The sequence below is a fragment of the Taurulus bubalis genome (assembly GCF_910589615.1).
Source record: "Taurulus bubalis genome assembly, chromosome: 8".
Lineage (NCBI taxonomy): Eukaryota > Metazoa > Chordata > Actinopteri > Perciformes > Cottidae > Taurulus > Taurulus bubalis.
The window spans coordinates 16,266,938-16,339,026 of NC_136596.1; the positions used below are offsets into that span (position 1 = coordinate 16,266,938).

The 72,089-nt window shown below is 41.4% G+C and overlaps 1 protein-coding gene across 1 annotated transcript; it reads left to right on the top strand.

Annotated features, from left to right (window-relative positions):
• Positions 1–6,285: 6,285 nt before the first annotated feature.
• Positions 6,286–49,656, top strand: lmx1bb (LIM homeobox transcription factor 1, beta b). The gene is made up of 8 exons (XM_079222048.1): positions 6,286–6,445; positions 6,914–7,100; positions 43,458–43,690; positions 45,642–45,817; positions 46,305–46,382; positions 46,753–46,819; positions 48,171–48,332; positions 49,458–49,656. Exons 1-8 carry the CDS (start codon positions 6,307–6,309, stop codon positions 49,613–49,615), a joined length of 1,200 nt encoding a protein of 399 aa, XP_079078174.1. The 5' UTR covers positions 6,286–6,306; the 3' UTR covers positions 49,616–49,656.
• The last annotated feature ends 22,433 nt before the right edge of the window (positions 49,657–72,089 follow it).

Sequence of the window (72,089 nt, forward strand, 5' to 3'; positions counted from 1 at the left end):
AAAGATGCACTGAACCAACAGAGAGAAGTCATTGTAAGTTATTGCTGTAAAATTATTCTGAATGTGATTAAAACCATGTTTTCGTCTACAAACTTAGAGATAATATATATATATATATATATATATATATATATATATATATATATATATATATATATATATATATATATATATATACATATATGTCATGCTATGTTTGTAATGTTTTCTCCGTGAACAAAAGGTTCAGTGCAACTAACTCATCACGAATAATACAGGTGAGGATGGTAGACAACACTAATCACATAAACAGTACAAAGAAGAGAACAATTTAACTGACACATACTATGATGAGAACATACATTGAAAACATGTCAAAGTAATATATATATACAATATTGGGGGTAAAGTATTATGTTTTTGCATTTTAGATTCAGAAAATTACAATTGATGGGTTTGAAAATAAAGATATTTGCATATGATTAAAGATTAATTAACAGATTTAAAAAAAAATCGTGAAACAATTGTGTATGACTTATACCAGACATGGTGTTTCATGGTGTTTCTATTATTCTTTTCAAAAAGCTTTACAGAGGAAATAAATGGGGGAATTAATCTATGAAAACATATATGCTCTAAAAGCATTTTTTAGAATAAGGTTTTACTTTTACTTTACTTAAGTAAAGTAAATACAATTCCAGTATTGTGTACAAACAATAATAGCATGCCATTGTATGTGACTTGAAATAATAAAATAATAGAGTAATGTTAATTTTGTTTAATTATTTTATTTACATAATGTAGTGCTTCATTCTCTACCCCTTTCACATTATTTCATATAAGTATTTCTTCAGCTGTGTTATTTTTAAGCTATAATATAAGTTTAGGTAGGGTATGTTGTACTGCCTGGCTGTGTCCAGCAGGGGGCGATATTGTAATTCAGATAGCAGGTTTAGGGTGCTTCTGGTAATATCACATACAACTGAGAAGTAATATGTGTTTAGGCTGAGTCAGGGGACCAGATGCATAAATCTGACTGCATCCTGGATCACTGTCATCAGGTGACACCACAGTCTGGTCTGTAGCTCAGAATGATGATTTGTAGTATAGTGGTTTTTACCAAAATGGCAAGACATGTAAATACATTGAACAAAAATGCCTTGCAGCCAGTTGTCTTTTCTCTAGATTTGAATTAAATGGTTATGCGTATTATTCTATTGTCTTTTTTATTGTTATAAAAGTGCAAAATCCCTTGGAGGGATTTTTTGAATGCCCAAAACATTACTCTGAAATATATGTAAATAGATTTAACACAGAGTATGGACTTCAAACAGTAATATTAACATTTAATACTTGGATATTATTGAGGTATTTCCCTGTATTTAATGGTTCATATGGACTCATAATTCAATTACATCAAGATTGTTTACTTAAAACATTACAACATAATGATTTGAATGATTACCAATATATACAGTATATATTTATTTTTTGGTGTTATTTTTATAAAACTTGCATAGTGATCAAATCATTTGCATTGCAGGTATAAGCATTTGTTTTTATGCTCTATATTGTGTGCGATATTATTAGATCTTATGTTAATTAAAGTACAGCTCAGTTTTGCTCCGTGCGCACACATGCAGGTAAACAGTTTTCAGTCTCACATTTCAAACTTGTAGGTCAGCTTGTGTCACACAGGGCTCTGTCAGGCCATCTGTCAAGAACTCAATACATTTGTCAGTGGAGAAAAAGAAAAAAAAACTGAATCCAATAAATCATAACATAAACAAATCTAGCCATGGGTTGACAGTGCTGTATTATACTTTGGCAAAACCCTGGGGGAGTTGAGATTATCCTGCAGTATCTTTTTTTTTTTTGCCATGTGGTTCAGGCAGAAATATGTGTCTGAGTGGGGAAAAGGGGGATATGATGGAGAGAGAAAAAGCTCCACTGGTTCTCTTGTGTGCATATGTGAATTTAAGAAAACTTAAATGAATAAATAATGCCGATAGAAGCATCTCCAAAAATCAGATGGACTCCATTTGTGATTTGAATTAAAAATCCATGGCATTTGTTTCATGCTACTTTAGTATTCAGGGGCCCTGAGGCCCGAGGGCCCCGCATCTCATCCCCTATTTGTTATTTCAGCAGTGCGCCGCCGCCTGTTTGCCTCCTGTGTGAAATCACTGTGGAACAACATTCACATTTTAAAGCAGGAAGGCCACGAACAAAAAAAAATGCGGAAACCCCTAAAATTTAGCAAGAAAAAAAGAAACTGATGAAATAACAGTTGAATCTTTGCAAACCTCCAGTGAGCGCTACTGCTGATCCACGACCGCCAGCGGCTCCGGGACGCGACGCGCTCTGCCGTGGAAAGCCTCCACAGCCCATAATGATTTCACTCAAACGTCCTGATATGCGGGCTAAACGAAGAATGACACAACATTTCCCCCGATTCCTGAACCGTATTGAGCGCGAGGAGCGCTGCTGCCGCGTTTAAGATGCTCAAGTGCAAATTATAAAGAAGCCGGTTTTACTTTTTTTCTTTCATTCGAGCTTAACAAAAACCCAACAAGCATCATGGAGAGCTTAGAAACACTCATTAAAAGATCAAAGTGAGTTAACTATCAAAGTCTTCTAGCCATGCAATTTAGGGAGCCATTAGGTCTTTGGTTTGCTGAGTTTCTCCTTTGAGGATTTCAACTGTTCTTCATATTTCCACTCAGGTATTTTATTTTTTAAATGCTTATCTTTACGAGTCGTTTTGGGCATAATTGATCTGCTCTCATTTCAGTTGAAGCAACAAAAAAACATAATGGCATAAATGGCTTTTATTACAGTCCTCATATTCATATTTTAGCTTGACGTTGAGGAATATTCAATGCGTTGCATAGCCTGCGGCCGGCTGGAGGCCGGACTGTGTGAGATGTGTGAGTTATTCTCTGGCTTGGAAAATGAATGGATCCTGCGTGGCGTATAAACAGCGTGATGTTAATGTAATTAAAGTAGACAATGGTGGATATGTTTATACATATATTTAGATTTGATTGATGCGTTTGTTTGGATTAGATTAAGATGTAACAAAGTAATGAAATAATTTGCTGTGTTTAATGTATTAAGTGTCAGTTTTGTATCATTCTGGTAATTCTTTATATTTTCAGAACAGGCCTATACATTCATTTATAAAGACACATTATTTTAAACAGGCGTAACACTGATTGTTTAGGTTTTTTTGAGCGCACTTTTACCCAAACTTTCTGTCTCTTGCGTAAGGAATCCTAGAATTTTGCAGGTAAAACTCTTCGTTTTTAACTTTGCTCTCGCACAACCATTTAAGTACGATATCATATTTGTCGCTTTTTCCAGAAATAATTTGCTCTTCTTCTGCATTCAAAGCTAATTTCTTTTCATATTCAGAGTCATTACACTCACCGTGAAAACTAATCGAAATCACAGCAGCCTGCAGTAATGCGCGCTCCTATAATGGCGCATTATAATGGTCTCTTACCTTTCCGATGGATGCAACAGTTCTGGTTACTTTAAAGTAAATTGCTTAACTTAAAGAGGCCATTGCTTTCTGTACTGCACACCTGCTGCAACGTTTTTTCTTCTTTTCTTCCTGCCTTATAGCGGCAGGCGAGGGAGGGCTGGTCATGAGGCTCATTAAAACACCGCCGGCTAAAAGTTGGCGGATTGATTTATTGAATGAATGTTTGATGTCCTCATGCACACAAGTGACCTGGCCGATAGGCTAACTGCTGAAGGGACGCCGGGGGAGGGAGAGGAGGACGGGACACGAGATATACTAGCCTATATATGTTTTTTTTTTTTTTTAAATGTATTGATTATATTGTATAGCGCTCAGCTCGTAATGCTTCTTATTGCTACGATAATACAATATAGTGCCGCGGAGGTAATTGACCCCATGCTGATAGAAGTGTTGCAAACAGAAGAAAACACAAACAGCTAAGCCAGACAGGGATGGATGACTTCATGACTGGCAGGTACGGACTGATTCTGATTTTAACACAATACGTGTACACGTGTTCTTTGAATGAAAAATATAGAATCCGTATTTATGTCATATTTATTTGAGCTTTAAATATGTCTGTGTTAGAATAAAAAAACAAACCGGTGACAATAGGTGAAAACACTGATGTATTTTCTGTGTCTGGCTCCTCTGACTCTTCTTGTTCGCTCAGTGACCGGCAGAGGGCCTCGCCAACAGGCTGCTCTCTGTCTCCAAACTGGGCTACAGGTCAGCGCCTTGATGCTCCACAAAGGACACCAGAAACATCCGCGAGGCCTTTACGCAGACACATGTGGACGTGTGTCCTTCCTTTATGCTTTTCATTAATCCAATTGGAAATACATGACATATTTCTTTTCTTAAGATTATCTCAATGTATTATAATAAATAGTGTTACCACCGTTGCCGTAGTGTCTGTCATGCTCTCCTAATGTCTTCATTGTGTATAATTCAGCAGCAGGTCGTTATCCTTTTTATTAAGATGAAAATAAAAGCTTGCATGAGTTTATCTGCTCATAGAGCAACCACTGCTCAACAATACGTGTCCTAGGACGTGTGTCCCATCATGTGTCCGGTCCTCAGTGCCGGTGTCTGCGGCTATATCTTATTTAAAGAGCGTGATAACAATGAGCCTCTCATGCAGCGTGACATGACGAGCAGCGCGCAATCCCTTTAGCAGCCCTGTAATTTCAGACAGGCCTCAATGCAACATCCTCCAGCACCGTTGCAAACGTCTTGATAACCCCTCAAATATGTGTGTACTGATCTCTCAATAATAATAATAATTACATATCATTTTTAAAATAACGCTCATGTAGTTGTTTTGGGATTTTCAAGAATTCTGATTGGGTTTGACAGGAGGGCTCATTCCCATAAGATATAATTATAGCTGCTGTGTTCCTGTAAAATAAATACAGGACAGACCCGTATTATTATTATTATTATTATTATTATAATTGACAATAATAATAACGCAGGTTATTATTATCATTAATATGAGTAATAATGTATGATAATAATAATAATGATAATAGTGGTGCTTCTCCCTGCCCCATGATGGATAGCATGGCTGCTGGTGCTGGACACGCCGCTGTTATCACCCCTGATCGCCAGGTGCATCAGCTGAAAGGGGACAGCAGCTTCAACTGAAACAATAAACAAAGGAGCAAGGAAGGCATGTGATGCTGATCTGTATGTTTCACCTACTGACGAAAATATAAATATATCAATTCATGAGGAATATAAAAATGTTTATTCTCTCACTTCAATATTTTTGTTTGTTTTGTGTTTGCTAAATGATAGCATCACATTACATAATGCGTTTTTCTCAGTAACACCGTGACATAATACACTTAATGATTAATAGTATTATATGCTATTATTATTATTATTATTATTATTAGTAGTAGTAGTAGTAGTAGTAGTAGCAGTAGTAGTAGTAGTAGTAGTAGTAGTAGTAGTAGTAGTAATAGTAGTCTTATATACTTATGGTTATGGGTTATTATTATTGTTGTTGTAATTATGACATGGCATTGTTGCTTCCGTGTAAAGCAGGCCTCTGTAAAATGCCAGTTTCCTCTGTTCCTCTTCCATGTGTGTGTTGTTATTGGACTGTGTGCAGCGCACTGTACTCTTCTTCTCCAATAGCATCCCAATGGCAGTGAATGGAGCATGAAAAAAGTGTAGCCATGCATGCAGGAGTGGGAGGATCCACTCGCTTCAATCTCGATCTCAGACTTTTGCAGCGAGAGGGGCACAACCAACCAACCGTCTCTGCTACTTCCAAAGAGTTACTGCCGGGACATCTACATACATACACCCTCCTATTTTTGGATTTGTTGTCAAGTTGTGTTGCTTCCTCTTTTCAACCTTTAACAAAAGTGTTATTCCGTGAAGAAAATCCCCAGCTTTCTCCCGTCGGCTCGAGGACGAGAAGATAAAGCTTCCTCAGTCCTCTGATCATAACAGGTGACTGTTGAGAGACTTTCTCCACGTTTATTGTGTCCTTTCTGTCTCTCTGCGCGCGCGTCTCCTTGCATATCGGGAAAACGTGTAGCCGGTGCACACTTTCCTCTTTTTTTAACTATTGCGAGCATCAGAGTCGAGCTTCTTTTTTTGGGGGGGGTTGCATTTCACCTCAGCTCATTCTTTTTGACTTGTCCTCCTCCGAGCTGCAGACTGTGCGTCAAGCGGAACTCGAGCGGCTCCAACAGGTTTCCGCCTCCTCGTCCTCGCGCTGCCTCCAGACGGCTCCGTGCGCCCGGGACTCTCTTGTCAAGTCCCACCGTGTTCTTCTTATGGATATTGCAACAGGTCTGGTGTCGCTGGAGCGCCTCTCCGTGGGACTACAGTCCGAGACGTGCATCATGCTGGACGGCATTAAAATTGAAGACCATCCCCTGCGATCGGGACAAGCCACGCTGGGAGTCATGCTCGGTGAGTCCTTCCTCTTCTCTTCCACGAACATCCGCAACCTATGCGCGGGTCAAACACACCGCTGGTGACCGAGTCTGGATGCCAGTAGCCTGCTATGCATGCCCACTGATGTTTCGCTTACGATCATCACAAGTTCATATGTATTAAAAAAAAAAAAAAGGATAAGAACAAAAAATACACATAATAATGAAAAAATGTAGTTATATTTGCATGTATTTGTGAAGGAAACCAATCACGTGCGACTCGGTCCTGTTTAGACTGTGAGAGTGATGTAATCTGCAGGTCTTATTGGAGGAACAAATATACAATTGCATCCTTTTTGAACATGCTTGTTTTTATTTATTTGATTCAAAACGTACACGTTAATTGATTGCTTTCGTCCGCACCGCTTTAGAGTTGCAGCTCTTGACTCAGGCCTTCTCTCGTTTCTCACGGCCCCGACTCCTCTGTCTGTTTTTCTTCTTCCAGGGAGCGACTGTCAGCATCCATCCATGTGTGAAGGATGCCAGCGTCCCATCTCCGACCGCTTCTTGATGAGAGTCAACGACTCCTCGTGGCACGAGGAGTGTTTGCAATGCACCGTGTGTCAACAGCCCCTCACCACCAGCTGCTACTTCAGAGAAAGGAAACTTTACTGCAAACACGACTACCAACAGTAAGCACACTTCTCTGAGAAAAAGCTCTGCTCTCCCTTTCTCTGCCTTTCTTCTTCGCATTGCTTCAGCGGTTTAAAAAAGAAGAGGATGAGAAATAAAGGGCACCGTGGAGGCTTCGGTTGGCCAAGGAGGCCTCGTGTGTCAGTCACAGTGCGAGGTTTTATTTTAATTCGAAAAGATTTAAGACATATATCCGTCAACGTGAATATGTATTCAACTGTTGTCATGGCTTGCTCTGCCGGAGTTAAGAAGACTTGCTTTGCGGCCGCATTATACTAAACAACAAGAACAAGTGGATTTAAATCTGAGCTTCTTTTTTTTTTACCTCGCCTAAATATTTTTGAATAATGAGTGAGATATGGAAACGTCTGCAGCAGAGTGCTCACACTGGCTGGCGGACGCTCGGCATTATCGGTGCTATATTATTTTTCATATTCTTGTTGGCTTTGTCATTTCCACATTTGTGTCAGCGGAACGAGCGCGTTTCTAACAAAAAGATGTGGTCCAACACAGGCCCGAGAATGTGCAGGCGAGCAGTCAGTGTCGGGTTTTATTCACTCAGGTATTTCATGGTTGCATCATCTGGCATTTCCACATCCACATCAGTCGCTTCAGATTCTTTCAAAAATAATTTAAGACATCATTTCTGTCGCGTCGAGTCCACCAAGCACTTCAGAGTTATTTTCCGATCGGTCCAAATTCCCCTTTTGTGATACCTCGATTTGCCTTAAATATAATATTTTCACATTTAAAAAAATATTTTTTTAACGTTACGAATCAATCGTGTTTTTAATTTAATTGTATGATATTTTAATTTTATTTCTGGCCATTTAGTGTGTATTAGATAGGTCGTGTTTTTGCATGCGGTAAATGAGACATGGGACATATTTAACGGTTTAATAAAACACAACCTGCGCTTTTCACGTACCTGCACGCTAAATGTCGTGATGTCGATTCCGTAAGTAGTAAGTACATAATTAGAAGTTTCAGAATTTGCGCACGTGTGACTCAAGTATACACAAACACACGCACACCATTTTAAAACCCATTAATAATTTAGTGTTAAATTGCAAGTTTCACCGTTTGAAAAAAAGAAGGAAATCGAACTCTTTTGGGGTTTAAATCCCGGAGTTTGATGAAAACAGCAGAATAATGATTAAATCCATTTTGTTAATTTGATAATGTATTCTGTCTAATTCACAGCAACACAATACCTAGAAAACATAATTATAGATGTTACAGCCACTAAAATAATAATTCCAATAATCATACATTTAAATTATTTAGGAATCCCCCCTTTTTGATTACAATACATTTTTACATTTTATATTGGGCCTTTTACAGGAAGTAGCATGGCAGTCATTAGCCATGGAGTAGGATAAATTTGTAAATTTGATTAAAAACTGATCACATATAGTCAGCAGCAATGGCAGATATAGTGACACAAATATTGAGGCTAAGTAACAGAAGTAACAACAATGCTGAGGGTGGCTGGTTGGCCTGTGAGGACCCCGGGGTGCCCTGTGTTTCTCATCGCATGAGCGCTTTTCATGCCTGTCACTACATTTTCAGCTTTTTGTGTCCGGCCTTTTTAACAATTCTACTTCGATTACCGGGACATTATGGCTCTCTGCTAGAAACCTTGCAAGCAACAAAGAGTTACATCTATTGCCGTGCGTGCCATTCATCCAGCTTTGTGACAGCAGTGTAGTCGCCTCATAACAATGGAAAATTCATAGCAGTAACTATGGGATACCAGAGCCCCGGCGTCACGGCTCAGAGGTGGCTGCAAGCTGAGACTGTCCGGCAGGGAGAAGGATCTCTTTCTCATGCCTGTTATGCGGCGCTCTCCACTTTGTGTTTTGTTTGGTGTGTGTAAAGAGAAGAAGACAGACATAAACACAGAGACAGATCTCTTTTGCTTCCAAATAATACTCTTTCCTGGCATTTAGTTTGTGGTGGGCCTTTGAAGCACCACACTTAGTGTACAGCTGACCATTTCCCCCTTTCCTCTGCTGCACTCTGAATGCTGTGAGCTTGTGTGGCAAGTCCGCTCAGCCAGCCAAACACAGCAACCTGCTGGGCAACGTCCTGCTCTCACACACTGTTATTCATCACATCTTTTAATTCTTCACCCTCCTTCCCCCACTTATTTTTTTTTTTTGAATATTGAATTTGCACCCCTCCCAGGTTAAATGCTGGCTGGAGGGTCCCTCATCACATAGACACAAGTATCCCTTTTTTGTTTATTCTATTTGCATTGATGGGATACTTAAAGATGTAATTGGCACCTTTTTGACTTTTATGACACCCATTTAAGATGCATTTGTCAGCCCACAAACTGCTTTGGGCTTGGTAGAGAGCTCCTTTCCTTACAGAGGTCTTCATGCCTAATTACATTCCTATAGCAACTGATTCATGCCCCGTAATCAGCTCTCACTAGCTATAATAAATCAAGGAATTGGCAAGCAGTCTTTTTTCGCACCTTTGGAACAGGTTTAAGTGCAGACGGGGGAAAACAATTGTGTACTGTGTTATTAAAACTCCCACCAACACAGTTCAACACATCTTACTCCATATAGTGCAATTATATAATAACAAGATTGGATTATATTGGCCTCTTTTTATGCCAAGCAGCTGCCCTGTATTTATCGTCCCTGTCTTGATCCATAATTTGTGAATAAGGAATATTTTTGGCTTTAAGATTCAGGGTCCAAAACAATCTCACATGTACAGATTGTCAGGGATATTTTCCAGAGGGCAAAATAGAATTCAATATATTTCAGAGGAGGGGAAATACAGCAATATAGCGCTGCCTTTTGCAAGAATATTTTATAAGAAGTTTGATAGAACTGAGAGAAAATAGGGAGCGCTGTCAGTTGGACGGGAGCCATAGCCGCAGAGGAGGAACAAGCTTGAACGAGACGGGCGGTATGTAAAAGGTAGAGTGGAATTACACCACCCCGAGAGAGTTTGTTGTGCCCTGGTGTTTGGAGGTCAATTATACATCATTAGGAACAGGGAGATCTTTTCCCCAGGGAGACCTTTCCTTTAACCAGGCAGATGCTTTGAAAGGAGCCATGTAATAAGGCCTATCCCTTGACCAAAGTGTTGGACAACACCCCTGTAATGGACTGCCTTGTTAGAAACGGCCATGGGCTCCATCTACAAAACATAGCATTAGCTAAACTGTATTTTACACCATGCTGTCTACTTTTGGGTCCTGCTGATGCTTAAACTTAGCATTTCACCGTGGATCTTTTATTTTCTTCTTCTTTGCTCCATAAAAAACTTTAGCTTTCTTGCAAAATGTTATTTTAGATACATCAGCTTGCCGATTTTTCAAAATTTTCAAATTCACGTGCTGTAAGCAGAATTAAATTCAGGTCACGGTAGTATGAGTAGTAGAAAAACACAGCGGTGGTGAAGCCATAAAAGCAGAGCTCCCCAAACCTGTCTCACTTCCCATGTATGCTGGACGATCCCCCGGTGTGCTGAGAGGTGCTTTTTAGAAATGTTTGGAGTGCCCTCCTGTGAAATTGTTGTTTTTTAATTAGCTGTGCTTGGGACTCTGCAGCAGTGTGTGCCGGATAGATGCTGACGGCCGGGTTTCTGTGTTAGCTCACCGAGTGTGTGTTTTACTCACTCTAGGGCACTCCCGCGTGGCCTGGCACTTTGCGAACGCTCTTACGCACACCACAAAAAAATAAAAAAATAAACTAGGATGTACTTTGTGTTGTCAACCCAGCTGGGTAGTTTTGCAGTTAATTAAAGACTGTCCTCAGTTCTTCTACAGTATTTCAGAAGCAGCTCTGATCTGTGGGTGAATGTTTCTTTGTGCAAAACATTCTAACTTTCAGCTATACATTCTTGTAGTTTTTTTATTCTCCCTAAAAAGAATAAAAATGTGTCTTTAGCCACTGCTCTTGGGTAAATAAAAGAAGGACCTCTACAGAGAGACAAATCTAATGTTAGAAACACTAAGCCAGATAATATTGCTTCAGCTTGCTGGGTTTTTAGGACTGGGCGAGGAGCTAGCTGATGCTGGCCCCGTTCCTCTGTAAGGAAGTATTGGGTTTTATGTCAACATGGCTCGGCCTGTCCCAGCAGCATACTAGGATGCATCATCTGTCATCTCATGGTTTGCTAACTGTCCCCCCTCCGCAACATATTCAGACCCATTAAAGGACCTGTTGGAGTATTTATTTGCATCACAAGCTACAACTCTAATTCTCTGTTTTTGATCCTTTCCGGTTCCCACAAATAGCTCTTTGGTGATAAATATTTGATTTAAATGTATCGCTTTACATGAACACTTGTATATATGGATAATGCTGTTATACATTTTACACCAGTTACATACATTAAAGCTTCAATAACCTTTTGTTTATATTCACTTGGTGTTTTTTGTGAGGCTGTCAGTAAATCTCAAGTACAAGTATTATGTTATGAAATCAGATGATTTCATGAAGGTTTATATTATAAAGGCATTTCTGTGTTTGAGTAGAAATGAGTGGGAGCAGTATGAGCATGTGTGTGTGTGTTGGGGAGCTATAAGTACACTAGTGTGTATGACTGTGTATGTAGCAGCAGCTGGAACACAAAGCACTTTGCAGGATGCTCTGGGAAGCCACAGAGGCTCAGCCACGGTAATGCCCATCACCACTTTAGAGGCCAGACTGGTGGCGAGGGATGTGGAAAGAGGTCTCTGTGGCTTTGTGTGGGGGAGTTGTAGTGTAGGGGAGGAGAAGGATCTGCAGAGGGATCTGCCTGGTGTGCTCACATTACACTGGATGATAGCAGAGGGGTGCAGAGGAACTCAAGCATGCAATTTGTTGGTAGCCACAATTTAACCTCATCTCCTAAAGCCGGCTGTTAGGCAGCCAGTGGGACATGTCAGTCAATCGGGAATGCTAATCAGTGACGGTGGAGAGAAAGCCCTCGGCTCGGCAATGCAGTGATTTTCATTACTGGCTCCAAGTCCACGGGCCTTCAGGTTTATTTTCACAGCATGACAACTCTTCATAACAAAAAGGAAAGCAACCACAAACCATTAAATGCAATTTACAAATTAGATTTTGGCTTAAATCTGTGAAATACTGTAATAGCTTTCTTAAAGTAGCCAGCAGAGAAATACACACACTCAGCAAATGTTTTCAATTTCAATTTGCCAGATTACATGTTTAAATCAGAAGAATGAGCATTTATTTACTGACTGGCGCTGAAATCATTCATTTCAAATATAATTTACGGTGTGTGTGTGTGAAAGTGTAACATTTGCAAAATTATTTCCGCTCATTTCTTGTATTTTTAATGACATTTCAGATCTGTTTGTCTCGTTCTGCTATAGTTAGGAAATAGCCCACACGTTTCTTCCAGGCAGCCTGGTCGAACGTGCATGAGAAATCGAGACATGGCCTCTGCTGCTGGCTCGCAGTATCGCTGCTGGCCTCAACTATGTATATGTGATCCCACTCTGGAATGTTTTCCAACACGTAGGCTTTTCACAGATACACTAGAGAGGACTGGCATCATAGTGGCAAGTGCTGCATTCAGACTGTTGTGTGCCCAAGGCTCACTCTCACACTCACGTCACACATTCTAGCTCTACATGGGAATGGGCAGAGCAGTGTGTTTGTCTACATACACCCCAGGTTTTTGAGGGTGTGGGCGCGTGTGTGTGTATGTGTGTGTGTCTCTGAGTGTGTGTGTGTGTGTGTGTGTGTGTGCACACTTGCTTCCTCTCTCTGCTCCTTTCTTTCTTTGTCTCTAATCTAAGCTCTCTCCTCTGCCTCACATTTACTGTCTGTATTTTAAAGATGGAGTTCAGCACCTCATCTTAGTTGCTACATGTAATGTCTAAATTTCCGCACTATAGTGTTTTTACAGATACATTTCCTTGTCTTTTTTTCTACCTCTTTTAATCTTCATCAAATGAGATTAGCCCCCAAATACCGGTATTCCTTCCCAAAGTGACTGACAGAGATTTGCACTTTTATCATTAAGTGTGACACTAAGCTGGTCGGAGCTTTGTCTTGAATGGAGGGTCTGACGGAAACGGGGGCTCCTAATCCTTTTATTTGTGTCAGACCCAGAAATAGGGAAGAATGGGACCGGGGTGGGATGGGGCTGCCGAATGCCACGGCCCTTCAGACCCGGCCTCCACAGCCAAGTGAGCATGAGACTCATCCTATGTGGTCCATGCACTCGAGCGGACGCATACACACTCATGCGCACACAGGCACACATTTGTGCATCTACAGTATGTCGACATGTGTGCTCAAGCAAATGCACACAATCATCAATGCACCGTCTTGTGTACAAACACATATGTTCACCCACTTATGCATCCAATCACAGATGCAACACACACATGCACAGTCATTTTGTGAGTCTGTGCCTGCTCACGGCAGAGCATGTGACTGTCTGTGAGTGCATGGATTGCAATAGCAGGAGGTTTGGTCTAGGATGAGATTAATAAAGTTTGCCGGTTCCCTGGTCGAGGTCCAACGCTAGGCTTTTGTCTGCGGCTCACATCGGGTTGTGGGGCTTCAGCTCCTTTTGTGTGTGCACTCTTGTGGTAATCCATCTCCAGCGGGAGTCCCCTGGGGCACTTTATTTACTCATTCAACTGTTTGGAAGTCTGTTAGACTGCAGATCAGATGCAGTGAAACCAATGTGATTACTTTAACCAGCACTTGCAGATTCCTGCCCAGCATCTCCTCTCACCCTGAGCCTGTGCCCTGCAGGTGGGAGGGAAGGTCCACACCGGCTCATCCCGCTCTGTCTGTCCTGTTTACCAGCCTGGTTCGAGGGCTTATGAACATTCTGCATTAGTTATTGAACCTCCTGTGCCTACACACTGTAGAGCTGACTTGAGTCCTTTATTATCCTTGTGTATTTGAGTTTATTATTTTTCTCCCTTGCATCTGAAAAAATGTAAGCTCCAAAACTGGTGGCGGACTGAAATTTGTCTCTTTTGCAGCATATCATAATTCAGCACCATAGCAAGTGTGGTGTCACAGTGTAAAAACTAACATCTATGTTTTATTTCAAACAATGAGATGGATTTGGTTATCCATCCATCAACATAAATCCAGAGCTATGTATTTGGGACTAACCCCCGTGTTAAACCATTGCAGGCTGTCAGGCTTTCTGAATTTACTCTCCGCTTCTTCCCCCTGGCGTGGCTGGGGAATATGGTTGAAATCAGCTGCCAGGACCGGCATCTACAGTGAGAGCTCCCTAAACTCGCTGTTTAGAACCAACCGCTGATTGGTGATGGCTGTCTTGGCAAGAAAAATAACCCCGTATGAAAACAGTGCAGATTGGGTTTCTATGCATCTGACTCGCTCTCCTCGCCCCCCCTCCCACCCCACGGCAAAGCAGCGTGATTTGTGCATGAGGTCGCTTGACCCATGGAAGCTTCAAAAAGCAGCGAGGGGAAATATTTGGATGATCCTGATGGGGGAGTGGAGACGTGGGAGGGAGGCAGAGATGATGGGGGCTTGGTGAGAGCAGGGCTAAGCGCTGTAAGGCAAGGCAGATGTGGAGTCTCTGCAGTGCAGCCGTGATGACAGGGAAGTGTGTGCGCAGAGAAGATGACTGTCCATCTTGGACTCCAGACACCCACCACTAGTGTCCCCAAGGACAGCTGTAACACAGACGCCATGTTCTGCATAAAATGGTGACTAACAGTCAAGGGGACTGTGCACAAGAGGGTTGGAAGAAGTTGCAATAAAAGAGGCATGTTATCATCAGGTACCATGCCCTGATACTGATCGTCTGTACCTCACCCCCCTGCTGCACCCCCGATCCCTTCTCTTCTCCCTTTACCTTTCCTCTGCCGGTTGGATATTAATGTTTCCCAGAAAGCTCTTCTCTGAAAATTCCATGAATCATGAAAGGTGCGAAATGATCTGGTGTCTATGAAAGGGATGAATATGGGGATAAAACATAAAGATTTTTCAAAATGTTTTTTGTGCATATGTGATCCCGTAGTGCTCTCAAGATGGAAATTTCTACTCGGTTGCCTTGATAAGAAAAATGTGTTGCTGCATTTGAAGGCTGAGTTGTTAGCTCCATTCATCTAAATGTTCTCCTCTAGCCGATAGTATTGTTTGATTCAACTTCACGGCCTCATAGCACATTATTTATGCACAGAATCTGCCTCTGGGGCCGGTTCACTGGAAACCCCATTCAACAGAGATAGCTATAGTAGACTCAGCAGTTTAAAAAAAGCAAAGCTTCGGACTGAGGCAGCTCCAATCAGTCTTTGGCCTCTATGCTTGTCGCTGCCTCCTCCTGAGAGTGGGTGGGTTGACTGACCCCTAGGGTGTCTGTCTGCCTTAACGTTGGCCCTGCAGGCCCAGCCTCACAGGGGAGCGCCAGCCCCAGGCCGGAGTTGTGCTCTGAAACCAGAGCTCCAACGTTGTGTTGTGATCCCAGCTGGAGAGACAGCTCTGGCTCTGAACGGAGCCCTCTCGCAGCGTGCAGCCGGGGTCACCAGTGGCCTCTCAAACTTCATCACTCCACTGTGCTTTTGCACAACACCGACTAGGACTACATTATTTATTGACCCAAAGTCTTTGGTTCTTCTAAGACTCTGTCTAGCAACAAATATCAATCAATTACATCTGTAGAATGGGAGGTTAAGCTCCGCAAACTGTTAGTTCTGCCGATGCAATTTTCAAGATGAATGTTTCACATGACTTGTACTGTCAGCAATAGCACTCTGTCAGTGAAATGCAATGTCATCTGTTATGTCTATGTTGGATGGTCTCACTTTAATCTGTAAAGTAACCATACAATCTGGTTTTCGGAAAAATGCCACTTTTGAGTGTCTGTGGTGTGAATATGTCTTCAAGTCTGTGTTTTTGCAGTTTCTCAGTACAGCATGTTTATCATATGGTCTCCTATAGGTTCCAGTCCGCTTTGCATTCAATCGTGATTTTTTGCATTCCTGTGTGAACGTGCTTGCATGTGTGCAGCCACATGTGTGTAGCGTGCCCTCTTGTGTGTGTGTAGCGGGTCTGTCACTCGGCCAATCATTGGACATGCTGTTGGCAGGCGACACAGTCTGTGGATTCTCCTCTTGGTCGTGCTGCTCTGGAGGCAGAAAGCGGTGCGTGCCACCCAAACCACCAGCCAACCCCCCCCCCCCCCCCCCCCCCCCTCCTCCTTTCTATCATCAGCAGACCGGCCTTCTCCCTGCTCTCCGTGCTCTCCTTTCCCTGGGCCCCAGAGCCTGGGCTGTGGCCTGTGGATGAGTGCTACATCCTGGCTGTCAGCACAGGGGTTAGCTGGGGATTGGCCTGTGGTGGAAGTGCAGTATCAGGCCCTGTCTGTCAGCTCCTCGTCCCGCTTCCTCCCGCCCCTCAGCGCAGGCTGCAGTCAGTGGCACAAACATACGCCGAGCTGTGACTGACTCAGATCTCTGGCTTGAAAATGAAAGGATCTCCCTCAGAATAGGTATATTCATAACCATGCCAATGAAAAGTGGCTGTTCAAAACCCTTAAGTGCTCGGGTGTTGTGTTTTTAAACAGACCGCGAAAGCTTTGACATATGGTTTACTATTTCACCCAGTATTTCATTTCAGGTACTTTTAACAGTCGCTGTCTGACTTCCGTGGAAGGACCACTCACCCATGTGTGTGTTTGCATACAGTTACAGCTACCTGGCAACCACTCTTTTACTGGAAAGACCAATTCCCATTTATCCGATTGATGAATGTTTAAAAATTGTTACTCAAGATATTTTATAAACCTTGTGGGTAATATATTTTCTGCCAAGATTCAGATTTTGTGCATATACATGGAGCCTTGCCTTTACTCTGTGTACGGATCACATTATGTTCTACACACATATATACATGCTTACACACTCATGGACATACATCTGTACTGCACATGGTTGCAGACAGGCCTACACATGTCGGAGGATTTGCGACTATAATCAGATTAATTGGTCCATCTCTCCTTGGAACATCACACATACACATAACGGCCTCTGGTAGCTTTCAGCTGGATGCTGCTTACACTAACCAGAGGCCCGGCAGCAGGCGCAAGGTCGGCAGGGTCGCAGCACGCTCTCTGGCATCAGCATCTCTTTATGGCTTATATGTTCGAAAAATTATTACAGCACTTACAGCCTCGTTCTGTCTGGCAGAGAAGGAATTTATATCTGTTCCTCTTGAGGGTTCCGGCTTATTTAAGCTGAACTTTCTTTTAGCTAAATTTGACACAAAGAATGTTTTTTTCCCACAACATAAACATGAAAGCTGGTGTTGCTTGGCAGAAGCCTCAGCGTCTTCAAAGACAGTGGCAAGACCCGCTTGGCCTTTGCGATGAATATTATAAGTACATTAACCATAATCCTTATTAACATTCTCCAAGCTGGCTGCAGGTTGAGCGCCTCAGTATGCAGTGTATGTTTTTCTTATTGCCCGCAAGTATGTCTATGTTAGGGACTATCTACACACATGCTGCCATTCATGATTTTATTATAGGTTTTAGCCTCACCACAACTCATACATAGGAAAGACTAATGCTTTATGTCTCTATTTCAAATTGTGTAATCTCATGTTATCTACATATACTTATGATTGTTTGTATTTTAGTAAATATTTGTGTGTTAAGGGCAATTAAAGAGTCTTCATTACTGTCAGAAACTGCGTTAATGGTCGGTGATTCACAACCAGGATTACTTGTCCCCAGGGGGTACTTCAGGAGTTGTCATACTAAAACTCGCAAACACCACTTTAAGAGTAACACCACTCTATGTGAAAACTAGTAACAGAGTAGGTCAAATTGTAAGCAAAAAGTAATACAGTATTGTTAAATGTGTTAGCTGAAAGTGATAGACAAAACAGTTGAAATATCAAAATCTAACAGGGATGCACTGAGATCGGTTATCGGGCCAATACTGACTCAAAATGATGGATCAGGTATTGGTGACATTGGGGACAATTTATTCAAGTCAGTTCTTTTATATACGTACTATATAGATTATATGATGGTATTGTAATCCCAGATACATTTTGACCACTTTGTTGCTGCATTAAAACAATGTATGATTTAATTATTGTTCATTTTAGAAGTTGCTAGTATGCAATGTACTATTTAAATAATAAATAACAATACAGCAAATGTATATTTGTGTCAACTTACTACATTTTGTTTCAAAAAGTTGTGAAAGCTAACGTTTAAGTCTCGCCAGCTGTTGCCTTACACATAAAAGAATGATCCCAGTCACTGCCACACAATGAGACATATATCTTATTAATTAAACACTGGTATCGGATCTGTGCTCGGTATCCGACAATACCCTGAACCCAGGTATTAGTATTGGGACACAATTTGTTGGATGGGTGCATCCTTAAAAGGTAAACAGTTAAAATAGTAAGCTAAAAGTAATAAACAGTTTATACGGTTTGCTGTAACCTTAAATAATAAACAGTTAAATAAGTTGCCTCAAAGTATTGGATAAACAGGAATAAATGGCTGCAATATCTTAAAGTAGTGAATAAATGGCAGAAATGTCCAGCCAAATATTGTAGCAACCACTGCTCATCATTAAAAGTTGAATAATATCACTTTTACAATCAATGTCATTGAAAGGGTACTTGAGTTCATCTGACAGGGCTGTGTTAGTTTGGGATCCACTGATTTCGAGGGTAGAAATATGATATATATACACAAGCGTCAACTTCCTCCCAAGAATAATAGCTGTAGGAATTTAGTTTACTGTCATTTAATTTGATCCATCTCCAAATAGCAGTGGGATGTGGTTTAACAAATAAGAAAATGCAGATAGTGTTAAGCTGTCCATCACAAAAAGACCTTCTCTGGCTACTTCCTTGCGATTGTCCAAATGTTCTGTCCGCCTGCTCTGGCTCATGTGGTAAACCCGGCGCTGCTGGCACTTAAGACCAGCGAAACAAAGCCATAAAAACATATTTTGCAAATAGTCTTTTGCTCAGCTCTGTTTTTTTCACACATTCTGGCTCTAATAAGATCTGACACGCCCTAAACAACCACCCTCTCAAAGAGTACATCTAGTGTGGAGCGGCGGTTTGGTGTCCAGGGGAAGCCTGTGGTTCTGGAGCCAGAGAAGGAGTCGTGCCCTGCCGTCCCACAGAGATGACAGGAAGATAAGAAAGAGAAGTGGCCTCTCAGCCAAAAACATCCCACCAGGAACTAACCAAACCTGGGGGAGAAATGGACGGCTTCAGGACTCTTGTCAAAATATATCTTTACTGGAGGAAAATGCACGGGGAAAAAAACATAGTTTCGTCATCAAAGTGAGGATTCCTTGATCAATGTTGACTAGAAACGTTATTCATTTAGTAGCCATCAGAATCCACGGTAAGATGTTCTTGTGGTATCCCAAATATCCATATTAAGTTCATACTACAACTTTGGCTTTGTGACATGGCTTCTCCTAACCAACAGCCACAGAAATAAAGAAGGGGGGGGGGGAGCAAAGTATAAAGTACAGACTCTTGGCAGACATAGCCCCTGCAGTTATAACTTAGAATACCGCTTATACTTTGCAATATTTGAGAAGGCGAAGTGAAAAGGTAGCCATTTCTCCTAGATGATGCGTAATGAGGGACCCGTAGGGAAGGAGAAACAGCGAGTGGTTTCTGGAAGCGGCACTAACACAGGGATCAGCAGCATTAAAAGAGATTTACACCCCCAGCTCTTAAACAGTTTTCTTTTGCTCAATGGTTCCTCTTTTACAGATATTTCAAGGAAGTAATAAACTGCACTGACAAGCGTTCGAGTGGCTTTGAAATATCCCTCATGGGCAACAGAGGTCCATCACTTCTATCACAGTGTCTTGGCTTTGCATCGTTATTTCTGCAGAAGTCAGCCTGTTTCTCTCTGTTAACAGCATTTATCCTCGACTGGATATTATGATCAGCTTGTTGTTGTTTATATCGAAGAAATGTTGCATAACTAACTATACTACGTCAAGTGTTACAAGTCAGTTCAACATTTATCTCGTGGTGCTTTTTCCGTATAGTTACGGCCTACAGACTGTTTCCCCTGACGGTTAAGTTCTTTTGAAGCTGTCTGCGTTGTCTAGCATGAGGCCCTGCACAGTGTAAGATGTCATACTCCCACTGTGCTGACCAACATGTTCTGTGGGCCTTGATGTGCCCATAACGTTTAATGGTACTCTGGCAAAGGCTAATGGAAACTCTTACTTTGCCTAGCAATCACATTGCCTCTGTCTTGTCTCTGCTTTTGAAAATCTATTTACCATCATTATTTGTTTGTGCCTTTGATGTACTAAAGAATGGCTGAGAGCAAAGGGTGGAAAGAATATGCATTATCTGCTAATTATTAAGATTAAGGGCGGGATAAATAAACCAGAACGAAAGGGAACATTTGTCTTGAGTAAGGCATGGTTCTCTGCGTTCTGCTGCCCACAGCATGGATCTTTGTAGTCTCTCTGGATGTGGAGCCGGGACCAGGGTTGGCGAAGTACTCTAAGTCGAACGAGGAGCAGGAGGAGGAGAGGGGTAGGTCATGCCATGGCACGTACGTCTCTTAGTGTGGGACGAAGAAACATCTCAACCTCGCACAGGTTCAAGAAGAAACAGCCTGCTTCTGATTAGTCACTCTGATTCCCAGTGATAAACAATTCCTGTGGTCTCCTGCTCAAAGAAACATCACTGGCAACGATTGAGTGTTCACGGGTGGTTTGTGTGTTTGTATGTATGCTTAGACATGCAGGGTTTCAGTGTGTGCTTTGGTGTGTTTAAATAAGTCCATACATTAGATCAAAATAATCAGTACCTTACCAAAAATAGCATGAATTTTGATTAATCTGGTTGGATTTGGTCAGTACATGCTTGAAATGGAGTAATGTGATGTTCCTGTGCTCTAGCATGACATCATGAGTTGTAATTTGCAGTCCAAAACATGAGGGTTTGTGGTGATTTTATTAACTGGGGTGAGATAGTCACACGTTTCAATAGCAGAATAGATAAAAGACATACATGATATCTCTTCATGCCGAATCTACAGCCCACAACCACCCCAAACCATAACTAGAGGGTGATGGAGGAGTTTTAAAACATTTCACTCAGAGAATCTGTTGTCTTCTTTGCCCTTGCTAGTAACGGGCCAGTTTTATCTGTTGCTGAACTTCCACGCAGATGCCTGGCATCGAGCCTTGGGGTGATAAAAATGTCTGCAGAAGGTAAGTGTTTATGGTGAAGATCCATAAGGTTAGCAGGATCAAAGCTCTGTTGAAAGGACATTAAGCAACGAAACAGGAATAATAAACAAAACAGCCAGTTAGTCATACAACATCTTTATGACATCTTCAAACCATGTCAGGGAGAGGCAGGTTTCTGTCAGGCTGTTCTTTATTGCTTTGCATTCCAAAACACAAGCCAGTTAAGTAAAAGGAACAATAGCAGCGAGGAAGGTTGGGAAGCGTTTAAGATTTCACACCATAAATATACAGTGTACAAATGTATTTTGTGCACTTTATACTGCCCTTCTGTTATTTTCTCACTAATTGGATAAAAAAGTGTTTGAATTTTTTTTTATTCTCAATGAATTTCCGAGGTCTGTTTTACGAAAGAAAGTATTTTAGCGTCAGACAAGAGCCTTGTGTACGGCTCAGGTCGGCTTCTCGTCGACCGGGAATGGCTGATTGAGTTGACTGTTTTAGTTGGGTATGTTCACGAATGCCCCCTGAATCACCCAACCCAACGTTCATGCAAGATTACACAGAGGGGCGAGTTAAAGAATCAATTCCCTTTTTTAGACCTGAGGGAAGGTAGACCATATGTTTTTTTTGTTTTGTTTTCTTATGTGTCCACGTTCAAGTCAGGCTTTAGTAGTTTGACTGCTCTATGAGCACTTGACAAAGTGGTAAGACATTTTGTGTGTGTGTGTGTGTGTGTGTGTGTGTGTGTGTGTGTGTGTGTGTGTGTGTGTGTGTGTGTGTGTGTGTGTGTGTGTGTGTGTGTAGCCTGTAGGAGACCTGCAGGAGTGGGAGTGGTGTACCACCCGGGCCCGTCCTGTCCAGTCATTTGCTTGAGGCTAGAGCTTTAAGTGGGAATTATTACTTGGGAGATAAGTATGGAGATAAGGCGGTCCTGGCCGGCAGAGATGTATGAGGTGTCTGGGCACTGCGAGAGGTGCACCTGACCTGGAAATGAATGGTGTGAAGGTACAAGTGCAGCACATGAACCTCCTTTATCATCCGGCCTCTGTCTTGTAAGCGCAATGACCCAGATCTTGACAGAGATATTAAGTTGTATTTTTGCGGGATTATAATATTTTATCTGGTGTTTAGGTTAAAACATCACTACAGCTGTAAGGAGTATGCGGTGTGACGAGAAGGTTGAGCCGTATGCTTTGCTCTTTAAATATCCAAAGTAAGTACATTTTATTTGGACCGTTGACTTGAAATGGCAATAATATCTAAAAATATGATAAAAGTATTGAGGTATTATATGTTCATGAAAAGTAGTAATGAAATATTAATCTCGGGTCAATAAAAATGGTAGTCTCCCACAAAAGTCAGGTCTCAATCCCTTCAGCAAAGATAAAATATACATAAACCTCCTCTGCCTAATATCTGTTGTACAGTCCCTAAAAGCTGTATTCAATTACTTTATAAAAAATAAAATCTAAACATTTAAATGCTCAGCTACACTGAATGAAAATGTAAATCAGTACTCATGACTAAACACTTTATTTTCTTCACAATAATTATGAAAGCAAAAACACAATTAAGGAACAGGAGATTTTCTTGTAGCTTGCTGCTGAAGTCAGGTGTGTGGGAGAAGCATTCATTTGGTTTGGTATGTTAATTCACAGCTACGGGGCTCGTGTCAGCCGTCGTTCTTTGAGGTGTGTCTTCTCCCATCAGGTGAACTCGTGGCCTCGTAGCATGTTTATACATTAGACAATCCCTCACATGTTTTAGGTGATAGAGTGTACATGTTACACTTACATGCCAGACGAGTTAGCTCATTTGATGGCTGCCAAAAACAAAAAAAAAGCCAGACCAGATCATTATGATCTTACAGACAGTGACAGTGAAGCAAAGTACTTACAGGATCATTTAGTATTTACCTATCTATCACTTTTTTGACTAACAAATCCCTTCTATCCATTTGATTAATTTTACAAACATGTTGTGTGTCAGTGTCTGTGTTGCACATTCCGGCTGGTTAGCTAACTGGAACATTTCTTCTTATTTGCCAATATTGCTTTTTTTTTTTTCTTCTTCTTTTTTTTTCACCAAAACTCTACTACGAATCATTGTCAGGCAGCCAATTAATGTCCAAAAAGGTCACCCGCTGTTATGATTGAAGCGAGCACTGGTGGTTTGACCCACCGCACGAAGAGTTATAGATGGCCGGTCAGCTTGTCAGTCAGGTTGGGTGGTTTTTTAATCATTTCATCTTTGCTGGGGGGCTCTCCTGAGACCCCTGCAACGTTTAGCAGTCTGCAGCTCAGGACCCCGGGGCTCGTCTAAGCTCTGCCTGTATCCGTGCTGCCATTATTAGCTCTGCTCTCCAGAGCACGCCGCTCATCTCTCCCCTGAGAGGGCGGCTGAGAAATGAAGCGAGCGGGCTGGGCGCGGCAGTGGAGGGCCAATAGCCCGACATGGAACAGTAATTACTCCATTGATATTCCTCACACAATAACACTGTCATCTCTCATTTGCATAACCTCGGCTCTGCTCGCCGCAGCAGATGAATGCATATGATCTTGTCAGGAGGCTGCAGGAGTTTAGATGGCGTGCGAGTGGAGGGGTTTTTCCCCTCTTTCTAGGTGCCAGTTTTGTTTCAAACATGCAGGATAAACTGTTTAATTGTGATTAAGTTGGCAGGATGAAAGATGAATCCAGTGTTTCTACTCTTCTGTAGAGCTCTCTGGCTCAGCTGTGTTTGTGGTATTAGAACATAAACAACAAAATGGAGAGAGGAGGCTGTGGTGGATCAGGTTTGTAACATTGTATGTGCACGCGTGAGTCTGCCTGAGAGAATGAGAGTGTGTTGAGGGGGTGGGGTGTCAGCGGATGTCATAGGGCCCTGTCTCAGTCCTTGGTTAATGGCCATTGGTCATAGGCTGTCTCCCCTTTATTTCTTTTGCTCTCCTGCTCTATCCTTCCAGGTCTCCCACTGGAGCAGCGCCCTCAGGCACCGCATCATTTATTGCTGTCAGGAGTCACAGGGGAGAGGAGGGGGGAGAGAAGAGAGGGGGAAAAGGGGGGGGTGCAGAAGGAGGGTAGAAAGGGAGAAGATGTGCTGCAGAGAGAAGCCAATGGAGGCGATGGGGAGAGGCAGGCACGCTAGACTGTCAAATCTCAGCCGTTGAATATTTAATGGAGCCTGGAGTGTTTATTTAGTTAGCCTGTCGATTTTTACCGCTCTGTCAATAGCGGCTCCTGTGTAGCCTGCTGATGATCTTTAGTGTCTCTTCCCCCAGGAGAGGCCAGGCACTAAATGCAATTATGGATTTTCCTGCACCGCAATGTGTTTGATATTTTTACTGATCTAATTTGCAATCTGGTAGTTTATTGTTTGGCATTTTAGTGGCGCTCAAGTGGCGAGGCAAATTTGATTTCCCCTCATAATGCTTTATAACTTCATTAATGCTGTTAGCGCATTGGCACAGATCTTAAATAAAGCTAGAGAATCATTGCATGGATGAATGCATTCCTCATTTTATTGTCTCCTTGCCCCATTCTTTTTTTTTTTTACTGATTCTGGTTCTAATTAAAAATCATCCTAGTGGTGTGCTGTCTTTGTGAAATATGAAATCATAATCTGATTTGAATGGCTCCCTTCATAGAGGCATGCGTATTCAACCATACGCCCAGATCTGTTGTGGGCAGGATGAAACCGAATAAAAACAACTTTCTTTCAGTGGCATTCAGCATCCTCAGAGACAAATGAGCGTATTAGCAGCAGAGCAACAAAAGTAACAGAGGCAAAATAAAGCAGGCGATTGTCTCAGAGAGAGACAGTCTGGCTCTGCGTGTTTCTGTAGAGCCGTAGGATTTCTAGCCCCATGACGGATGTGTTAGTTAGAGGGGCAGCATTAGCCGTAATGCTGTTAGCATGTAGCCGTGTGAGTGATGTGCTAGTTAGATGCCCAGCAGTAGAGCTAATGGTGTTAGCGTGTTGAGCCTTCAGAGGGATGCAATCGGTTAGGCTGTGATGGATGAGTGTCGTGCCGCAGAGGCCTGCAAGCCTCCTCATTCGCCAAGCTGTCAGCTTCTTAAGTGGACGTGCACAATTAGTACTGAAATCAGAGACCGCTTAATCTGATGGTAGGCTTTACATCCAGTAGGAAAAATGGCTCATCTAGCCGGTGCTGAGTGAATGATGGCCGCTTAAAAAAAAAAAAGTCAAAGCAATGCAAGAGAGAAGGCGCTGATACACATCTTTCTCATTCAGTGTTCCAGCAAATCTACAGTCAGTAGTACATGACGCTGAGACTTGGTCTTGGTTGAGAAAGCATTGATAGTGAAGAGCTTTATTTCAATAGCTTTATCCCACAACTTCCTCTCCGTTTCAGATTAAAATGAAATTATCTTTCAAAAGGATCAAGTGATCTGTCGCCACCACAATTCTCTGCTGCTGAAAGACTGCATGACAGACAGTTGCTGTTGTGTTTCAGAGAAAGCAGGACTCACCTGCTGGTTCAGGGGTAAAGGACAGGGCACTCAAACACCTGCAAGCATGGGGCATATTATCGCATCATGGAGTTTCCAAAATAAACAGAGCAAATATCAAAGGCAGAGGCAGTAAAGCTCTGCCTCTATGATCTACTTCAGGTTAACAAAACCTGTTCTCATTTGGCACGGTGCTGTGCACATACCTGTCATTACCGGCTAGGTTCCCGGTTTGATTCATCTTCAGAAATGACATGATTGCATGTTTGTAATGTCACTTCATTTGTGTCTTTTTACAAAACCAATGATTGCATTTAAGTATGGAGTGTGCCTCTTCTGTCTTAATTACTCAATCAGCTAACTGATGTTGTAACATAAGATGTACCAATAAGTTCCTGGAATGTATTTAATGAAAAACATAATGATTTGCTGATACTTTATGTGTGTTGAGTTTGATAGATTACTTTGATAAGATCAGAGAATTAATTACAGACGCTACTGAAAAGCCATTTGAAGATGCTCTACATGAACTCTCCTATGAGTCTGTCTCTATTAGCAATACATTACGAGCATCGTAATAGTATCATTTCTGATAATTCAATTGGAAAATATCTTTATAAACATCTCTGCAGTGTTACTATATGTACTATAAGGGCCATTTGAACACACGCTTTTATTTTGTAAAAGATTCTCTTGACAGCAAAGATCCCCTCTCTAATTGAGGACTGTCATCAAATCAGCTGCAACTCTTACCCCTTCCTCTCTTGCATCACTTGTGGTTTCAGAAGAACGCAGACCCTCTCGGCCAAATCTTAATGATAGGAGCAGAGATGAGACATGTTTGCACTCCAGCCATGTATACATATCATTGTCCTTATCAGCTGAGATGACACGGGAGCGAGGCTGAGGAGGATTTCTCTTGGAGCAGGAAATGTCATTTCTCTGTAATAGTTTATGATTTATCCCTCCACCTTTGACTAAATAATGAGGGATGACAATTAGAGCAGGCCATGAGAGTAAGAATCAAAGGGTTGAGATTTCCCTTGGCATAGTCAGGCTTGTCTGACTGTGCTCCCAGCAAACTGGATCCAGATGTCGAGATCTGTGCTGCTATAGGCTGCTGCTGCTGCGGCCGCCACAGCCACACAACAGGCTCTTTCTGCCAGCAGCTAGCCAGCCACTCTCTCAACCCTCTGCTTGCAAACATGACAGGAGACTGGGAGACAGACAGACATGTGAGAACCTGGGACAGAAGCCCCAGCTCCAAATAAAATAAGTCTAGCTTGCGGCCCTTGCAGAGCCAAAGCAGCAAAAGTATCATTTCTTTGCATGCTGTGATATATCTAACCCACGGCCCATGTCTCTATCCTCTCTTTGTCTTCCCTTGTGTCTTAGTTTGTGTCTCTTACTGCTTACCATGCATGCTGGCAAATAAATAAAAAAACGCTACGGATGTAAATAGGATGTTAGTAAGTCTAATATATTTGCAGATTGGCACAAAATTGTTGCAAGAGTGCCAACAGATATAACATGTATTTATTTATTGGTGCTTTGATTATCATCCAACTTTTTTTTTCCTTTACAAAAAAGAGAAAGTACAGCCCATAGGTCGCTTGTGATTTGACGTGTCTGTTGGCGGAGAAGATGAGGGGGTGAACTCTCAGGGGGGTCGGGTGTTGTCACTCGGCGCGGCGGCTGAATCAATGGTCCGGTGTGGCAAAGAAAAGGCCAGCAGAGCGCTATTGATATGTTTTACAAATTAGCCTTGATGACGGCAGGTGTGATTGTGAAGCGAGGCTCTGGGGTCAGCTCGTCATATGGTGGCTAACAGACACGATATTGCTGCGTGTCCTGATCTCTCCATTCCCTCACAATGGCATTAGGGGCACCCGAGGGAAATAAAGAGTCCCTCTCCCCTATCCCCAGTGCTCTTCAAATTAACTCCCCAGAAGGTTAAGCTCCCTGATTCATAATTATTCAAGCCCACCACCAACACCACCACCCTTTCCACATCCACTTCCCAAACCCCTCTCTCTCTCTCTCTCTCTCTCTCTCTCTCTCTCTCTCTCTCTCTCTCTCCCACTTCTCCTGAGTGGCACTTGGCTTTTTGTGGGAAAGCCCAGGAATTAGATTATCTAAGCCTGACCTGCGAACGTACAGCCAGATGACGGGAGCGGGATTGGACTTGATCTCTGCCTGTCTAGCTGTCTCTCTATTCAATCTAGCTGTCTGTCTCTCATTTGGTGTGTTATTGCTTGTGAGAGTCCCTATGGATGAGACATTTTCTAGCCGAAGCTATTCTGCAATTGCATATATAGCTCTCCGAGGAGCGGCCAGTGTCAAGAGTACATCTCACTTGCATGGACATGATTTGAATGATACGAGGTGCTATTGGCCTTCAGTTCTCCCTTAGAGGGCTTGTGACATTGAATATGTGCCACCATTATACAAAACATAGTGACTGTTAAGCAAAGAAAGAAGCACAGTCTTTCCACAGTCTAATACGCTCACATGATTGCAGTTTGAGGTTCTTTCCTCTTAGGGTATTATTTTTTCTTAATATCTATGATCTTTAAAGGAATGTTAGCGGTTGAAAGCAATGCACTCCGCTGCTTTTAAAAGCACTTACATTTGAAATAAAATGCACCAGGATTATGCATGGTTTTTAAGGAATTTGCTTTTTTTCTGAGCTTACTTAACTCTGGATTTCACTGCAAAACAAAATCTCCAAGTCAAGAAGGAGAACCAGAGTGGTTATAATGAAGAGAAGGTAGGATACAACTGTAAATTAAATCCCAAAAATTCCATCAATCTGAATAAGAGTCCAGAGTGTGAAACTGACTCCCATAACGTCACAAAAAGAGGCTTTTAACCTCAGTGGTTTGATTTTCACCTGCTGGAATTACACTAGAGTAGCACTGCTGAAGCCATGCAAAATTAACTGTTAATAGTTGTCACACTTTTCAATCAGTGTAGGTCTTCCGTGGAGGAGCCCTGTGCCTCCAAAGTCAATTGGGTTCCTCTGGAGGCCGAGGTAATGTAATGAGGGACCACTCCGACTGAGGGCTGGGCTCCTTTCTTCACAATCACATAATTAATCTCCTGATTCCACCACTCACCATGTCATGACAGATACGTTTGTGTTTGGTGCATAATGGTGAAGTGTTCTGTGCTTCCCGCATGCCTTCGTTTTGGAAAACGGTTATAAAGCCCATTCCTTTACAGCCCACTGAGGGTTACATACAAAACAACATTCCCTTTGGGCCCTATTAGGAGACAAAGAGAAACACACACACACACACACACACACACACACACACACACACACACACAGACACACACTTCTCAAGCAGGTATCTTAATAATATGTTGGCAATTTAGATAATGACTGGGAGTGAGATAAACTGAAGTGTGTATTACAGGTAATTGGATCTGCAGTGTTGTTGGCTACCTAAGCATCTATGGGGTTGCAGCTGGTTCTTTGACTTTCAAGGGCCACTAGGAGATGGACTGTCAATGATAAGTATTGTAGGGCTTTCTAGCATAGCCATAATAATGGCCGATTTGAGATATTTTAGAAAGAGATATTATCCTCCCACACCCACTGACATCATCAGAGCCGGAAGCAAATCAGAACTGGCTGTGGATATCTGGCTCTGGACAAGGCAGACTTTTACATCATTTCTCCTCAGATCCCCGGCGCTCGCAAGCACGTCCAGTTAGTCGGAGGATGACAAATACAACACCCGGGGCTGTCAGAATGATCAAGTTGAGAGAGTTTGTTTTTTTTTCTCTAAGGTGAAGCCTAGAAAAGTTGGAGCCATAATGAGAGTTGTCAAGCCTGGGAGGTGAAGCGCAGAGGATAGCAGGCGGTGGGAGCAACTACAGGATGCCTTTGGGGGCCTGGTGGGCTGGATCTTCTTGGCCTTTAAAGAGATTACCTTGGCAGTGTAAGGAGCAGGTCTACCCAGAGGGTTTAGGGGAAGATAGGCCAAGCAGCCCATTACCAATACTGCAGAGGACCCTCACAAGCTTCATTAATAATCTGATGATGAATCACTACTTTAATTGGACCGTTATAGCTGTTTCCTAATCCCCAGTACCATCTTCTCAACTTCGTTTTTAATTGGCTGGTAGTTTGTTTTTATGTCATGCAATAATCATATTTTTAAATGATTACGTTTTTGTTACTTATTTCATGAAGGATGGGGTAGATAAATAGTCATTGTTACGACTCTTCAACAAAGGGTTTCTTTTTTTTCTCCAAATGCTGAATTTGCAGTTGATCCGATGTCCTTATGGTTCAAGGTAGTGCCAGTTTTAAGACTACACACAGGGTCAGATTTCTCCCACTCTTAATTAGATGAGGGATTGTCTAATTAAATCAAATTCATTATCCACAGCTCTAGAAATCAAGAGGCTCTATTGGAAATAAGGTTAGGCTCCCCCTCATCCATCATGCCTTAACTAACCAATTTACAGGCCAGCCTTTTGCATGAGGCATTATTACCTTGTCATAAACAGTTACCTTTAAAAACCTCGAATCAAGCTGTGATATGCTAAGCTTTTATCACATTAGTTTGTGCTACTGTGTCAGCCTCTTTCTGCCTAAGATAAAGTAGGCTCCGAATAATTATATTAGCCACATAGGCGGAGACAGTGCAAACGACTGCTATTTAAAGCTGGCTGATAATTCTGTATAATTAAGACACAGTACAGGTCTTCACAAATCAAGGGCTTTTCTGTGGTGAAACAACAATATGTGGTTAACAACAAACAGGCTTTTTTAAAGAAGCAAAATAGGTGCTACAGAAAAATGACTCTAACGTCACTCTCTGAATAGCGTTAACTATACACTCGGCCACAATGTCTCATTCCTGCAGCTGCGAGTCACGAATCACTCTGCATCCATTGTCTAGCAAACACAAAAAGCTACCATCATAATTATTCTGAGCTCAGCTGATCTATCTAAGCAGACATTCATCATATGGTTTGGGTTTGATATTACAGATGCCGAAAATGATTAAAATTCTGTATTTTAATAAAGCACTGTTTGGATCTTTGCATATTTGTATCTGATTAGCCCAGGTTTAGCATGTGAATAGTATGGTAAAGATGTGAGAATGCTGCTGCTCAGAATTTATAACAGTCCACCATAGGGTCACTAGCACCTTTAAATTCTGCACGGTGGTTGAGCCATATTCTGAAACACACGAGGCCTGTCCTCTGATCTGTGTTGGAAAGTGAATTAGTAAGCTCCATTCTAAAGCCAGTGATAGCAATGGGCCGAGAGCAGTGATTTGTTGGCAGTGTATATTACAGCCCACGATCAGGGAGGGAGGGATCAGAGAAGCGTGTGTGTGTGTGTGTGTGTGTGTGTGAGGCATAGGACAGGGGGCCTTATCACTCAGTGTTTACTCACAGTAAATTGAGTTGAAATAATAGTCTTTCTCTGAGGCTAAACAATGGAGCAGGCTGCAGGCCGAGGGCCCAGGCTGGTGCAGAGCTGGTCTGCGCCACTTCAAAATGAAAGGCTGAGCCCGAGGCCATGGGGAGGAGGAGCAGTGGGAGGGGGAGCCTTTATGTGGACGGCTACACCAGTCACGGAGCAGACACCCCTCTGACAGGCACCTGGGTAGGACAACGGGGAGAGAGGAGCGTGGAGCTGGGAGGGGGGTGGAGTGATGAGGCCTCGGGGCTCTGTCATTAGGTTGGTGGTGGAAAGGAATATGACTGCCCCGAGGACAGAGGAGCGACAGGTCCCGGTGGGACAGCGGCCGCAACCTCTCATTCCCCTGGGTCTGCACTGGGACTGGTGGGACGTGTCAGTCTGTTAGCCCCCCCAGCTTCAACACGCTCACATAACCTCTGGCTATGGTTGAGCTCTGGGAGTCTAACCTGCAGAGAGAGAGAGAAAGAGTGTGTGTGTGTGTGTGTGTGTGTGTGTGTGCGTGCGTGCGTGCGTGCGTGTGTGTGTGTGTGTGTGTGTGTGTGAGTAACAGAGGCAGGCTGAAAGAGAGAGACGTAGAGAGCATATCCATGTAGTGCACGGACCCTCGTATGCCATTGTTTCTGCATGTGTGCGTTTCAGCTGCACCTCAGCTTTGCCTCTTCCCCTTCATTTATCATTCTGCAACATAAAGTGCTGCCACAGCATTATAGAAACAGCTGCTTTTTTCAGACAGCCGCAGAGAATGGGGCTGCTCCCCGGCACACAAAGACACTCCTGGACCTAAAGAGGGTGTAAAATTGGTTTGTGAATACAAACCTTTTTGCTTGCTGAGAGGGCTGACCACGGGTGTCACTGCGGCGGGAGACATTGTCATCGCCTCTGAAGACAAATAAGCATCCATATCGGCCCAATCATGTGTACAAAGAGTGGCAGAGGCACCAGTGAGGTCGGCCTTGTTCACAGCCAAATATGCATAACTACAGCTGCGGCCGCATCACCCTCTCTTGAGAATTCATATCAGGCTGTTTAACCAGCCTTATATGTATGAATCATCCGAGTCGAGGCACCTGTATCTCTGTGGACGTCATTACAATGCAATGCCAATGTATTGAGTCACATTGAGTACTAAATCTCAGGGAAAACAAACTCTGGCAGTGCTCTGTTAGGGGTCATAATGCAGTCACTAAAGGGCCACGGCAAGATCACTGAGTTGACTCGAAGTAAGCACCGCAGGGCCATGCAGATACACTCGGTTGGGGTTGTGGAGAGACCAGACATGCCGTGCCATGCTTCACCATTCCATGTTATGCCTTAGAGGCTACACGTGGTGAAAAGAGAATTTCGACGAACCTGTTCTCTTCCAGTTGGTGAGATGATATTCTACTCTCTGCCAACCGCATGACAGAGAAAGGCTCGGTGTGCGCGGGTGTGTGGGAAAGACCGACAAAAGGAGAGAGAAAGGGCATCAGACAACTCCTCTGCCAGACCTCCTGGGGCAAAATGCATGCTTGAAAGCTTTAAGACATGAACAAAATAGTTTCACAGTAACATTAGCTGCTATGATGGAAAGAGAATTTCCCTTTCAAGATTGAACACACAAACGCACACGTACACAAAGCAGGTTGCAGCAAGTCCAGACAATTCATTTATTGTTCTTTTTGTACCTTGTGTGCAATGTATAGCGTAGATAACAATGATACAATTATCAACAGAAACGATATGTGCTGCAGGTGTTTATTTTTATTTTTTAAAGATAACACAAAGACTAAAACATTGCAATCTTGTTCTTTATAGTCCAGATGTAATAATAATTTGAAAGGATGCCGAACCATACGAATTAAAAACACATTTTTGCAAGAAATAAATTACCAGTATCAACAGAAATATACATTTAGACAGCAGATGATTCTGCAGTAAATTTGTTGAGCATACTTTTGTTAACATGTCTGTCAGCAAGTGATGGATGAAGTCTTTAGTTCCTTTACTTTAATAAAAGTAATGTGCAAAATACTTCATTATCGGTAACAGGTCCTGCTTTGAAAAATTTGAAAACACTTGATTCTAAGTTAAAAAGTAAAAATATTTAAAAAAATTCTAAACTCTTAATTCTAAGATATAAACCAAGTGGGTGTTATACCATTATACATTATATTATTTTATTATTAATAGAATGTTACTGTTTTTGGTGATGGTGGAGCTAGTTAGTTTAATACATAGATCATCATATGTTTTTTTATATAATTTATTAATCTTTAAATATTGCTTGCAAGTACTTACATTTTCCTTGAAGCACAGGAGTAAATGTATTTAGTTATTTTGCACCAATAGTCATTTATAGCTAAGCTAACACTAACATGTAACACAATTTTCTTTCTTTATATTTCAGATTTAACAGTTATTGGCCTTGTATCTGTGTGTATGTGATAATATAGAAATGGAAACCATATGTGTGCAAGAATTGAATCATATAAACTCCAAGTAGCAGAAATCAGTGTCTAATTTTAATCAGAAATAAATATTACTACAGTTAAACTCTAAGTAGCTCCCTTAAAGTACCCTACATAAAATATAGGTAAATTGCGGTACATTTAATTGAATTACTTTTAACAACAGATTGTTTGCACATTCCTTGCTGTATTTTAAAACCTCTCTAATTTAATGTCATCATGTTAGAAGTAATTGAGTGAGCCATGGTAAAAGAGAGGCGCACACAATGTGATTCTTAAGTAGAGCTTTAAATATATTTTTTTCATTCTTCTAATACAAATTCATCACTTTTGTGTGTGACTCGCTCAGCTGGACGCCCTTAAAAATAACCAATTGGGAAAGAATGTGTTTAAAAAAAATGATAATTATGATGCAAAATGACCTTTCTTTCCCTGTCGACCCAAAGATCCCTGGAATTTGTTGGTGGTCTCAATAATGTAGCGGATGGTCTTTAGTGAAACAGCAGGTTTTTGGTGTGCTCGGCGGTGTGTGTGCGCCCCTCGGTCTGTTTGACACATTCCAACACTGCAGCCCTCTCCTAGGCTCCGAACTACCAGGCAGTCGCTATGGTTACAGCCATACATCCATGCCAGCCCCTCGCACTGAAAGACATATTTGTTTGGCTAGTGTAGCTACGTTCCTGACAAAAAAACACAGCTTTTTAGCATAACACCTGCTAATCTTGGGATTTAGCTCTTTGAAGAGGATTGCTGATCAGAAATTCAAATATATTATTTGAATGCTAATCTGAATGTTAATCCCTGGCCCCCGGGTCTTAAAGCATCCTGTCTTTCAATAACAATGTTTATTTTTCATTTGCTTTCCCTTTTTCATTTTCTCTCACCCCTCCCCCTTCTACCTCAACCCTTATTTAGCGCTATTCCCCCAAGGATATCAAGGATGGACTCATCTTTTAAAGTATGTGGCTATTTAAGAGCATCAATGATTTGGATGCTCCTATAGACGTGGATTATTAGCATTGGTTTGGATGAGAATTTAAAGTTGCCCTGGGTGAAATTATTGGTATTGATCCCGCTTAATTGATGCATCCTACCGCCGTCAAATTTTCAAGATTTAATATCAGCCGTTTCTAATTGTAAACTTTTGCTCAGTATATTCATGATAATGTTTTGTCCATCTGTCACGATGAAAAGGCTATTGCTATTCTTTTTCTTAATCTTCATTGTAGTTATTGTCTATTTTCCTCTGAATTGCTTTGCTATGTCCCTCGATGTTATCTGCATCACTATGTATCTGTGTGGTTGATTGTTAACAACTAAAGGAGTTTAGTGGGTGGCTGATGTGGGTGTTCTATAAATTAAGTTTTAGTGCAGATAAATAAATGCCAAGAAAAAAAGGAGAAGATAATGAAAGGCAGACCAGACCAAAACATATACATCCTTAGACAAACTACTACTGCTTATTGACTTATCTGAGTAGTTAACATGGTGTACATTACTCTATAATTGCCCACTGTATATCTTCATCCAGTCGGCAGACTTTATCCGGCATAGTCTTCTTTCTTTTGTCTTGGTTAAGACACAGAGACAGAGAATCAAGGGCAGCAGGATCACAAACGCATGAATCTGGATCTTGTGAACAACATCTAATTCCTAGTTGCCTCACATTCTCTCACCCCCCAAACTAATTTTGGGCTTAGAATTGAATCTCTGTTAAATAAACAGATCCCCCTCATCCAACCAGTCTCCATCACAATGATCTCCAGATCATCTCTGCCCATTAAAACCTGGGCAAACACTTTACTTCACACCAATATACTTAAGATTGGAGGAAGAGAAAAAAGGGGAAACACACAAGGGCTTTTTTCCAGTCTTTCCCAGATTGTCTCTCTTTCTCCATTGCTACCTATTAATCCAGTATCTTTCAGCCCTGGTAAACTCCTCAAGATGGACATTGCTTGGTTCAGGGTAGAATGGGGTCAAGCTCCAATGGCCTCTGCACAGAGCTGTGGAATTTTTCATTAGTGCACAGCTGGGTCACAAGTGGCTCCAAAGCCGTCTTAATATTGTGTAGGCCCACAGATTAGGAGCGGAGAAAAGAAGCCAAAGCGTGATGCTCTCCACCAGACCCTGTCTTTGCATATTTGCAGACTTGTGCTTTAGAGCACCTCATATTACTGTTTATTTTATTTCTTAGACCCAGAACCTCTGGGTCAATAGTAATTATAAAGCGCTCCAATCCAAATGTTGTTTTTTAACCATTCCAGCTCTGAATCTAGTAAGATGAGTCCATTTATTTTCTTACAATAAAGAAAGTATAGTATGATAGCGGTACTTCTCTTCATCAATTCATCTAATTTTTGGGAACTTATTTTTATTCGGACATGAGACCATAACTGTTTTAATTTCCCCATAAGCGTTGTGATTTCTAGGCTAGTCTCATTAGAAAAATAATACTAATTTTAGATAAACCTTGTGTATCTGGGGGCAGTTACAGTCAGCCCTAGCTCTGTAACATGTGATCGCCATTGCATGTATTGTAGCCATCACTCTCTCCACTCTCCCAGCTCTTTCAGAAGCAGCAATCCCTCACTGTGGCTCGTTGAGCGGGTCAAAGACCTTAATGGTGGGCTCTGTTCCACATCACGCAGATTAGCTTGGAAGGACAGAGACCCAGTGATATAAATATATAAAGAAATTTAGAAAATGGGTGCAGATGATTTTACAGGTGTTTTTAACAGGACAGCAGTTAAGTTCTTGGCGTTTTGCTTTTAGAGGCACCGTGTTGTAAACATGTCACATCTCCAGCGGTGATGGCCCTTACAAACTGCTTCACTTACTGGAGTGACGAAAAGCAGAGCTGAGCACTTTATAACAGCCCCGTAATTTACAGTCTTTTCATTTATTTGTTAAAGGATCAACTCCACTTTGGGAACAGGTATAAAAAAGAGAAAAAACCCTTAAAAAATAAAAAAAACATGCTGTTGCTCAAAGTATTGTTTGTTGTGAGCTTTAAAAACTGAGCCTAAATGCAATGTTTTACTCATTTTACATACTCAGGAACACCAGCTGTCCAAACAGCATCATGTGTGCTTGCCTGCTTACTCTTGTATTTAGATGTGTACTTAGCCTCCTCTGCTGCCCAATACACTGTCCTTTTCACTCCATGAGCTTTGTTCTACCTGTGTGGCTGGGGAGGATTATTTCCACGCTGTTTTCCTAGTGACTCATTAGCAGATACATTGGTCGCTTGATGCTGCGAGACAATTCTCGGCATACCGCTGTTGCTCTTGGAGCTTTGTATGAACACGCAGTGTGGGCTGTATGGCTGTATTATCATATACATTTGTCTTATTTCATGTACTTCTAATGCAGCATCAGTTACACCCCATCCCATAGTTGCTTGAGTCAAAAATTCTGAAAGATATATATGCACAGTATTTGTGTTTTATGCTTGCGCAGTCGGTCAGAATGCAATGAGCGCCTCGTCCTCTCCAAACTGTACTACAAGTGTTGAGTAATCTGGGAAACACACGGCCTGTTGGAATGAGATCATTTGAATAACGATTTAAGGGTTAGGATTTCTTTGTGCAGCTGTGCGGTATAGCGTTAGCGTTATGTACAGATATCCCTGGGATGTCTGTCTGGCCGGGGACTCGTCTGAGGAGCTGCACATTCCAGCACATAGGAGCTCATGCTGCCGTAGAAATAAAGTGGCCATATTTATTTTCACAATAGCGGACATGCGGGATACGAACCTGGAAGCACCTCGCTCCAGACTAACTGTAACCAGTGTCTTTTTACAGATTCACCATAGTCCTGCTCAGCAGCTATTACTAAGTGTGCTCCCTCTGAGATGGAGGGCAGGTGCGTATGCAAACACTAACACCGAACACGTCTCCACTATCATCTTTGCTATGCCAAGTGCAATCAGCTCGTCTCATTCCTCCCCTGTGAGCTCGCAGGCAGCCAGTTGCTGTGCTTCAGTGCGGGGAACAAGCAGAACCCTGTGGCCAAAGCTGCGTGATGAAGAAGGCACCTTTGGGCCATTAGTGGTGTACACATCTCCCGTTAATGTGTTTTACTTTTACCTGCTGGGAGTTTAATTAAAAAACAAAGAGCCTCAATTTAAAGGCCATTATTATGCTAATGTAGTAAGCACCGGATGGTGATTAAGCAGCTTTTAGAGCTGACTGGAGCTGGCCCTTGGGAGCAGAAGGATGGCACTTTTTATTTGGCTTCATTACTCTCCATGAATCTATGCTCCAAAGAGAAATGCTGATTCTATGAAACAGGGTCAGCTACTGAGATCATTTATGGAGACAGCATTATCTGCCCCACTTTTTTGTACTGTGCAATTCACAAAGTCCGAAAGTTTGTTTTAACCTCGCAGCTAAACAATGAATCAGGATATGCTTCAGCTGCTTTTATTTACACATGCACATCTTGTATTAAAGGGAAACTTTTGGAATCTACTTTTATCATCTGTCCCTCTGCAAGCAATCAAACACTTGTATTAGTTAAACTCAGGTTGCTATTTTTAAAGCAGTGTCGTCAGCGGTGTATGCTCCTTTTAGAGGACAGCAGGCCATACATAACAAAGTCATTTTCATGATGTTGAGTCAAAGTTGAAAAGGTTTGCCTTAACATCTGGCCATCAAATGTTTTCCTCTTGAACTGAAGCTTTTGATACTGTTGCTAAGAACCTTTTTTCACATGCTAAGACGTGTCTCATGAGGAGCTGAGAAGTGGTCGTTTAACAGTTCAAAGACTTCTGCTGCTTCTCTGTGATGTAGATTGTTGTATTTCCAGACAACAAGATTCGACCGGAAAATCTGGACAATAAATACGCTAATAATTCATTTGGGTTAAAATTACTTTTGAGGTATGTGAAAACATGAAGGCAATAGTTTTAGACCTTGATAAATATGCTGTATTGCTGTGAGTAAGATGAGAAGATCAATACCACTCATATCTTTTTGGTAAATATTTGGCTATGGCCAGCAGACAGTTAGCTTAGCTTAGTTTAGTTTAGCTTAATTTAGATACTGGAAACAGGATACAAAGGTGACAACATGCTTCAACCCACACCTCTAAAGATCAAGAATGAACATGTGTAATCATATTATTTCATTCATACAAAAAACAAAAGTTGTCACCATGCTATTTATGGTTATTTAGTTACTTTTAGAGGTGCTAGTAGGCGGATTGCGTTAGCTTCAGACAATGCCAAGCTAGCTGAATTCACATTTAAGTGTTTACACTGTTTTCAGTCTTTATGCTAAGGTAAGCATGTTTTCAGCTAACATGGTATCACTCTTATCATCTAATCCTTGGCAAGAACGTGAATGAGAGTATTTGCTCTAACTATTCTGTTAACACTCACATCTGCTTTGAAAACAAAGAAACCAGAAAATGTCTTGGTCAGCGGCCTGATTCGAGACGAGGCCACTAAATCAGGAAGTACCAAGCGTGCGCAGTTGACCGATTGCTCCACATGCCCTTCGTCTTGCCCAGAGGCCCTTTTCTGACCTGCCTCCCGGGCCTCATCTCTCACCTCGGCCCTGATTGGCATGGCCACAGGTTTCCTGTTCAAACACAAGAGCCCATCTTCAAAGTAATAGCTTACAGCTGCTGCCTGGATAATCCTCATCCCCTCTGTCTTTGAAGGGATGCGGTGACATAATAGCCCGGGCTATTCTTCCCTAAATTGTTATGGTGTTTCTCCGAGTGTTGTTCAATAGCAAAAGGGGAGGTGAGACTGTTGCACGTGTTGCTAAATGTAGCATGATTATCAAGCGCCATAAGCAGCTCCATACTCCCCCTGCCTCCCCACCTCTTCTCTCTCTTATTCTTCTGGGTTTCTTTTATCCCGCCCAGTCCTCCTGATGCTTATCACTGCGGCAGAAGCATTAAATGTAATGTCTGAAGAAGGGAAATCATTGGCAACATGTGGTGAGAGCTTAAGATGTTGTCACACTTTAAGTTGCCTATAATCTGTTCAAAGGGAGAGTGCATAGTTCTCCAAAGTGCCTGGAAAAAGGGGGGAAGAAGAAGAGTAGCATATAGGCCAAAGTCTCTCAGCTACACTTGGCTCGGCTGAAGTGTCCATCAGACAAAACAACTGCAAGTCCCTGATGGCTTCTGTCTTCTTCATAATGCTCTTTTTTTGTTCTTGTCTGTGTTTTTCTGCATTTGCTAAAAACACACATGGTGGTGTTACAAGCCTCAACAGTGTGATAATCTGTCATGGAGAGGAAGAGAGAACTATAGATAACGTTAGAAAGAACAGACAAGGGATTACAAGTATATGGACACAGGATTAAAAAGAGGGACGTAATGATTCCTCTGGAAGGAAGGTATGTGCTGAGATGTGCTCTTTTTTTCTTCTTATATACGAGTGCAGTTCTGGGGAGGCCTTGGGTAAATATTGACACTTCTCTCTGCTTAAGATGCGGCCATTGATCCACACAGGAGGAGTCTCATCACTTGATCTGTGCGCTCAGGTGTGGGAGGAGGAAAAAGCGAGAGCTGGAGACGTGGGTTGTCATGCTGGTGGTCTTCTTTGTGGTGTCTTTTATACACAGACTAGCTTAAAGGAGTTGAGCAGCTTGCCTCTGCGACACTGGGAGTCATGTTACCCAAGCAGCTGATTGTCCAGAAAGTGGATTTTGGGTGAATACAGGTCTTAGTGTGATGGGTCACTGGGATCAAGTAGAGGCAGAACATGGTAAATGATCACCTAAATCACTTTAAGTCTGATTCCGCTCACACCTACAGTACTTCAATATCAATATATATATATATATATATATATATATATATATATATATATATATATATATATATATATATATATATATATATATAAGTATATATATATATATATATATATATATATATATATATATATATATATATATATATATATATATATATATGTATATATATAGGTGTGTGTGTGTGCAAAATCATCATTTACATCGCCTCCTCTTGGCCCACTGGCCCGGTCCTCAAACCACTAATCAGGTAATGTTGGGGAGGTTGAATGGCGTGCCTCCCCCTGGTCAACCTTCACTGCTCACACAGTGGTGTTGTTTTAAAGAGCATTCTTTAGCAGCTGAACTTGGAAAGGTATTAAAGTGGGATTAGGCTCCTCCACAATCCACTGCTTGTGTCATTCAGGGAGTTTGTGTTCTCCTCTCCCCACTGCCACCTCCCTACTCCTCCTCTGTTTGATTGTGGCTAGCCGCAGGAGTGGGACTGACTGTGCCTTTCAAAGGAGAGGGGTAGGGTTAAATCCCTAGTCCACTGCTCCCTGCTAATTCTCCTTGTTCCTTAGAGAAGGATTTACTTCTGCTGCCAGCTTCTCAAAGGCCTTCTCTGCCCATCCGAAAAGTCGCCGTTGCCTTCCTGTGGAGGTGTGGTTGCCATAGAAGGGGCGTCATGCATGGCTATTCCATCTGAACCCTGCTGATAATGGGGACCGGGGCCTGAAAACAGGCAGAAAGTCCGGATTAGACCCGAGGACAAAGCAGGACAGGAAGATTCCAGAAGGGACGAATAGGAATTACAGCAGCAAAAATAATGCAAAGTGACAGAGAGGGGAAATAGAAAAATAATGGCTTACAAGATTAGACGCGGCGAGGAGAAAGAAGAAAGGAAAGAGGGCTGAATGAGAATGTTTTCATCTAGTTGAGAAGATTTGAGAGAGCGGTCGTAGGTGAATGCGGAGCCCTGGACGTATCAAACCCGCGTTAACAAGTCATTTCCTCAACTTTTTCCTCTCTTTCTTAGCCCTAAGCTGGCAATCATTAGCTAAACATTAGAGTTAGAGCTGGGAACTTGTCTTGACAGATTCATCACCTCTTTCCCCTGATCCCAGCATGTAACACACTAATCCCTCTAAAAACTAGAAACAAGTCCCTGAATATTCAGTTCATCTCTACAAGAGTGTGTCCAAGATTTTCTTTTTTAGTTTTGAGTTTTTTTTCCAGATTTGTTTTTATTAGTAGTATTGTTCTTTCCTTTAGTTTTTTAGTGTCCAAACATGGAGGTTTGTTTTGAAGACCGATTCAGGTTTGCAGGTCACTTAAACTAGAACCCTGCTTGTTTGAAACATGCCAACATTTCTTTTTCAAGGGATTAACCTTGAGATTTTTTTCCATAGTTGAATAATAATCTTCTTAACTTATTGTAATAAATAAAAGATTAAAGGATTTTATGAATGAGTGCCAGCTTCTGATATCTCTGTTGTTTTGCTGCTGCATGATGGTTAAAAAAAAATTCTGCGCCATATGCAGGTGGTGATCATAATAGAAGGAACACGTATAATGATCTATCAACTGATGGGATGTAATTAAGATAAGGTAAACTCAAATGCTGACCTGATGAGCAGAAGGGAAGCAATTATTTTAAAAAGCTGCATGGACAACAACAAAAACAACACTATCCTGTTTCCAGCATGCATACAGCTGCTCACACACATGCACGCACACGTATGAACCCACACACGGTATCAGTACTCAATCAGCACCTATAACAACATTACCATAACAAAACCATCCTTTGGTTTCCCTCCGCTCATATTTACACAATATATTCATCCCTATCGCTCATCCCTGTTCTGAACCAGCAGATGATGTCAATTGGTCCTCTTGCTGCCTCCCTGCCTTGCACAATGAAATAGATGTTCACCACAAATAGATAGGCGGTTGCCAGCTGTCTTCCAGACCAGGGCAAACAAAGAGGCCACTAATAAATCCAGCTTTACGGCTGGACAAGATCAACCACACTCCCTGCCTTCTTGCTTCATTTAATGTGGCTTCTTCTGAACAACAGAGAACAAATTAAATGCCTCTCAGTCACCAATAAAACAATGCAAACATCTTCCTGAAAGGATATAAAAGAAGATGGAGGTGTTGTCGAGGAAATGGTGATAGAGGCAGTGTTGCACCATAGAGGCTTGATATTAGACAGTAAGATGAAATATGAACAGACTAGAGGGCAGCCCAGTAGTCAGCAATGAATCATGGTCTCTGATATGGTATCTGATGCATATAGAGTGTCGTGGATATGAGAGAAACGTGGAGATTGTCAGCAAAGGCTTGATTGGGATTATCAGGTTTCGGGAATCACTGCACTAGAACATGATCCAGCCTCTCTTTTAGAATTGTGAGGAGGTTTGGGTGCCCATGACTGAGCTTGTTTGGAATTACGCGGAGCCGATCCCCCAGCCTGGACATTTTAACAGATGAGTTGCTGCCAAAAGGAGTCACCTCCTTGACTGCCCGCAGGATCAGCAAGCCAACTCTTTATGCGCAACTCCAAAAATGCTACGGGACCAAATAAATTCATAGGAATGATGCGTTATTGGGCTTATCATTTCTGCTTTGCATTTGAGAGAGAAAGAATGTGTTGTTTCTTTTCTTAAGAGACATTTTAAAGCGATCCATTGTTACTTTTGCTGAACCGCAACCATTGTGGTGACAAATAGCAATTGTAGGGTACTTAAAAGTGCTCAAATATAGTGTAATAGTAAAAGTTTTGATGTTATATCTAAAAAAAAATTGAACATGAGCAACTATACGCTACTCGTCATACCAGATCAAGGAAGGATGTAGCAACAAAACCACAGAATTTCCTGATATGAGCAAGGGTGTATTTAATTTTTTTATGAATTAAAACTTTAATTTACAAAATAGTTAATGCTCTGTTTCTTCTTTCATTGGAAGCTTTTCTTTAAACAACACCTTAGCACACCTTTAATGATTATTTCTCTCTTGTTTTACAGATTGTTTGCTACCAAGTGCAGCGGCTGCTTGGAAAAAATCGCCCCCACAGAGTTTGTGATGCGCGCCCTGGAGTGCGTCTACCACCTGAACTGCTTCTGCTGCTGCGTGTGCGACCGGCAGCTGAGGAAGGGCGACGAGTTTGTTCTAAAGGAGGGTCAGCTGCTGTGCAAGATCGACTATGAGAGGGAGAAGGACTTACTCAGCTCGGTGAGCCCCGATGACTCAGACTCAGGTGAGCCCTCTGCACCCTCTCACACGAGAGTGAGAACGACACGGTGGTGTGATCATCATATGGCACCAGGGTGCTGTATGCTGCGTTCCATCACAGTGGTCGCCAACATAGACATCTACCATAGTGGATCTAAACTGAATCTAACTGGTTTAAAAAAAATAAAAGCCATCCTCAAACTAGTTTGCCAAATCATTTGCTAAACATCTTGAGGTCATTCAGAGAAGATCTCTGAATAGTTTTTACTATCTGGGCATGTGCAGCCCAGATAGTAAAAACTTGGCTCCATCTGCAGCTTTTCAATGGCTGATATTTTAGCATTCTAATTCAAGCGCGGAGCGTAGTTTTATGATACAGTAGGAAGTGGAAACAGGACGAAGCCAAGCCACCCTGTATTAATGGCTCTCCATGCGTGGGCAGGATCTGGTGCTGGAAAGAATTAAATCACTGTATCATGGTGAGTGACAGAGGGATTTGGGGCCTTTCTGCAGAAAGCCTGCGCCTCCGCTCTTATCAGCTCTAGTGTTCCTCGCCTATAGCCTCCACACACAATGAGGCATCTCGCCAAGCCTCACTGTTCACGACCATCTGGCTCACATTTAAACATGCACAAAAGCGGGGAATTTGTCAAATACATCTGTGCCTATGTCAACTTTTGTCAACTTGTGGGAATATTTGCTCTGCGTCTCCCTCGTTCGGTTGTGTCCCAGTGCATCGCACTCAAGATGGAGAAAATGTTGACATGAACAGAGGTTAACCTCGGCTTGTGACAGACAAAATGTAGTTTTTCAGTGGAGAAATGTAGACACTCATCGGAACCAGGCAACATGAGACACTGAGCCATCATGTGCTCTCCTGCTTACAGCCTCTAGACCCCAAAATCATTAGGATATCTGAACAACGCTGCTGGTTTAGATCAGGAAACACTTATTTTCAGCCCTACATAGATGGATAATTGATGTTTTTATTTTAATTTATAAATTTGTATTTGTATGTTATGTTTGTGGTAGGTAAAACTAAGATGCAGAATTTTCTAATGATAATGTTGAATTAAGTAACACATTTTCAATTGTATGTCATGCTACAAACAGTTTAAATAGAAGCAAAAATGATAATGAATTTGCCTTTAATAGAGGATACACTTTGACAATATAGTGTGTGTCACAAGTTTTCAAGTTTCACATTGTTTTCATGCACTTTTCAGAGCATAGGCGCTCATAATCATTGCGTACATTTTTAGGATTACTCCAAAAGTAATGAATTGTTCTGGGAGAATATTTAATTCATAATTATTATATATGGCAGCTGCAAACAGCAAGACGACTTAGTTGTTAAAATGTTTTACCTAACAGGCATTTTCTTAATATGAGAAATTTAATAACACAGAGTTATTACATTTTAAGGGTACGTTGTAGGATAGAAGCATAAAAATGACATAGATTTTACAACCCCAAACTGTAATATCCTGCTGCTGACAGTAAAAATCTAGCAATCCAATCATTATTTTAAAGTCTGAAATAGAGCAAATAAATGGATTTTCTTGCTGTGTTGTGGGAGATGCATTTGTCACATGTACTCGTGTTGGGTTTTTCATGTAGCATTTGATGTAGTATTCTTATCAGAGATTTATTTGGTGTAAATCAGACAAAGCTGAGCGCAATACATTACATGTGACGCAGTGTCCAGTTCAATGATAAATGTGCATATTTAACTGCGTTCTCCAAGAGCAAGAGTTGCAGACTTCTGTAAGTCATGTGGCCTTTTCCTTTTGTAATAAATTGATAACAAAGTATCAAAAACACATGTCTCCTTTGATTATGCACTTGTGGTGTGTGAATCTCCTGGAATAGGGAAGAACAAATATATATATATTTATCAGCAGACTGTCACTGACTAAAGGGTGTAGTTAGTTCAAGCTTGTGCTGATGACACAGAAAAATGTCTCCCCCTGCAGAGAAAAGCGACGATGAGGAGTTGGATATCAAGGCGGAGAAAGGCATAGGAAGCCAGGGGAAAGGGGATGATGGGAAGGATCCCAGGAGGCCCAAAAGACCACGCACCATCCTGACCACTCAACAGAGACGGGCCTTTAAGGCCTCCTTTGAGGTGTCTTCAAAACCCTGCAGAAAGGTAAAACAAAGCTTAAATAATCTGTGAGAAAAAAAAAAGATTAATATTCCCCGGATTGTGTTCGGGGTATTGTAGGTTAAAATGCCGACCACGAGCCCTACAGTAGTTTCACAAATAAAATTCTCAAATTAAAAAAGTCTCCCCCACCTCAGAGCTCCGCTTTGAAGTGGCAAGCAGCTTTCTTTTCTGTGTTAACTGAGACAGGCTGGTGTAACGCAGACAGCCTGCACCAAATGTCATACTGAGATAGGAGAACTGCTTCCATAGCCCTCAAACAAGCACTGCACCCGGTCGCAGGCTTTGAAGAGGCAATAACTAAGAGGTCCAAAAAGACCACTTTATTCATTCAACAGTTCAATGAAATCAAAGCTAATCAAATAAGCAATGTGCCTATCAGGAAATGTTGAAGATATGTTAAGGAGTTCAGTGTACTGTAACGTGTTTTTTCTCGTGGGATGCTGGAAATCTTTTGTCTTGATGCTTTCAGGTGAGGGAGACGCTGGCTGCAGAGACGGGACTCAGTGTTCGGGTGGTGCAGGTGTGGTTTCAGAACCAGAGAGCTAAGGTGAGAGCAGCAAACACGGGATAAATTAGATTTTGTGTCCGCATACAACAGCCTTGTTCCATCTTAGAGTCCAGCTAATAAATCACCACAACTATGTGTGTTAAACTTATCACTGCATTCCTTTCTCAAATGTAAAAAAAAAAAACACACCAGGAGTTGCAAATCTTGCTCACTCTTGCATTAAATGTCTACGCCCTCCTCTTTTCTGATTATTATCTTGTGAAAACCTTTGATACTTGACAATGAAGTGCACTCAGATACAGATTCTGTGCAGTTCATTTTAGGGTGAACAGCGAGGAGCATCCTTTTTAAATTAAAGAGCACATGTTAGTTTTGGGGGTTCCTCACAACTCTGACTCCTCCGTTTCAGATGAAGAAGTTGGCAAGAAGACAGCAGCAACAACAAGAACAACAGAATTCTCAGAGACTTGGCCAAGGTACGAGACTGTACTTACCCTGCACACACAATGAAAGATCATTGTCTCAAGGCTCTTTCTCTGGGAAACTATTTAGTAGCTATATATTCTCATTTTTCTCTTTTACATTTTCTACCTTAGAAAGGCCCATTTTGTTTGCTTATTGTCATTTCATTTGATTGTATGAGCTTCACTGCGCAGTTTGACACTATGAGGGAGAAGGTTTATGAGTGCTTACCTGTGTTCAACACTTGTACTTACGAGCAAAATCACATCGCAACAACTTGAAGCAAATAATGGTGCAGCATGCAACTTTCACAATGCAGAAGGAAGAATGGGTAGATGTTATTTGAATATATTTTACCCAGGTGATGGAACTTTTTCAGACACAAATTATTATTTAAAGCAGAGATTTTGTGTGTGTGTTATAACACATGTCAGAGGGGACTCTTTACGTTTTTAGTATCACAGCAATACATTGTTTTAAATGTTGACATACATCTAGTTAGCAGCTGAACATGAGTGCTTCTTTTGTTGTCTGCTAAACTGCAATATCATTAAAAACACAGAATCAGAAAGTATGAGCTACATTCTGTTGCTATAAAGACAAATGTGTTATATAGTTCACAAATGCAATAATTGCACTTGAAAACAGATTATAAATATGTCAATATATAAATAAGAACACTAAACATCAAACACATTAGAAAGTCTTTCTGGATCTCAAACAAAATTAATGGCAGACGTCATTCTGCAAAGCCACTGCAAAGGAAAGTGATGGGGGGGTTCCAGGGATGAAGCCACAAGACTGTTCTGTTGTGTCTCTCTCACAAGTGTGTGTGTGTGTGTGTGTGTGTGTGTGTGTGTGTGTGTGTGTGTGTGTGTGTGTGTGTGTGAGTGTGTGCGTGTGTGTGTGTGTGTGTGTGTGTGTGTGTGAGTGTGTGTGTGTGTGTGTGTGTGTGTGTGTGTGGAATTGTGGGAGAAGCCACAGAAAAGACTACTGTTGGTTTCCATGGAAATACTAACAAAGGCAACCAAGCAATACAGGTATTTGGAGGGTATTGTGTCAATCTTACAAAAAACAGAACTTAAATCTTCCCAAGTTCTCACTATGACAGGAGTGCAGCACAGAAATTTAGATTTAGGTGAGTTTGAAGATCTAAAATTGGAATGAGACTCCCAAGAATACCAAGAAATATGTCCTTACTGTAAACGCTCTCCTCATCATGGTTCTCCCCGTCCACCTTTCAGAACATTTTGCGCAGCTGCATTTACATTTTGCTAAATCATCCCAAGTTTTTTTTTATTTTACTTTGTACATGTTCTACATTTTCTGTAATGTTTTTCCCCATTTGCTCTCTTCGTCTTGCAGAGGTGATGTCCAATCGGATGGAGGGGATGATGAACTCCTTCACACCGCTGGCTCCGCCGCAGCAGCAGCTGGTCGCCATGGATCAGAACGGTTACAGTACAGACCCGTTCCAACAGGGACTCACCCCCCCACAGATGCCCGGGGACCACATGAACCCATATGGTGAGCATTCACCAACTCCCACCCTCCCTCACCCCTCTACCAAAAAAATTAAAAAGCACACACCCACTCCTGCTCTAAAAACCCACGCATGCCTGTCCCTTGATCAACCTCATAGCTCCCTAGTGGGGGACATGTGTTCAGGCCACAGCTCCCCTGATTTAAGCCGCTCACAGAGACGTACGAGCGGCTTCTCCTCCCACATGAGATAACACACGCGCGCTCATAAGCTATTGGGTTTTGAAGTATATTCTCAAATCTGCTTAGTATAGTTTTAACTCTCCGCCCCCACCTCTGAGACATGCCATGTTACTGATGATGTTTTCCACTGGTGGTAAAAACATGTGTTTAGTGTGGACAGCTTGAGATAAAGTGCAATTCTGACAATGATTGAGGGTAGTGTGAGCTAATGAATCAATATGGGAAAACAACAAGTCCCTAATTTCTTTGTGATGTAGGAAATAATTAAAATTAAACAAAGGAGGGGGAATGAGTCAATCAAGTGTTAGTCCACAGGATGTAACTGGAATAACACATTTCTGAATGATGTCCTCAACAAGCCCCAGAGGGACCATTTCCTGAAGTTCATAACTTCCTTATAATTTGCCTCCATTTAGTTCATCTCGGTAGTAAGAACCCAAATCCCCGGTCTCATCACTCCTTTGGTTTGGGGAAAAGAACAATATTGGCAAGGCATTAAAAGATATGTCTCAAAACACTGTCCCCATTTTGTGCAGCACTATCATTAAGATCCAGAGTGTAATAAAGTTAACTATTCCCTCCAGAGAAATAACATGTTGAGGTTTTATGAAAGGAGGAAGCAGTTGCTATTAACCAGATCTTTTAGGAGGATGCCCCTTGTTTACATGCTCCCTCACAGACCGCAATTGTCCCAGCGAGGGCAGCAAAAAGTGAGCTTTGATATCGAGCAAAACAGCTCTCCCAATTGTGATGACACACAACAGCCATTTCTCAAAGTGACTATTAGTAGTAATAATTTCCCAACGCTGCTATAAATCTCAAATACAAGATTGCATTGATTTTACAGTCAGAGTGGTGTGTTGTTGCGTATCTGTTGAATGACGCCTATGCCACCGAATCCTGACGCTATCTCCGTATCGTTCGCAGGTAATGATTCTGCATTCCATGACATAGACAGTGACACGTCTTTAACCAGCCTCAGCGACTGCTTCATGGCATCGTCGGATGTCAACTCCATGCAGGCCCGCGTGGGGAACCCTATCGACCGCCTCTACTCCATGCAGAACTCTTACTTTGCATCATGAAAGAGAGGAGTGAAACAAATCAGCAAAGAATAAACTGCCCATCTCAACTTAAAGCGCAATGGCCAGGAGTTTCCACACCAACACGGACACTACAGAAGAAACCTTGCAGTAGCTCCTGGTTATGTGCTGAAGCTTACTCAAAGATAGTAAAACCACTTGATGTAGGACAGTGACAATTCCTGGGGAAAAGACTTAAATATTGTTAGAGATTATTCAGTAGGATTGCTTACCTGTCAGAGGAGATATTAGTCTTTTCTTTGGTCACGTAAAGAAAACAAGTAGATATTGAAGCCACTGATTACACACTCTCAAACCAAATGACACAGTGAATTCATACAGTGCATGATCAATTGTAAACTAAAGCTTTTTGTAAGCCCCCATCCCCTGGTTAAGATGTGGTGTTTGGACTGTTTCTTCTTTACACTACATGGATTTCCATGTTCACCGTTAGCATTTTGATCACTTTCAATAGGTTTAGATATTGTGTTAATAGTAAATAGGTGCAGCATGTCTGCAAGAGTGACTGTACATTTGTGTATGTATGAGAGTTTGAGAGAAAGAATTGTTTAGAGGAGAGAAAAACAGGAGAATGTGTTGGATAAGTAGGATCAGTGAAGTGTAAATACTTTCCCCAGGCAAATTGGATGTGCATGTTACAAAATGGAAAGCATTCTATTTATTTAACTATAACAGGCTCTTGAAGGTGCATATTAAACATGAAAAGCTTTATTTAAAAAAAGGAGAGCATTTTTTTTCGTTGAGCAATTAGTGAGTTCATGAGTATCTCGACTCATCTGTATGCCTTTTTAATATGAAGATTAACCCTTTTGTTTTTTGTTTTCTTCAGCCAAGCTGTAAATGAGCAATGTTGCTATTTATTTCGTACAGACCATAAACCTTTTGTTGTCATTGTCATATGTGCATTCTCAAAATGTTAAAGTTGCTAAATGACCAAAGTTGACTGGTTTGATGAATAAACAATGTCTTTCTCCTGATAACATTACATAAATGCCATTCAGTGATCATTCTAATGGTAACATGTTAAAGTCCCAAATATCACCTGTTTATTTGTATTCTCAACTAATTACATCCGGATGTGTTGGCTATGCTAGCAGTGTGGCTCTAAGGATAACAGTATCGGCATGTTGGTCCGTATGCTTTAAGGACTAGTGTGTAGGATTAGGTGGCAACGAGCAGTTAAATTGTTCATTGCATCCAACTGAAAAACGCGAAAGACTCTCTCTAGAGCCGGGGCTTGTCCGTCCTGGGCCACTGCGGAAACTCTGTGTCGAGTTCCCTGTTGCATATAAAGGGCAACCATTCTTATTTTGAGATGATTGTAGACTAATGAAAAGTCATACAGATTAAATTAAATGTATGTTAATTAAGGTCCCTCAAGCCTGCACATTATGTCCTCAATTATTGGATTGATTGACACACAAATAGGTACAAACATTCATGGTAACCAGAGGATGAACCTTTTTGTACAGCCTCCCCAAGCTGTTCGCGTGCAGCACATTATCTTTTGTGATTTCGACAGTTGACTTAATTAGAAAGCTTGTACCTAATGACTTGTCTGTAAGAGAACGTGTACACTGTCGCATAAACACGTGCATGTCGTGTGGGTGAGGTCGGCATGAAGTTCAGGTGAAATAACACTACAGCGGCACGACTAGAGTGTGAACCTCAACTATAACCTCAGGGCTTGTGTAGCGGCTTCTTGGAAGTGCCATCTGGGTGCTCCTTCATCTCTCTGACAGCTCCTCAATGTGGCCAGGCAAGCTTCCACTGTCTGTATCTGCGTGGTCACATGACCACGCAGTGCATTTATGAGGTTCTGTTTTACTCTGACTCAATATATTCCTAGTGTCATACTCATGACAGGGTTTAATAATCTTGGCTGCTATGCCTGAGCAGAAGGAGCCCATGAAATTGTGAAATTGTGAGGGTTTAGAGCATGCTGGTTATATATATGCAGTATTTATATATATATATATATATATATATATATATATATATATATATATATAGTATCAAGTCTTTAATCTGACAGCCAGTTGTTGGACTTGTTGGCAAGGTTACACAGTCATTTATCTTTGCTTGTCACACAGGTAGGCGAGTACAGCTGTAGGCACTGCGCTGTGCTGTGATATAATCTTAGTGTGGAACCTGATCGGATGAGATCTGTTTTGAGTTTGTTGACTTTTTTGTTTCTTTCCCTCATTACCTGGATGACGTTGCTGTGTTTGTGATGTAAGAAAAGCATGTGGCACAAGAAACACTCAGTCAGTCTGTCTGTCCGTCTGTGTTTGTGTATGCATGTGTGCATATGTGAGTAACCATAAGCAGGACTTACGAGAACAATGAGCGGGTTAGCGTTGGGTTTCTAGTATGTGGATTAAAGTGTGAAAGACTGGGTAAACAGATGCGACAAAGGCTTCCACTTACAGTAAACATGGATAAGGCTGTAATGCACACTTTGTGTTTGCACAGGATAGACGGTACAATTGGTTTGAACATCTCCCTTTTCAGGGCAGGCCAGGTGAGTTTACAGTGAGGTGTTTAGGGTAGGACTAGGACAGAAGGCTCTGCTGCTGACATTGTGGTGGAAATGTGAGTAAACCCTCAACAACAATACATTCTCCCACATGATGTTTTTTCTCAAATATTTTGGTTCTTATTTCTGTTCAAACTTATTGTGTCTTGTAATTGTTGGAGTTATAGAAAGATGTATTATTTTCACAATAGTATAGGTAAATACAAGACTGCAGTCACCCACTTCTGGCATACAATTACATTTGCAAGGATATAAACACAAAACGTATTTCCATTGAGGCCATCATGAGAAAGGGGAAAAGATCATCAAGTCAAAAATCGCAAACAAACAGTCAAAACTGATTTTATGACTATTTGTTAACCATTTCTTTACCAATAATGAATCAGCCCTCTACTCTGCTCAGGCTCTGGGTAAACAGTAGTGGGAGTAGAATGAATAAAAACTACATTTTATTATATTATACTTTATTCACCATGTGTATCTCAGTTCAAGCCTCCAATTTGCCTAACAGTAAAATATGAGTGGATAACCTACGTCACTGCTTGTTCGCTGGCACTTGGGTGTGAATCGACCAAAGACGACACTTAGAAATTGAGGTAAGTGTGGCCTCAATATGAAAACAGTCATGCTGAAACCCGACCTGAAGACACACACACAAACTCACGGAGAGTTAAGAGTCGGCCTTCAGTAAACTGTTCACACATTTACTCTTCTGCCATTCTGGCACCTCATAGGAAATGAGCCTAGTGACAATATTTTCATTAGATAACCCAAATCCTGAAATGTTCCACCTGAGACACAATTGAAGGTTTGTGATTCATTTTTTCTCTTAACTGTTAGCTCCTACTGGCCTGCCCATGAAAAACATACGGAACTGGATTTGTTATTCGGGGTAATTTAAAGCCAGATTCTCACCAGCCGCCCCATAAAAGCACAGCATGACCTAAAACAGTAGCAGAAGAGTAAGCAACAAGGCGGCATGTCCCACCATCGCTTCATCACACTAAATCAGTCAGGGAGTGACTCATTCAAACCAAGCAACACTTTTTGAAATTCCTATTGTTTTGAATTTACCTGTATTTGTAATTGGCATTCCCAACTACCATTTCTCGACATCACATTTGCAACAGAACTACATTACATTTTTTTAAACAAACCAAGCCCAAGTAATTGTGGCTTTGCAGGGCCAAAGGCACTCAGACGTTTGTGGGTTCAGTACAGTCTAGATTTCTTCTCATGATTTCACAGAGTTCACAGGAGTTCACAGCGAGTCCCCAGTGGGAACAGGGGGGCTTTGGGGTGTTTTCATTGGGCATTTTCCATGGCTAGTGGTTAATTATTAAGGGAGATTTTTGAACCAACGTCTGACACAGGGCTTGTGCACAATCAAATGACAGACTATGCTGTGGTTTCGACCATTGAGAGGGGTCACAGCCAAACTTCCAAGCATGTCCTCACAGCAGTGTTGCTTTATTGTGTCAATCAGCAGCACTGCCACGGTAGGAGGCATTGTTTGCATGCTACAGGTCCAACATAGATGTCGTAAGAGTAGTTTACTGTTACGTTATTGATCCCACATAGGAAACCATTTCACTGAAATACCACAAGTGATTCAATACAGACATGTATACACTAGTTATAGAGGAGAGTGCAATGGCAATACACAAAAACATGTATTAAAATTACAAGAAAGCCACAATTCAAAGCTTCAGGTGCAGTCCATTACATTTGTTCCTCATGTCCAAGAACAAACGACCATTTGAACCTCAAGACATTTCTCGGACTTGTAAACGTTTTATTTCACCTCCTACTTCTGTTCCTGTGCTGAGAAAAAGATGGTGTGGGATTCACCTCTCAGTGCCCAGGGGTGCAGATAGAGCCCTGGATAGGGCTCAGTAATCCCCACCACTATTGGAGCCCATCTGTTTTGGTTTTCATTTTTCTGCATTATTAGTGCTTATTGGTACATGGACTAGGAATGTAGCCAGGGTGTTTGAAGTCAAGGAGGAAGGTGATGCCAGGGGCATTAGTTGAAGGAATGATGACCTTAAGGTCTAACACAAGCCAGCACTCCTAACCTCCAGGAGCCTCTCCCTTGAAGTTGGAATCCAAGTCTTGCACTCTTGTCTACCTAAAACGCTGTAGAGTTTGCAATTTGCCAATTTATCTGGCAATTGAGTAATTCCGTAATCATGTGAGTTTCTGGTATGACGATGTACTAAAAAACTGTCTCAATACAAGTCTCATAATCAAATAAAAAAAAAAACTACACGTGTCATTTGTTGCCTTTCCTAGAAAACTATTTTACGTAAACTATAACCACTTTTATGTTTCTATTTTGATACGTTACAGTGAACTTGATGTGCTACCTCAACGATGTTTGTGTCATTATACAAATTGTATAACAGGAAAAGCAATAAATAAGAGATGCTCGGTGAGGCTGTAATTCAGCACAGTGGTACTTTGAGCTAAACGTTAACATCAACATGCTAACATGCGCACAATGGCAATGTTACGATGCGGATGTTTAGCATGTATTCACCATGTTGACCATCTTAGTTACGCATGTTATCATGCTCACATTTGCTACTTGGCACTAAACAAAAAGTGCAACTAGAGAATATGGGAATGTGATTAGTTTTGCAGGTTTTGCAAGTGACATTTTGTGTAAACTGCAGGGATAACCAAAATTGCTACAATTCAATCTGAGGCAAGAATGTCGTTGGCACATTTTATGACAAGCCATCTCACAGTTGTCGGGACATTACACTCAAAACCACAAATGTGAACTCCATGGTGACACTGGAGGGAAAGCCAGGGGATCACAAGTCATTTGGATAAATGATTTGGGAACCGTGAGCCAACAGACAAACATTGTCATTGCTGAGCATAAAACAAATATAACGAAAAATTTAAAAAAAAAAAGTCAGTGCCATGTTTATTTGTTCAGTTCTCAGAACTTTTAATAGCAAAGTGATATTCGATACAATAAGGCCCTTAAATAAATTAAACTTCAAACAAACGTTCTAATTGTCCACAAACTGATTTTTGCTAATCAGTGTATCAGCTCCAGGCTGTGCAGTGGTGTAATGCTGCAGAGTCTAATCATCATTCTGTCAGAGAATGTATGATGCCAAACACATAATATAATAAGCACTCAATCACAACATAGATCCATAGGACTCCACTCATACAAAGTAGTAATTAGTACTGACATGCTTTAAACTTCTTGACATGTGCCGGCAAAATATACCCTGTTAAGCTTGTTTATAATTGTTCCTCGTATTAAATTATGTTTGGGCTAATGGAAGGCGTTAAATAAGCTAACTGTTGTACGTGTCAAACCGGAGCACAGAATTAAAGCTGTCACTGAGGCAGATAAAGGCTGCAATCATATTAACCGCAAGAGTTGGAGGAGAGTGCGCAAGGCAGTTCAGATTACTGAGCAATTTAATCGTGTCAATAAAGATTCCCTTTTACGTGTGTTACTCCTCTTCCCCAAAACATTTTTGCATATAAAAGAGACATTTTATCCGTGTAATCTGAAAGCTTGTTAAAGTTTGAATTCAGAGTAACTCGTTTTATTTCTGTCTGGATGAACTTGTAGAGGAGAGGAGGCAGTCTCTTCTGGCTCACACACATGGTTTAAAAACATTACCTCTGGATGTGGGACACGGTGCAGGACAAGGTGAGCCCTGAGCTCTACGTTTAAGCCCTGGATGTTTCGACAGAACTCACCTGTGAGGCTCAATAAATCACTCGCAGTGTACGCTCAGAGTAGAGCACGGACAGTAAATCTGAAAGTCAACAGCCAGTGAGGGCTTAACCAAACTGTTAGGAATTCTGTATATGGCCCATTTCCTGTCATGTACAGTATGCCCTATTTATTATATACCCTAATGACTCCAATGAGAGGTTTTTCTGGAGGCCATCAACGACTTATAAATAAAGCTTGACCTCTGTCCTTCAGCTCGAAAGTTATATCTGTTGTTTGTTTATATAAATTAGATCCAATTTAGTGATTCCCAGATATCTTTATAAAACTGTAAATCAGTATCTGGTGAGTGCTACACACTATTGCACAGAGATCATCTAATGACCACGGGGCCACATTTGACCTCCTGCATGACCCGTTCTAACTTGATAATCAGTGTTTTCAGAAGACAGAGGTCGGTGCTACTCTGCCCTAGTGTGACCTTTTTCATTGTAGCAAGAACCAACATGATTATCAGTTCATCACGACAATTATAATCCATAATGTTACATATGAATATCATTTGTCAGTCGGGTCATTCTGTCCAAACCCCCCCAGAGAAGGAGCTCCTCTAATAGAGCTTTGATTTGGAGTGCATTGATTAGCCTCATGCTCTCCTCCAGTTAACACCAGACAATCATCCTTTGTCCACCGCCCCAGCCTTTTGGTGTGTTTTTGACAGTTTTATTATAAGTACTAAAACAACCCAAATAAACCTGCATATAAATAGCCTCCTCTTGCTAGCTTTTCAAAAGGTTAGTAAATTTCACCATATGGATTTTTTGGTGTCTCTCCCAAATGTCACGGCTTAATTATTAACTCTGGGGCCATTTTGGAAAGAGATTTACACTTTTACAATATTGTTGTGCCTGGTGAGGTTAAGTGTTGAGAGTGTAAAGAAGGCCATTGTCCTTCCTCTGTGTTTAATGAAGATGGATTTAGAGATGAAATGTAGGGTGTAATAAAGACTGCATGACCTTTAAGGCCTTGCCACAAGTGGAACAACACACTGATGGTTTGTACAGACAAATAAAATGCTTTAAGTTAAAACAAAAGCAGTTTTTTACTGATTGAGTGGAGCTACAACATATTTAATCAGCAATAGATATTTATTATATATTTGCTGTCATTGAATGCCTTACTGTAATTGTTCAGTGAGAGTTTTTTCTCCACTTTGATGGATCTATGAGCTCGAACTCAAGATTATAACCAGTCATGAACACCGAGAGGTCGCGACCTCCCAGTGTGGCCGTTATGAGTAAATATTGATTACACTACAGTCAGTCAGCTAAGTGGAGCCACCAGAGCAGAACACAGCCGTGTACTGTGGTGTTTTTTGAAAGGAGTAATATCTGGCCTAATCCCAGCCTCAGCCCTGCCCTCGCCCCAGCCGGTGCACTTCTCTCTGCTGTGCATATCAGCATGTGTGGCTCCGTGGCGGGTTCAGGTTTCTCAGCGCTCCTGCTTAGTGAAGTCGGACCTTCGCGGCAGCGCGTCTGAATAGGCTCCTGGATCTGGAAGTCCTCGTGCTCTGGGCTTCCTCGGGGCACCGACTGGCCCGGACTCCCAAGATAGTATGGCAGTATCTGAGTTCACATGTTCCTCGGCCCCACCTTCATACATGTCATCAGACTAGCTGTGCCCGCCTCAATGAAGGCTCTCTGTTGACTTCCTCTGCTGACAAGCGAGACGTGACCAGCTCCATGGCGTTGAGCGCTAACCACTGAGCAGGGCCTTGAAATAGAATAAGTACAACTCTGTTATGGAATATTTTACCTTGCAAAATTCATGATATAGCCCATACTGTGGCTTTCTCTATTAAATAGGCTCTTTCTGAGAGCGGGCAGTGACGTTTGATTCATGTGCAAAAGATTATGAATTATTTTAAAGAACAGTGTGACGTTTTGGGAAATACCCTTGTTTTCTTTCTTGACACGAGTTAAATGAGAAGATTGATACCACTATTCTATAATTATAGCAACCTCCTCCCAGCTCTTCTAAAGCTGACTAATTAACTTATTATTTATTGTTTGTTTTATCTGCATTGTAAACATGCTGTCAAAAAGAAATCAGTAGAGCCTTTAGCCGCTGCTATGTAGATTTTGTTCCTTTCGGCAACACATTTGAAGTCCCTACTTGTGAATACTGACACGTGGTCAGTGGTTCTATGTCTTGTCTCTAGGTACCCTTCCAGCATCAGTTGTGGATGTTTTAGGGAAGCCCTGTCAGTTTCTGGTCGTTCGATGTAGATGTGTCTTTTCATAATAAACTTCCAATGTTGTTGAACTTGTTTTCAGTTCACTTACACAACAGAAGTACTTGGTTAGGCTGATAGGGATTGTAGGGTAAAATAAGTAATTATTTTGTATGATAAAACAAGTCAATGTGGACTTGGTTTCACACAGGACACTAACAGCTGTGGGTGAAAGTCCTGTGTTTGTTTGACCATTCAAACAAACTACCTGAATTGCTTGAACCATTTAATACTAACACGGATGGGTTTACATTGGAGTTAGTAACCTGGGGCGTCTCATACGTATCAGACCAGTCTTTAAGCTAAGCTAAGCTAACCAGCTGCTCGGTATATTGATATTATATGTAATAGACAATAAGAACTGATAGGAGAGTGATATCAACCTTCTCCACTAACTCTCAGCAAGAAAGTGGGAAAAATAGTTCCTAAAATATCAAATTATATTGCTTTAAGATTTTGATCTCAGTGTCCTACCATCATACATGGTGATAAAATGGTTTAATTATTTCATAACTCCCAACCTAAAGAGGATTTTGAACCATGCAGCAGTGGTGTTAACCGTCAGATTGACAGAATAGCCTGATTTTCTTCTTCGGGTGTTTTGGAACTGGAGGCTCAGGAGGACACGGCATGCCCTGACAGAGAGCCGTTGTACACAGCAGACACCTAACTGCAAACTCTTGCCTGGGGCTTGCCCTTTGAAGGTGCATGTCTCTTCTTGACGTTTCTTGTCAACTTGCCTTGGGAGCATTGTATTCCATCTTCTTGGTGCACAGTTTGTGTTCAAACTGTCTGGGATGATTCAGAATATATAAACCACTTCAATGTCATTCAAGGAAGGTACACAGTCATTAATCCTCAAAGTCAATATTAAACGTTCCAAAGAAATGTATATGTCTGGCTTCTCCAAAATCTGGTCTGATATCTTGAGGTGAGGCTATGATTTACAATTCACACAGAAAATATATAATATGCACATTGTTATTTATTCCTATTTGCAGAATAGCACACCGCTCTCCTACATTGTCTCTTGTATGCTGCATGCCTGAGCAAACAGATACACACAGGAGCTGACGGAAAACATAGCATATTTTTGTCACTCAAGCAATTGGAACAGAACAACATTAATAGACCATGCTGGTTGTAATACAATTAAAACATAAATATGCAAAATACACGGGGTGCCGCGGCAGTGCTGCATCTGCAGAGACAGGTGCCAGCCATCTTTAGTGTTCACGACAAAGATCCTCCAGCAAATGGCATCACGTTGATCAGACTGGATTAATACATGATGCCTGGGAGCTTGAATTTCAGCCCGACTTCAGTCTAAACCAATCTGAAACAGTAAATGATCTCAGCAGGAGGAGCCCCGGTCTATAACAATAAAGTAATCTGAGGCGGATATGTGGGAGTACTTACGTGTACGAATGTGGTAAACTGTCAGTACTGAGCAATGTTGTAATGAGAAGAGAGTTCCTACACTGGCTGGCAAAATTGGACAAACACACCAAAGACATTGTCCTTCTCTATCTTTTTACGAATCAAATCATTTAAGGATCATTGCCTGCCCTCCCTTGCATTTTTTTTATATGGAAGGAGGTGTGAAAAAAAACATTCTGCATGTCTGAACGGGACACTTTCGTGTGCTCCGAGGCAACTTGAAAGTCAGCTCGTTCCAGATTGTGAAAGCTGACAGAGTCCTGTCGGTTGAACTGATTCTGGCCCTCTGACGTGTCTTCTACTATCTCTTTCATCAGTTTCATTCTGAACGACCCTGTGTTCAATTTGGTTGATTGAGCGGATGGTTGAAGTTGCTGCATGGCAAGTTCTACAAGATGTACACAAATTGTCAGTCAAGAAGTGACTGTTCAATAATATAGCCTTTACAGCCCATGCCCAAGGACCTGGAGGCCATTACAGGGCCATTACCAGTGAAATCCTTGTCTGGAATAGCGGAGGAAAACTAATGTGTTACTGTGACGAAAGGTTCTCATTGTGAGGGTTGCAGTTAGAGCCAAACACGGGAGATAGGATCAATTGCAAATTAAGCTAGTTGCTGGGAGTGTAGTGTGTGTGTTGCTACTGCATGTAGTTCTCATCATTAAAAAATATAAAGTGTTTTAGGTGTATGCCAATTGGTTTACTTGCACATTAATTCCTTCAAAATGCTGAGGTAGTTTCCCCCTATTGTGTTGATTTGTTCACATTTGTTACAAAAATCGGAATCTGCAGAAACATATATGAGCTAATGAACATCTTGTGATTCATAGATTTGTTTTACACACTTTAGATTTGATGATGGATGTGTTTGAGGATGAAGATGCACACAGTAACTCACACATTTACATTTGGTGACAGCTGCTGACAGCTAACAGAAGAATTAGGAATTACATCATGAGAGTTGATTTAACAAACTTAAAATTAAAATGAATACTGTATGATTCTTAGTGAAGATTTGACAAATTGAGGGAGACGCTTGGTTTTAAATCACTGTTTTGTATTATTGTACAGTGCACAGTTTTTCATCATACATATCAGCCGTCTAGACAACTTAATTGCAGCTGTTTCTGACTAACTTAATTCTTGACTTCCATATCTGTCTTTATTTTCATTTTGGGTTTTAACCGTCTATCACAATGTGGACTCCAAGTATACATTTACTTTCATATTTATTTATTTTCTGTGGTTAACCTTGTCTTTCCTCCAGATATCTTTTCAGTAATCTCTAAATACACAAATATGTTTCACTTCTTTTTGGGCTCAATAAAAAAAAAATAGAAACCATGAACATTTTCTGACAAAAAAACAATAATGATCTACAAATACAATTACTTTAAAGCTTTAAAACACAACCTGTTTCCAGTCCGGCACAATCAAAGTTGATAAAAATGAACAGTGTAGCCTTAGAAATATCTACAAGCTAAGTGACCATGACATTAAAGTGTGTTAGCATTCACTCTTCTCTGGAGTGAAGCAAATTTTTTGTTCGGGTGGAGGGGAGGTTGTGTCTTGGATTAATTAAGATGAGGAACTCCCAGTTTGGGGAGCTTAGCATGTGCAGGGTGATGTTTTCTTCAGAGTCTTTTCCACAGGGATAGGTTTGCACTCATCTTTGATAGTTAACCCCATGTGACCCTTCCCTAGAGCAGTCCCACTCCCACCTCACTACTCCTGCTTCTCATTAGAGGCTGTCCACTAGTCTGACTGGGTCTAAGTAGGCCACCACCCAGTCCACTGACGCACCGGTCCTTAAAGAAAAAAAGTACTGTGTGTACATAATTGCTGTGACTGTGTGAGTTTCCAAGTAAGTTTATCAGTGAAGGAGATGTGTGTTTAATTCATAGAAATCTCAATTTACTATCAGATTAATATGCATGCATATTTTACTAAAATAAAAATTCCATTAATTAAACAGTTTACTTTGGCATGAAGCAGCATTACAATACATTAATATTTTACTGCTATCAAAAAGAAATGTAATTTGTCAATTAAAAGGACCAAACAGAGCAGCATTGAATTGATTCAAGGATAAAATGTAATTTCCAATTACAATTGCATTGCAATACATTTCTATATTGCATTGAATATCACATGTAACACATATTATCTTTATAATCAATTATTCCTCTTGCATTTAATTGAAGAGATACAAAAAAGTTGTTTGTGTTTTCCTAGCACAATATATATTAAAAACATGCAAATAAGTTATTCTAAAACGTCTTTCACCTAAAATAAATCTATTAGCAGATCGCTCCACAGGAGATAAGCTGTTTTGATGAACATTTTTTACAGCAGAGGCGACAGGGTTGAAATTGCAGCTGAGTCATTACCCGATATCATTGCTATCTCAGTGTATGATGAGACGTGAATTTGTCTGACCTACCCGGGGCAGTACAAAGGGCTGAATTCAAAGCGGGGCACCCAGGGGCCAAGCTGGCGGCGGTCCCAGCTGAGGAGCAGCAGCTAGCCACCACCTGCATTCTGCTGCTCGCCCAGTCTCCCTGGATATGCCCCCTCCCTCCCTTTCCTCGGCTACTTCAACTACCACCCCCTCTCACCCCGCTCTGACAAGCCTCATCTGCATCCCAGTCATATCCTACTCCCACTCCTAATATCTGCCCAGTCAATCTGATCTGTCCATCACACGGTCTAAATTCTATGTGACGGCAACACTATGGCCTCAGCTGTGAACACTCCTTTCATCCTGTCACCGAGCTGTTGCCGAGCTGATTTTCAGATTCAGCAGTGACAATGAATTGTGCTAATTTTTTTTTTTTTATCTACCCTCAGATTGTGATTTAAACTGTTTGTTTCTCCCATGTCAAATGTTTATGTCCCCTTGATATAAATTACAATTTGGTGGCTAATGTTGTTGTTTTATTTGGTTTTTGTTCATATAATATCCTACGTTTTTGCAGATAAAATCCCCAGCACCACCCCTGCATTTTTTTCATTTAAACCGATACAACCTCAAAGAGTAGAAATGTCGAAGCACTTATAAATGTTTCAATAACTCATTTTACAGATTTGTCATGTTTGTCAGAACAGCAATTATCTTATAAAGCAAATTATGTGTCACTTTTATCTGATAAATCCCCCGACAAACATACAGTCCCACCCAAGCATTTTACTTTACAAACTTATGGTTTTTATTTCACAAGAGTTGTTTCAGTCGAATGGTGGCGGCTATCGTGTGACAAAGTGAACTTTTACACTTATTTCAGCTGCTGAATCAGTATACTTTTCTTCTCTTATTTTTTACAAATAGCAAAGCGGAAAATTATCAATAAGGGTTTGATTATTTGCCTTTAACCTTCCATGTGTTCAGCCTCCACACAGCTCAAGTGTTTCTCTCTGGCTAGACAGTCAAAAGTGTGTCTCTCTCTTAGCTCAATAGTGCCCCCTGGAACAGAGTTTGTTCACTGCAGCCAACAAATCTGGATCAGTGTAAAAAGATGGCAGCACCCTGGACTGATCATTTAGTCTTCCTATCTGCCTCCATGGAAGTAAACAGGTAATGTTTACGCTTTATTTTGGGACATTTTAGGACAAATTTCTGTCAAGATGGCTGTTGAGCCACACATATAAGAGCCAGACTATTAATGTGCTCACTGTAAGGATGTTCTTGAGTAACTGTGGGGGTGATTTCTTTTTGATTAGCATGCTTGCTAATAACAAAGGCTCCCTTCATTCAATCTGTCTTTCTGTCAGAGTGAACTGCAGTTTTCAAGTTTCACCTCTATTATGATCAGTGTTTGCAACTCATTTCCCGTCAAACTAAGATGTCACAACCCACATGACCGTTGCCCTTGAGTAAAAATAATATCGAAAACACTGAGCTGGGAGGACAACAGAACCAGACAGGGAACACTGGGATGCCAGTACCAAACAATAAGAGGGCGAAAAAGGTAGAAATTCTCCTCCCAGCTGTAGACCTTGTCGGATCCCTATCCTGAATTCCTGAGCTGTCTGGAGGAGCCCTTGGGGCTGGCAGAATGGCAGGGTGCGTTGTGGGAGTCTGTCCTGTTTCTGTAAGCCCAGGCAGGGGGTCAGAGGAGGGGGATTGTTTGATAACGCTGCATTTTTGACCCCCTAATGCTCCTGCTGTCTCTGCCGCAGCGTCTGATTCCCGTGGAGGCATCGGCAGCCCTTTAAACCTGTCTCTTAGATTCATGCCAAGACTAATTCGGCGTCTTGTTGTGGGCGACAGTGTTTGACACCATGCATCGGCTTCCAAGGTGGACTAATGGGAGAGTTCACGGAAGGTTAAAGGGTTAGTATGCTTTACTACTGCTCAACCTTGATCACCAAAGTAATTATGAGGGATGGACTGAGAACATGCCTGAGGCTATGGACGTGGCAGAGTACAAGAGCACAATGGTAACGTGTGTAAATGTTTATATACGTGTGCATGCCGTGGGTGTGTACGTATATTTTCAGTAAGAACACAAGCAACACCCAAACACATCATTTAAATATGTCACACTTCAACCCAGATCAAACTGACCACAATTGTATCTAGGTTATGTAGTGTTGTGCCTTATTGTATCTAGGCGCAACATTTGTTTAACTAGGGCTTGTTCGGCAACAAACAACATAATGACATACGGTGACACCGAATTTGGCTTTGGAATAATCCGTGGCGCTGCTGAGTAACTAAATGAAATGAAGCAGATTTTAAACACTGAGCGGTTACAGATGTGTGGAGGTTTTCCTTGCAAGTGAAAGAAATAGCTCAGATGGAAACCAAATCCTGTGCATTGCTGCTTCAGCAGAAATATCAAACAATTGGAAGGAACTCTCCAAAACTTGGCAATTGTCCCTTGTCTTTGAAGTTCTATATACTCCTGTCTTGTAATACATGCATAGTTGTAGCCGAAGAGTGAACATAATTAATCATGATGGTACAAATCCAATTCACAAGTGGAAATCTAAAAGCCACATTCTTGAAGGGAGACACCAAAGAGAAAGAACAACTTCACATTGCTCCCAGTCTGTTTGAGGCTGTCATACTCCATGAAAGTTGACATGTCATATCATGTGTGTTCATCAGCGTGCCGCAGCTCTCCTCAGAGCGCCGACTGCAGGTCCGTGTGCAGGACCAGTTCGGCCTACGAGGGGGCGGTTCTGGAGGCGATCCATTATCAGTAATGGGTCAGGGTCACACAATGGGGGCACTTTGTCAGATCTGTTGGGGATGCACTGCGGTAGGCAAAAGGGGTCGCTTTGATCTCGGTGCGCATGTTCACCGAAGTGTGCCGTGTCGGTAAACTGATCCGCTCCCTGACATTTCCCTCCCATAACCATTTTAGGATCTCTTCACGAAAAAAGAAAAAGAAATCACATAGGAAAAAAATGATGAATATTGTCTAGAATTGATTACGACTTTCAGGAACAAATTTACAAATCCACTGCTAATAACCGATGCAGATAATATCTTTGTCTTTGCTATTGTCTTTCCATTGTATCAAAGACAAATGGGCTGTTAACAGTTGGTGTGTGTGTGTGTGTGTGTGTGTGTGTGTGTGTGTGTGTGTGTGTGTGTGTGTGTGTGTGTGTGCGTGCATGCGTGCGTGCATGCAAGTGAGCATCTGTGTGTCTCAGATAGGAGCCTGGACAGCCTAGTGTTTGTAGTTTTTGTCGTCCTGAAGGCCCCCGGTGGGTGTGCTCACTTTAAAGGGCCCAGTGAACTGTGAGGACTTGAGACATGAGACTGTGCCGCCCAACTGGCCCCAGGACACGGGTTCACCCGGAGAATGTGAGCCGAGCAGGGGAACTGGGCCGAGACGGGCTCCCACAAACCTCCACTCCATTCCTCAAGACAGCCATCCCATCTGAAAGACTCTGCTCTCGCTTGTCAAAGGGAAACTCTATCTTGCTGTGGTTACTTGTTGGGATCGGACTTACATCTAAATCTACTATCTTTGTCACGATTGCTGTGTTTTAAAGCTGGTTTCATTCACATTTTAGGTGCACATTTAAAATCAGTAGAATATGTCATGACTCGGCAGTTATTGTATATTTTATGTAAAGTTTATTTAGTCCCAAAAAAATGAACGTCTGATTTGTATGTCTGTGAAGATTTGCAGTCGACCAGTGCATTGGATATCTACAGATCCTAAGTCAAAGCTGGCCTCACTTGTTGTTGGGTATTTGAAGTATACGTATGGTGGCATTCTTTACTTTTCTTTTTGTTAAAGAAATCTCATGAAATTACCAAAACCGTCAATGAACTGATCCTAGTATTTAGAACAGTCAAAGCCTGATATAGATCATCTGTGCCACAGAGTTCAATTATTGTCCCAAAACTGTGACATATTTCTTCATTATAATGAACATGGCTGATGTAGTAGTGGAGGTGAAAATAGTTCCCAGCTGATGCATCACTTCCTCTCTGTGTTGTAAAAACACAACACCAACTATATATTTGTAACCGTTTTTTTTTTAACTTTTGGAATGAGAGCCAAGGTAAGGATTGAGAATATGTAATGAGAGACAGTGTATATCATTGTTGTTTTTGGTCTTCTAAGGGGATTTGTTCACAATAACATAAATCTAAAATATTGCCAGACTTATCCTTTAAGATTGATAGGGACTCTGAAATGAGTGGGACACTTAAAGACCAAACAGAAATACTAGTTGAAATTGACTGATTCTAGTTGTATAAACAACATTTGAACATTCTTTTGACCATTTTAATCTGAAGACTGAACAAAATAATTGTCTTCTATTCCACAGCACCATATAACAGCCATAAAACATGTAGCTTTAAATGGCACTCAAGTAAAGACATGGGGGGACATTTATTTTACAGGCAACAATTTAAAACCAGGCCTGACTGAAAAAACAAGTGAGCTCATTGGGCCTTGCCTTCATCTGTATTGTATTTCAATGTGTGTGTTCCAATCACTATTTTTTATGTTAAATATTCCCCTTCACAGTATAAATCATATAGCTTTCCAAATGTTCAAGCAGAGGAAAATACCTTGAATATAAAACAAGCTAATCATCTGTCTCACTGATATAGTGATATACATATATCATTATAATATCTAGATTTTCACCTCATCACTTTGTGAACTTCTGACACAAGCTGTACTGTATGTCTGATTTATTTTTAGCCATGGAGATAGTTTGAGGAAGCCCTTATAGATTGCACCCTCCCAGGAGAGATAAACAGAGACTGCAGAAGTAAAGCGAACCCCAGCTGAGTGTCAATATCAGGTTATGATGTTTGCTGTTTTAACATGAGCCTCTTTTCTTTTTTCTCCTGTTGTTTCTTCTCCTCTCCAAGCAGACAGAGCCTGGGGGCTGGATCTCACCAGCTGAGACCTGAGGTTAAGCTCTGACTAGAAAAAATATCACCGTTGTTGTCTTTCTTTGTGCATTTCTGTCATTGCAACTTGTCCTCTGGCCAATTTTCATCCCAGGATTTTCTTGTTGTAATTTGCACTGAGGTTCAGAGGTTATGAGAATACTGTCAATGCAACCTGCAGTTGGTTTCATTTAAAGTTATAAATCTAACCGTTTGAGTAAAAAGAAGCAGTAACCATTTAAAAACTATTTCCCCAAAAAAGGAGAAGGAAGCAGTGTAACAAAACAGACACTGATCAATTTGCAGTGATGAATTGTGGCTATGGATAATCAATATTTGATATTGTGAAAAAAATGGAGTACTTTATAATCTAATCTGGGAGACAATGACTGGAAAAAAAAACAGCACCAGCATTTTCTTTTATGTTCACAGAGCAGCATTAAGGTTGGAGCTCTGGGGGAAGGTCTGACGGATGTCAATTAAAGGGCTATTTAAATATTTAAGCAACAAAGTTTGCAAGTCGTCCCTTGGGTGCAGTTATTGGGGTGTGTGTAATGCAGCCTCAGCTCTCCAAGGACCAGCTGAATACCAGGCAGGCAGTGTGGATAGTTGGGAGGCATCACGGCTAGGGTTACAGTGTGAATTAAAGCTGACACTAAGAAGCGCTCCTCACAATGACCTGCAGAAAACAGCAGACAAAAGAGTCTATTTTAAAGCAGGACAAAGGGGAGGTTAGTGGAGATACCTGAGCTCAGGCTAGCCTAGTCAGCGTGTCTGTGGAAGGACGAATGGCTGGTGCCGCGAGACCACCGCAGCTAGACCCGGCAGGAGAAGAAACACACAGAGAAGCACATTCCTGCACAGCCATAACACCAGAAAAGACATGTGAGACACACACATACATACACACAAGAATATCCCGAACAAAAGCTGTAATTTGTACGATATCATTTTTGGTATTAATATCAGGGTTGTCAGTGGTGGTGATGGTGGTGTTCCTGGTTTCTGGTCACACACACGGACACACACACACACACACGGACACACACACACACACACGGACACACACACACACACGTACATTTCATAACATATCAAAACAGAGAGGGATTGTCAACAATCTGTTTTTGTCCCTGGAGGACTTTGTCATCTGAAAAGCATATTTAACCTTTCAGATCTTTTCAAAAATGTAATTTTCTCTGCAGCAAAAACTAACTCAATCATTGCTATTGACATTTTGTGATGAAATTTACATCACCGAAACGCTTCTGCTCTCTCGTAGCAATCCTTTAATCCCCCAACCCTGCCCATGCTTGTGAATTCCACGAGAGTTTGCGCTATCTCCGCTTCATCTGCTGTCACCATGGTCCTCAGCATGCTTTCACCTCCGTCCTAATCCCCCACTTCATCTGAAAGTCAGGATGACAGCTCTGGCTCTTGTCCTCTTTCTGTGTTTGTGTTCGCTCTTCGATTTTCAACAGCATCCACCTGTTCTTGGAGTGGGGAGGCTGCAGTCAGAGAGGTAGACATTATTTGGGGATTAACTGGGATCTTCACGCTCAATTACTCCAATTTAATATTTTGTTAATTCACATAACAAACTACCAATACCCCACCCTATTTCCAAACTATAGTTTGTTTAATAATTGATGGAGCTTACATTTTTTTGGATAATATATTATTTGTTTCTAGCAGCCGACAGCGTCCTGGTTTAAGTAATGACTTTTTTGCAGACATCTCCTAGGGTGCAAAGCGTCCAGACGCATTCTTTAACTGGCGTTCTGAGGTTCACAGATCACTCTGGTACCCGACTCTTCAGAATACCATTTGAAACACTATCTTTGTATTCACCGTGTCACTCTCTCACTCGATGTGTTCAGATAATACTCTTGGCACTTTTTGAGACACGGGGGAGGTTTACAATGAATGCTAAATGCTATCAAGCTAACCGCTTCGCCATGGTAGAACAGTTTCATACTATGAAAATAACCAGACTGTGACACAACTTGCCACAACCAAGGCATGTAATTAGAGGAAATGTGCGACCAAGCCGACAGAGTCTAAAGGAGTCTCCTCATTTAAATGTGCCGTTAAATTTGATATAAAACAGCTATGCACATAACATCTTTAGGTGTGAATGAGACATAACAGGAGTGCTGCATAAAAGATTAACACTATGGACTACGAGGGAAATGATTAAATTAAAAGCTGAGATTGTCGCAATAAAGAAAGTAACTTTATTGATTTTTATTTCCGGTAAAAAATAATATAGTAACAAATGGGTAATTGATTGTTGAATATGAGGAAATTGGATGGCTAATTTGTTCATCTATCACTATATTATATAACTAATGTCAGCCAAGATAAAAACTATATCTATATCAAATCAAAGCAGTTATGTTAACTATTTTTTCAATTAATCTTAAAACGTGGGCATTTAGTAGGTGTCACTGTAATTGCTCCTACTTTCCATACTGGCTGTGAAAAGATCTCTTCATAATGCAGTGGAAGTGATGAAATCCACAGAACTCAAATTGTGTATAAAGACACAGTTTGGGGTTTTGTCCCCCATCTCTTACATTAATATTGCACAGGAAGAGATTTTTTTTATTAGCCACTGTCGACAGGATGGAATATTCTCAGCATGTAAATAGAGGAATGAGAATGTTGTTTTTAAGATAGACTTGAAAACACCTTGTATTTTGCCCTTTTTTATTGATCATCTACAACAATATAGTAAAATTACTAACAAGATAACTTCCATGTTCTTCCATGTAATACATATTTTCTATTATTTAAGAAAACAATAATTGGGAAGAAATGTCTTCCATTTGGGCCTACCAAAAGTTGTTTTTTTCACAATACCGAATTTAGACCTGTGCTAAAGTGCCTTTAGTTTATGATTCAACATTTACTCAATCGTTCTTTTTTTTTAATTCTCTAATAATAGTAATATTGTAGCCAGTTTCCTGGTTTAACAAAAAGAATCCACTGTAAATAATGAATTTGTATTGACGCAAGTTTAAAATGCAAAGCCTGGTCACAGTGCAGTCAGACAGAGCAGCCCCAGCAGGAAACCAGCAGCTTATATGTCTCCGGTCTCTACTGATTAACATGGATAACTTTGACCCACAGAACGGGTGAGGATTCCTGTCTAATTGAATTACAGTCAGTCTCCTACCCTCCAAATATTGTCTTGAACTTATACCCCTCTCTGTTGCCAGAATCTATTTACATTCTACATGTTGGAAAGTTTTTTTTTCTCCTTTCGACAGCAATTTTGTTTTAGGCTTTGGTACAGAGAATAGTTGTTTTACTTCATCAACAACGAGACAATTGGGCTCTATTTTCTTGCACCATACGTCTTTGTGGCAACCATAAAAGAGTTAGTAGGTTGTGAAGAAATAAACCCCACATGATAGAGTCCTTCTTGTGTTGTGTATGATAAAAGCACATGCTGGCTTAACCAAAGAAAATCAAAGCAGGTTTGTCTGAAGACAAAGTCAGTAGACTCTTACTTCATTATACTGAACTAAACACCTGCTGTGTTTTGGCCCCAATATATTTTTACTTAAAATGGCTTTTATATGCATTCAATAAAGTTGAACTCATGAGGGGAGAAAACTTTGAGTCTTTGAGTGCACGTCTCATACTTACATTAAAGAGAAAGTTATGTCACTTATTGCATTGCTCTGGAATGAGGTGCAAAAACATGGCTGCCAGCTCTCTTCCCCCCTCAGGCCCTTGAAAAGCCAAAGGCCGGACTTATATAGCGTTTCATGCATGTTATTCATTCAGCATCATAGGAAATCACACAAGACAAAGACCCCTTAGCAACACAGGATCCCAATGGAAAAACAGCCTTGCTCTCACTTGTTAGCATCTAGCAACAGTTCCCTTATATAAAATGCATTTGACTTGGACATTCAAGTCACATAGACATGAACATTCTATTAAATATGCATATCTCAAGTGTCCACGTCTGATTCCAAAGTGGACAGTCTAAGATTTATGGCACCATTGACCCTCATTGCTTTGCTGCTTCCTCAAGGGAACCTGCCACAGGCTGCGTGCCAAATGCTTTAAAAATTTAAAGAGGTGATGAAGAAACTATCCAGAGGAGACAAAAACACATCAGTTCTGCCACAATAAGACTTTTATCTTCCTTCTTTCCTTTTTTCCAGCTTCTTCTTTCCAGTTGAGCTGTTTTACCCTGAACACTCATTGCCAGCCATTTGAACTTATATCAAGACAACTGGCCATTCAAATATCGTGGTTATGTGTATTTGGAAATCCTGGAAAATCAGATATGTGTCAAATCCCTTCGGACCCCCAGTTAAGATGAAACGTAGAAATCCTTGGCTTAGCTTTCAATAGATAGTTCTCTGATACAATGTAGTTTAAATGACCAATACACTTTACATGCCAAGATTGCAAACCAGAGATATTGGAAACTTCATCATTGCGACTGCCATGTGAAGAGCTTTGCCTTGCAGACTGCAGATTGAAGGAGGCTCAGGGATGGTGAAGGGAGATTTTTTTCTTCTTCAGGCTGTTTGCTGCAAGCAGAACACCTGCATTCTTTCCATGCTCTCTCGAGGACTCTGAATTTGACCTCGGCGTACAAGTAAAAGGGTATCCAACTCCTTCAAAATGTCAAAATGCCACATAACTCTATTGTTCCTGACATGTTCTCTCTACAGAGGCTCAGATAAAGAAACACCCGTCTTAAAGCGGCGCGGTTGACATACCTTTCATAGTGCAAAGACAGAAATAAGAACTCCCATATTCTCACAGCACCTTTCTGATTTGTCCACACTTACTGGTAAACTGATAAAGTACTGTGGCAATACCTCTGGAGTGTCTCATAAATGCTTTGTATTGACCTGAAAGCATTTGCTGACTACAAACAGAACTACAAACAGGGGCATTTCTCCTGTGGGTAGGAGAGGATTTTCTCCAGTAGCACACAGGATCACTGTCTTGCTGCTCGAAGCTAACCTTCCACAGACAGCAGCACCTTCCATGGCTCCAGGCCTTCAGCCTGAAAATCTCTCCTCTGCAGGATGGATTGGGTTCCAGGACCCTGTCCTC

What these genes read in the sequence shown, in the direction of transcription:
- lmx1bb (XM_079222048.1), top strand. Translation starts at nt 6,307, where the DNA reads ATGGATATTGCAACAGGTCTGGTGTCGCTGGAGCGCCTCTCCGTGGGA. An exon ending in TTCTCAGAGACTTGGCCAAG is followed by an intron (nt 46,820 to 48,170) that starts GTACGAGACTGT and finishes TTCGTCTTGCAG; the next exon opens with AGGTGATGTCCAATCGGATG. An exon ending in GGACCACATGAACCCATATG is followed by an intron (nt 48,333 to 49,457) that starts GTGAGCATTCAC and finishes TATCGTTCGCAG; the next exon opens with GTAATGATTCTGCATTCCAT.